This window comes from Pistacia vera, unplaced genomic scaffold, assembly GCF_008641045.1.
Source record: "Pistacia vera cultivar Batoury unplaced genomic scaffold, PisVer_v2 Contig341, whole genome shotgun sequence".
Taxonomy (NCBI): domain Eukaryota; kingdom Viridiplantae; phylum Streptophyta; class Magnoliopsida; order Sapindales; family Anacardiaceae; genus Pistacia; species Pistacia vera.
The window spans coordinates 503,254-575,342 of NW_022196159.1; the positions used below are offsets into that span (position 1 = coordinate 503,254).

Here is a 72,089-nt window from a genome sequence, read left to right on the forward strand (position 1 = left end):
AGTAATCAAGCGATTAAGGTTTACGCAACTGTCCCTTCTAAGTAAAATTTCGATATATTTTAACCATCGAAATCTAACATTTCACCACCAAAAGATTGATCAGTCTGTCTTCTTCAAAAACTCTAATAGCTTAAAATGGGTTTATTCTCTGTTCGTTATTGAAATATAAATTTAGATAATAAAATAATATTTTAAAAATATATGGATGGAAAAGCATCATGAAACCATTATTTGGGTTATAAAAAATCGTTAACTCTTATAAATTATGGCAAATACGTGATCTCATAGAGTGATTGTCACGTTTCCAATTTTCTAAATATAAAAAATAAAATAGTTTATAATTATAATATTATTAGTATATTGTAGGGATTGATTGAGTAGATCGGCTAATAATCTTCCACTTGGAAGCAACAAAGCTCCGTTCAAATCTTCAATGCACGTTGTTCTGCCGTGTAAATATCCGTTGACCGAGTCTGAGTGTACTTTAAATTGAACGAAATGAGTAGACTTTGACTTTTGCCTCGACCCAAATTAGACGCATCGAGTAAAAAACTATGTGTTAAACTTACGGAGAAAGATCACACAAGTATTACCTATATTTTTGTTCAGTTAATTTATGCACATCTCAACAAGATTTATTGAATACTTTATAAATTCAAATGAACATGTAAGTTACAATATTATTATAGTAAATAACCTCAATATTTAAACTTAGAAACTTAAGGAAAGAAACAGACTTTTTTAACTGTCAAATCAACCCCTTCAAGTTTATTATCTATAATTTCATCTATCATTCTTGTTGTTATTATAAAGTAATGTTTAATTAATGCTATTATTATAATAATTATGGTATTAAATTACTTTATAAAATTTTCTTTTTTAATAGTATTAAAAACGTTTAGAGGAGATTTTTATTTTAAGGTTAATTAGGTGAGTAGGTAACTATCGTGGCAACTAAATACCCTGTCTTGTTTTAATTATGGCTTAGTATATAAGATTTTGTCTCTTCAGTTTGGAAGTTTTTATCCTTTTTTTTTTTTTTTTTTGTAAACGACTTGTTCTCACTAGGGGTGAGAGAAATAATCTGGAAACCAAACCAAACCAGAAACCGATCCGAAACTGAACTAAAAATTAGGTTTTTTTATAAATGGGTTCGGTTTGTAAAATTTAAAAAATCAGAAAACCGGTTAAACCCTAACTATATAAGCAACATGCATTTTGTTTTTAAAATATTATTATTTTTCTCTTCAGTCTTCTCCGCCTCCAAGCTCTAATCTCCATTCTCCATAGTGCACACTCCACTGAGTAACTCCACATCTGCCTCCACTCCACTCCAATACTCCACTCCGTTTTCGATTCTTCAGCTTTTCTCTTCGCCTGTTCGCCAACAGCACCCAACAGCTCCATTCCACTCTAGTACTCCACTCCATCTTCGATTCTTCAGCTTTGCTCTTCGCCTATTCATCGGTAGCACCCAGCAGCTCCACCCACAGTGAGTTGACAGTCCCATACCCATCCACTCCAACATCCATTTCACCGAAAACCACTCACCCAACAGCACCATTCAGCACAACAACCACCCACTCAGCCGCTTACCAGCGACGATGACGATAGTCCACATTGTTGCATTGTAGTTCACAGCAACCCCCACTCCACTGCCGTTCAGATATGTGACTGTAATTATATATAAAATAATAAATATTTGAATTTAGGGACTTAAATGTAAAAATTGAAGAATTTTAGGGGTTAATTTGAAAACCAGTTAACCGAACCAAATATTCGGTTCGGTTTACAACCGGTTTCGGTTTGCATTTTGTCTAAACCGAATAACCGGTTTGGTTTCCAATTTTCATAATCCAGTTCGGTTAACTGGATTATCCCACCCCTAGTTCTCACCCAAGGTTTTGCAAAATCCAAGGTTGGTACCTAGTTTTATAAATTCTAGATTCCCACCCTTAAATAGATGTCTATTTGTTTCTTTTAATCGTTAAAGGTTAAAATGATCATTTAATATTTTCATTTCTGAAAAACATTCTCTCACCCACCTAGTGTTGTTGCCGATCTTGACGCCATCTCTAGCATCAAACACTTCCAAATCAATCACAATCAATTTCCAAACAACCATTAATCTCAATTTCCTTTCAAAAATCTCCGAAACAAACACCAATCAAATCCAAAATTAACCAAAATTGTGAAAACCCTAATAAGGGAAGAGGCGACTGACAAATGGTAGGCAATCGGGACTTGGGATGTTGGGGATTTTGGAGAGGGAACGCTAGTGGTGCAAAAGGTGGTGGTGGGGGAATTTATGGTGGAGTAGCCATAATTTTGTTGGGAAGGGGTGATAATTGCGAGAAACCTTAAGGGGCTAGTGGCATTGGTCGGCATGCAATTGTGGTGGGGGAGCTTAGGGGTTTTGGTGGGGGGACTCTGGTGAGGCTAATGGTGGGCTTGAGGGTGATTGTGGTCAACGAATTCTACCGAAAAAGCTTGAAACCTATGTGTAAGAAGGAGTGGCCACTAAAAGCTGGGGAGGAATGGATGTGTCGGGGTAAAGCTATAGTCGGATGGAAGTTCGCCCAATGGGCACAGGTGCTGGGCCGTGGGCGTTGGCGTTGGACGAGCCTGCATGCAAATGGCATGGCAGTTCTCTTGGGAAATTCGTCGAATGGGTGGTGTGCTAGCAACTAAAAAAAAATCAATCTCTCGTCCCTGATTCGTCCAAAACCTAGAAAATCAACAAACAACACTTCAAAAGACACTTAATCAAACTCCAAACATAAGCCTAACACTCAATCTCCAATAAAAAAGCAAATAACCACCAAAATTACACAAAAGGTCGACGGTAGTGAAGACAAGGAAGGGAGATGAGGAAGAAGAAGGTTTGAGGGCAATCTGGTAAAAGCATCCACTGCTCTTGTGTCTAAAGTCTAAACCCATCCGTCACTAACGATGTCCATTTAAGAGTGGGAATCTGGAATTTATAAAACCAGGGATACCAACCTTGGTTTTCACTAAGCCTTAGGTGGGAACATGTCATTTACCCTTTTTTTTTTTTTAAACCAAAAATAAACTTTATTTTTAATTTAAAAATATTGGGTGTATAATTATAGTTATCTTTAGCAAATTTATGGTTTTAACCACCATTGAGTGACCTGATAATAAAAGAGTAAATGAGGATATAACAGTCTTTAAAGTTCGAGTCCCCACGACTGCTAATAGGGGTGACCATTTGAACTCTTACCTGACTGGTAACTCTAGGGTCCTGAGAAGTTAGTTGAGCTCAATCTAATTTTAAAAAAAAAAAAAAAATTATAGTTTGGCAGAATGTAATGAGCAAGTGGAGTTGATTAAACTATATATTAAAATGGATGTAAATGATGTGTACAAGATATTGTTTTGGCTCCTGAGGAATTTTAAAATTGCTAGCTGTTGAGCCAAACCTTTTGTTTATGAGATTCTAAATCTTCACTTATATCAATGTGATAGCATCATTAATTAATTAATTAATTAATAACGACATCGAAATAAAACGGTACAATTTGGAGATTGAAAAGCCAAATCAAATGGAGTAAGATTAAATTTGAATTTTGGAAAGTTATGCTACATATCATCCATCACCCTAAACCATAAAACCACGTAACATACATCTCATTAAATTTAACTTAATCAAACCCCAACAGAATCTCTCCGTCTATTTGGTAAATACAAATTATCACAACTAGACACGGAAAAAAAAGAGTTAAAAACGGGAAAAGGATTCAAGAAAGCGATATTTAACTGGAAAATGTTGAACTCGATACATCTTGGAGAAGTGAAAGATGAATACTTGAAGCAAATAATAGAAGATATTGGGAAAAATTGCTCTGCCCTTGAGATAGTATCTCTGAGGATGAATGATTTTCACCTAATGCTAGTGGTATAGCTAAAAATCTTCTTCAAGTGAAGACACCGAGGTGTTTGAAGGTGTTTCCCTTTAAAGAGATGGGATAAGTTACATACTCGACAACCTGAATGAGGTAAAAGCAATTCAACTTTGTGATTGCTTTTTAGCTGAAGAAGTGGAACCGGATACAGTAGATTCATGGCATTCCTTTCCAATTACTGCAAATTTCGCTCAACAAAGTAAGGAAAGGTAATGTCAAATGGTACTTTATGCATACTCTAAACGTCAAAGCTGAAGTACTGACTCGATGAAAGGAATGGAGGAGTTAAGCAGATCTAGAAATAGATTTTATGCCCGACTATGACTAGGATAAATTCGGTGAAATGAACCTTCCAGCTGTAGGAGGATACCAAAGCCAGCTTTAGAAGGATGCCGGAGCTTATAATTCTTAATGTTTATGATATAACTACGATAAATTCGGTGAAATGACCTTGTTGTTCCATCATTACATTAAAAAAACATGAATACAAAAGAATAAGATAATCCTACATTATTATTGTTTTGATAACCATAAACCACAGGCATGGCAATGTATAATACAAGGCATAAATTTAAACAATAATTTATCATGCATCTGATAAGTTATACGGCATACCATATCCTCTACAAAAACATCTGAAAACAATTTTCTAAACTCAACATCATAATAACTTAATCTAAAACAATGGTGCAAAGTAGAGACCCAATAGTACAAAATTAACAATGAATGGTCATCCTACTAGTCATTATCAATAAATTTGTTTTTTTATTTTTTATTTGTTTTTTAATTTTATTTCAAAAGCCAAAGTAATAGAAAACAAGGGATACGGTACGCTCCATGAGTACACCTGGTCTGCAGAAGCAATAGTTTAGATTTTGCAGCACGCCCGAAGATTGCTTCATGACACAAAACAAGGGCTGCAGTTCGAAGTCACTCTACACAAGGCCTAGAGCATATGATTGCCTATATTGCAAAGATTCCGAGAATCACATCCTATTATATTTCTTCTGCAGTTGAATTTTTCCTATCTTTCATCTTTCTACCTCATAAATTTTAGCTGTTAAGCCTCTCAAAGAAATACAAATATCCCATCTCTTTTGGAGGGTTAACAGAAGCTCCAACCTTGTCATCGTTGAAAATTACCCATCTACCATCTTTAAGGATATGAGCGACGTAGTGACCACACTGGGTAGAGGTTCCAATATGGCTCACTATTCCAAACAGCCGGTATTCTGCAATAAGACAAGGTAACAGCGGTTTAAACTAAGCAATTTATTCATATATAATTGAAATGGCAGCTACATTGCTCCGAACAACCAGTATTTCAACAGTCATCAACTGAAGCAATACAATTAGTAATATAATCAGAACAAAATGGCTATTACTAAAACGGCCAAGTAGTTGGACATCCTGTTGTGATTTTCTTTCCTTTCGTGTAGGCGTACAAAATTTAGTGGCAAAATAATATTGAATTTTTGAAACAATTTAACCTTAGTTAGGACAACACATTGCTAAACTCAGTCGTACATATTCAATCCAAAATATTCACAATTATCATGCAAACCACAAGAGCTATAATGGTTACAAACAAAATAAGCAAGAAAAGGTTAAAGAAACTAACTCCCTCCTCCATCCGTTAGACCAGCATCCACAGGAGTTTGTACAGTGCTTGATGAGGTAGCATCCATATCCGATGAAGCAGAAGCATCCGGATTGTTAAATATCCAATCTGTTGCTTTCTCAATGTCATCACCCTGTACAAAATCATAGACATAAGAAACAGTAAGAACCTTTCTAGTACTACATGAAGAAATTTTGTCAAATGTACCTTTCCTGAAAATAAAATGAGAAGCTATAAAGATTTTACCGATGCTTTCAAAGCCTTCCGAGCAATCTCTTCTTGAAAACCAAATGAGATCAAAGTATCAACTTTTGATTGGTCAATTGTTGCACCTTGTTGGGAAATAGGAATATCTATATCTGAAACAAAAAATATTTCATCAATATCATTCACTGAAGTGCTACAACTATTTATGTACCAGTTGTTGCAGCTAGATTGCTAAGTGATTGTTTACCAGGTATGAAAGTTTTGATATTGAGTTACCTGGATCATCCATATGAGAGAGTAACCAATTCATTGCTGCTTCCACTCCAGTGTTTGAGGTATTTATGGCAGCTTTCTGGCAATGAAGATGATTAAATCCCATCGACACAAGTTGGGAAACAATATCCTGGTCGGCAACAGGCATATTTGACTCTGCCTCATCCTCAGAGCCTGTTTATATAGATAAAAAATCCATAGTATCAAACCTGGGAAACCTTTTTCTGTAGCATGGATAAAACTCATAATTTTTTAATTTAAGCCATATTGCAGAATTCATGGTGAGTGAAAAAAACATTTATTAATGAGTCAAGGTTCTAGTTACATGATCATGCACATGAGAGAATAAATGAAGAGCACAAACACACAATGACTTCAGAAATTCTAGAAAGTATCACATACCACCCTCTGGTAATAGCTCCTCCCCAGGTTGAAGGCCTTTGCTGCGCATATGGGTAATATCTATGATATCTGGAACATCAATATATACATCTGGAGGGACATACGGGATGAACATAGGAACAGTCAAGTACAATGCCAACTAGTAAGAAACAATGATGGGCAATAGAAGTAATAAAGCTATAGGAAAGATACCAAGCTTCTTGGGCACCCAGCCCTCCTCCATTACAAATTTACGCATGTGCAACACCAAATAGTCAGGAAATGATGTCAAACCAGCATTCCTGCATTGCCAAATACATGTCAACGTGACTCTGAACATTTTAATGGCATTGGTCATCTTTAAATAATCAATTAATGATTCACGGTTCACATGAACAAGCCTTATTCATCCTAACTTGATGACAAACCCAGAACAACAACAACAAATTCATTTAAGGAGCAATTAATGGTCTATTCTGACTTCAATTCAAATTAAAAGAAGTACCTATAACCTTTCATGTAAAACTGCGAGGGCACATGATAAATTTTGTCCAATCTTATATTTACTGTCACCAAAACCCGTTAAAAATAATATGGAAGCTTGTGAAAGATCACAAATCTTACTTGAACGCTGTTGTCTTAGCTTTCAAGGCAGTGCTATAAAAATCGTGTATCTCCTCAGGGGCTGAAAAGGTTGCTAGACATGCTTCTAGAGGAACCCTTGGACGTACAATCTCATCACTGGATCTGCTAGAAGCAGATATGCTCAGCAATAATTCTAACATCAATAAAAGCATGACCTTTAAACCATTTAAACTTACACGTCCTTTCCTTCTGAAATCTTTTCCGCTTTCAATTTGTGGAAAGTTTCTACTTCTCCTGCATTGTCAAACAATAAAATCATTAAAGTACTAACTCTACAAAGTATGTCTCAAAGAAAAAGACCAAAAGTACCTTTATTAGTAGCTTCATGCAGTGGAATATTCAAAGAAAGAATGTAGTCAAGCCTTCTATTGTAAGCAACCTTGCCAGATGAACATGCGATACGATCTTCAATGCCAAACTTGAAACTCTTTGTGGGATCCAAATCAGGTTTTCCAGAATGAACACGTTCAACTTGATCAACAAAATGTAAAAAAAATTCCAAAGCATCCTGCATGCAAAAAGATTCAAGTATATACATAAGCAAGTTACACACAACTATGATGGGCATAGGTTATGACATCCCACCCAACTGATGCTCATTTACTGCTGAGCAACAACAGCATTGGACAGATTACCCTCTAAAACTTTTGTCCATTCAAAATATGGGCATCCAAATCTCAACAAATTATGTAATTCATATACCATATGGTGTTTGATTAAATCCTTTATGTACATAAGATGTAAGTAGGAATACTACGAGCATGTGGCAAAAATTGGACCAGATATCAAGAAAAATCTAGTAATAAAGCTATTAACATACCTGCTGTCTCACAGAAGAAAATTCAGGATGGCTAGCAGCAATAACTGCTTTAAACATACGAGGAGGTATCCCTTCCTGTTTCTAAAATTTTTGAAGGTGGGAAAAAAGAAAGTAACCAACGATTATCAATATATATACACAGAATACTAACAAGATGTGTGCATGAAAAATCAATCTACAATTAAATGGGTAAGCATCCACCAATTCTTTGAATCATACTATATAACTATGCCACATATAGCTTTTGTAGCAGTAGATTTCTGATCCACTTTCTAAGTTTTTAATAATAGAAGATATTGGGAAAACTTGCTCTGCCCTTGAGATAGTATCTCTGAGGATGACTGATTTTCATCTAATGCTAGTGTTATAGCTAAAAATCTTCTTCAAGTGAAGACACCGAGGTGTTTGAAGGTGTTTCCCTTTACAGAGATGGGATAAGTTACATACTCGACAACCTGAACGAGGTAAAACCGTAAAAGCAATTCAACTTTGTGATTGCTTTTTAGCTGAAGAAGTGGAACCAGATACAGCAGATTCATGGCATTCCTTTCCAATTACTGCAAATTTCGCTCAACAAAGTAAGGAAAGGTAATGTCAAATGGTACTTTATGCATACTCTAAACGTCAAAGCTGAAGTACTGACTCGATGAAAGGAATGGAGGAGTTAAGCAGATCTAGAAATAGATTTTATGCCCGACTATGACTAGGATAAATTCGGTGAAATGAACCTTCCAGCTGTAGGAGGATACCAAAGCCAGCTTTAGAAGGATGCCGGAGCTTATAATTCTTAATGTTTATGATATAACTACGATAAATTCGGTGAAATGACCTTGTTGTTCCATCATTACATTAAAAAAACATGAATACAAAAGAATAAGATAATCCTACATTATTATTGTTTTGATAACCATAAACCACAGGCATGGCAATGTATAATACAAGGCATAAATTTAAACAATAATTTATCATGCATCTGATAAGTTATACGGCATACCATATCCTCTACAAAAACATCTGAAAACAATTTTCTAAACTCAACATCATAATAACTTAATCTAAAACAATGGTGCAAAGTAGAGACCCAATAGTACAAAATTAACAATGAATGGTCATCCTACTAGTCATTATCAATAAATTTGTTTTTTTATTTTTTATTTGTTTTTTAATTTTATTTCAAAAGCCAAAGTAATAGAAAACAAGGGATACGGTACGCTCCATGAGTACACCTGGTCTGCAGAAGCAATAGTTTAGATTTTGCAGCACGCCCGAAGATTGCTTCATGACACAAAACAAGGGCTGCAGTTCGAAGTCACTCTACACAAGGCCTAGAGCATATGATTGCCTATATTGCAAAGATTCCGAGAATCACATCCTATTATATTTCTTCTGCAGTTGAATTTTTCCTATCTTTCATCTTTCTACCTCATAAATTTTAGCTGTTAAGCCTCTCAAAGAAATACAAATATCCCATCTCTTTTGGAGGGTTAACAGAAGCTCCAACCTTGTCATCGTTGAAAATTACCCATCTACCATCTTTAAGGATATGAGCGACGTAGTGACCACACTGGGTAGAGGTTCCAATATGGCTCACTATTCCAAACAGCCGGTATTCTGCAATAAGACAAGGTAACAGCGGTTTAAACTAAGCAATTTATTCATATATAATTGAAATGGCAGCTACATTGCTCCGAACAACCAGTATTTCAACAGTCATCAACTGAAGCAATACAATTAGTAATATAATCAGAACAAAATGGCTATTACTAAAACGGCCAAGTAGTTGGACATCCTGTTGTGATTTTCTTTCCTTTCGTGTAGGCGTACAAAATTTAGTGGCAAAATAATATTGAATTTTTGAAACAATTTAACCTTAGTTAGGACAACACATTGCTAAACTCAGTCGTACATATTCAATCCAAAATATTCACAATTATCATGCAAACCACAAGAGCTATAATGGTTACAAACAAAATAAGCAAGAAAAGGTTAAAGAAACTAACTCCCTCCTCCATCCGTTAGACCAGCATCCACAGGAGTTTGTACAGTGCTTGATGAGGTAGCATCCATATCCGATGAAGCAGAAGCATCCGGATTGTTAAATATCCAATCTGTTGCTTTCTCAATGTCACCACCCTGTACAAAATCATAGACATAAGAAACAGTAAGAACCTTTTTAGTACTACATGAATAAATTTTGTCAAATGTACCTTTCCTGAAAATAAAATGAGAAGCTATAAAGATTTTACCGATGCTTTCAAAGCCTTCCGAGCAATCTCTTCTTGAAAACCAAATGAGATCAAAGTATCAACTTTTGATTGGTCAATTGTTGCACCTTGTTGGGAAATAGGAATATCTATATCTGAAACAAAAAATATTGCATCAATATCATTCACTGAAGTGCTACAACTATTTATGTACCAGTTGTTGCAGCTAGATTGCTAAGTGATTGTTTACCAGGTATGAAAGTTTTGATATTGAGTTACCTGGATCATCCATATGAGAGAGTAACCAATTCATTGCTGCTTCCACTCCAGTGTTTGAGGTATTTATGGCAGCTTTCTGGCAATGAAGATGATTAAATCCCATCGACACAAGTTGGGAAACAATATCCTGGTCGGCAACAGGCATATTTGACTCTGCCTCATCCTCAGAGCCTGTTTATATAGATAAAAAATCCATAGTATCAAACCTGGGAAACCTTTTTCTGTAGCATGGATAAAACTCATAATTTTTTAATTTAAGCCATATTGCAGAATTCATGGTGAGTGAAAAAAACATTTATTAATGAGTCAAGGTTCTAGTTACATGATCATGCACATGAGAGAATAAATGAAGAGCACAAACACACAATGACTTCAGAAATTCTAGAAAGTATCACATACCACCCTCTGGTAACAGCTCCTCCCCAGGTTGAAGGCCTTTGCTGCGCATATGGGTAATATCTATGATATCTGGAACATCAATATATACATCTGGATGGACATACGGGATGAACATAGGAACAGTCAAGTACAATGCCAACTAGTAAGAAACAATGATGGGCAATAGAAGTAATAAAGCTATAGGAAAGATACCAAGCTTCTTGGGCACCCAGCCCTCCTCCATTACAAATTTACGCATGTGCAACACCAAATAGTCAGGAAATGATGTCAAACCAGCATTCCTGCATTGCCAAATACATGTCAACGTGACTTTGAACATTTTAATGGCATTGGTCATCTTTAAATAATCAATTAATGATTCACGGTTCACATGAACAAGCCTTATTCATCCTAACTTGATGACAAACCCAGAACAACAACAACAAATTCATTTAAGGAGGAATTAATGGTCTATTCTGACTTCAATTCAAATTAAAATAAGGACCTATAACCTTTCATGTATAACTGCGAGGGCACATGATAAATTTTGTCCTATCTTATGTTTACTGTCACCATAACCCGTTAAAAATAATATGGAAGCTTGTGAAAGATCACAAATCTTACTTGAACGCTGTTGTCTTAGCTTTCAAGGCAGTGCTATAAAAATCGTGTATCTCCTCAGGGGCTGAAAAGGTTGCTAGACATGCTTCTAGAGGAACCCTTGGACGTACAATCTCATCACTGGATCTGCTAGAAGCAGATATGCTCAGCAATAATTCTAACATCAATAAAAGCATGACCTTTAAACCATTTAAACTTACACGTCCTTTCCTTCTGAAATCTTTTCCGCTTTCAATTTGTGGAAAGTTTCTACTTCTCCTGCATTGTCAAACAATAAAATCATTAAAGTACTAACTCTACAAAGTATGTCTCAAAGAAAAAGACCAAAAGTACCTTTATTAGTAGCTTCATGCAGTGGAATATTCAAAGAAAGAATGTAGTCAAGCCTTCTATTGTAAGCAACCTTGCCAGATGAACATGCGATACGATCTTCAATGCCAAACTTGAAACTCTTTGTGGGATCCAAATCAGGTTTTCCAGAATGAACACGTTCAACTTGATCAACAAAATGTAAAAAAAATTCCAAAGCATCCTGCATGCAAAAAGATTCAAGTATATACATAAGCAAGTTACACACAACTATAATGGGCATAGGTTATGACATCCCACCCAACTGATGCTCATTTACTGCTGAGCAACGACAGCATTGGACAGATTACCCTCTAAAACTATTGTCCATTCAAAATATGGGCATCCAAATCTCAACAAATTATGTAATTCATATATCATATGGTGTTTGATTAAATCCTTTATGTACATAAGATGTAAGTAGGAATACTACGAGCATGTGGCAAAAATTGGACCAGATATCAAGAAAAATCTAGTAATAAAGCTATTAACATACCTGCTGTCTCATAGAAGAAAATTCAGGATGGCTAGCAGCAATAACTGCTTTAAACATACGAGGAGGTATCCCTTCCTGTTTCTAAAATTTTTGAAGGTGGGAAAAAAGAAAGTAGCCAACGATTATCAATATATATACACAGAATACTAACAAGATGTGTGCATGAAAAATCAATCTACAATTAAATGGGTAAGCATCCACCAATTCTTTGAATCATACTATATAACTATGCCACATATAGCTTTTGTAGCAGTAGATTTCTGATCCACTTTCTAAGTTTTTCCATTAATATACATTTCTATGTTTCCTATCAAAAAAAAAAAAAAAAAAAGAATGAAACTATGCCATAGATCATAGATGATGAAGTTGGAAGCAATTAAATACATATAAGTTGCATGCACAGAAGTTGAGTTTGATTTCTAAAAAACCAACGACTGAATTAAAACAGGGTATCAGAAATAATCATATCAATTAATTATTGGCAATTCCATGATGCAACTTAAGAATCTTAAAGAGCATAAGCAAACTTGGAATATGAACAGAATGGTCAATAGAAACTTTACAGTGTCTGTTGTAGTTGCAGCATTGGCAGTATCATCTTTCTGAAAAAGAAGTTAGACAAAAGTAAATTAGCTGGGCAAAAGAGAGAAAAAATGATGCATAGAAATCCACAGTATGATTGTATATTTACCTTCAGAGCTGGAATAGAGTATTTTCCCGATAGCAAACCATGTCCCAGCTTTGTTCTGCCACAAAAGGAGGACAAATTAGAACAACCATGACTGATCCAAATCCGCCATTTAACTACTTCAACCCAAATTTCAGTCAGTGTAATCCATAATAGATGTCTTTCACTAAAGGAAGGAAAACACAGAAAAAACAGCATGCAAAAAAAAAAAAAAACCATTAAATTTACTTAGAATCACCCAAAAAGTATACCAAACAGGAGACATGCCAGTTCCAGTTCTAGAATTTGTAAAGAAATAAAGATAAATTCCTAGAGTACTATGGATTGCAGATAGATGTCACATGGAACAAAGTTGCAATTAGCAATAAATATATCAACCTAATTATCAAATAACAAATTAGAAAAAAATTAACAAAGATAGGGAGTTGATCACTTACAACTGCATATTTAGGTCCACAGTGGGATCTGCAGGAGCAGCTACAAAAGCTGGTTTTAAATTTTGGTTCATGTAGTAACTGATGGCATTATGACAGCAAAATAAAAATCAAGTGATTTAGCATAAACAGTTTCCAATGGAAGTGAGTGGATAGTATTTATCCACAAGACAATGGTACATGTATATATTAGTAAATGCAAACTGACCGTGAACAGAAGGACCGTGTTGAGAACACAACTTGCATGGTAGCTGCCAAGTAGCAGCTGCAAGAAAACAGAACCAGGAAAGAAGTTACTCCACTGATTACATTGCCCATAGCGGCAAACCAGAGGGAGCACATTACCTGTTTCCAAGATTGACAAGTCCTGTATATCCCGGCCCAAAAAGGGGCTCCACTTCCTCTCCACTTTCTTGAATACGATTCCAATCAAAGTTGGTATTTTGGTCGAGTTCCCTTTCAGCAGTTGTCATTTCAGTCTGAAGATAAGTGAGATTGACTTCTAATAAGATCTAATTCATTTATCTAATAGAGTAAAGCTATACTTTGTGTCAAAATGCCAAATGCATTGTAATTGTAGAAATAAAAGCTAATAATCAAGAAATAAATTACGGTAAGAGCGAATAGCTGAAGTATTGCTTTACACTGGAAAATACGAATGGTGAAGAGTAAGTCTATAGTGAGGACTTCCTAGCAGCTAGAATAGAGAAGAAAATGGTCGACAATGAAATTAAATCATAGCCAAAATTGCCCCCAACTCAAAACTGACCAATCTTTACAGTCAGACAAAACCAACCTGCCTACATGATTATCTACTAAACTCATCATAAATATTTCACAACAAAACATATTAAAAAAAAAAAAAAAAAAAAAAATTCTATAGTCTTTCATTAGACTAACAACTGATGTGATAAAATTATACTGGAATGCCTTGATGAGCAAGTATCTCAAGTAATGTAAACGTTGCACATATGACAACAAAAACACCATGTTTAAACAACTACTAGGCCCCAAATGCTGTTCCATATAAACAATTTACCTTCTTTAGTGATGAAAAATCAATGCCAAAAAATGCCAGATGCTGTGCTAAAAGTGGATCCAAAACACTATCATCCTCTGGATATGAGAAAACATCTGAGCTGCCACGATAACTTACCATGATAAGTTTTTAATACATCTCAGAACAAATATTAATGCAAAAATTAGAATGAAATTCAGTCGCATCAGGAACATTGAACTATTAAAAATCATTCGGTCTTCAGGTTATTTCAGACTCCAAAGTGCTTTACATTGCAAGCAGCAGTACTTTCTAATTCAAAAAAACCACCTAGATGTAAAAAGCATCTGCAATAGCTCATTTGTTACCTTTGTTAAACAATTCCCCTCTCAGACAGCTAAAATGCCAATCCTCATAAAATTTCAAGTAATTTACAATTTGAGCTTTCTCATCAGAACAAGCATATATTGAACAGTATTGTTCCCTTCTCTTATATACTAAACAGATCAGGTAGGCAACTCATAGTCTAACATAACTATTACCTAATGTTTTTCATGTTTACTCAAAGTTTGAAGAAAATTACTCTCATTGAAACCATAAATAAACTTCTCAATAAGATTTTCAGTATGTCATCAAAGACAATTAGAGTGTGAGCAAGCACAAAATTACATGTAAAAAACAATTGGAGAAAAGTTTTCCACTCTGCACGGAAGCATTACCTGCTCCTTCCAGATCAGCAGTAACTGTCCCAAGCTTTACAGCAAGAGGGTAGCCTGTCTCCTTGTAGTGTTCAATGGCATGGTTATTGCCACCAGTTCCATCCCAATTTTTCCTCCCACAAAGGATCATTCCATCAGTAAGGTTCAACCAGAGATTATCCCTTTTATTGCACTTAGTACATTTCCACCCAGATGGCGGAACAATAACACCATTGTCGATCTGTTGCAAATTCATCGCATATGCACTGGTTTGCTTCTTATCAGCTGTCCATGCTGCAACTTGCTCTTTCCGCTCAGCACCCTCAGCCATTAAGATGGCATCCACTGCCAACCTTACCTGCAATGTTTCACATGGAACAATCATAATAAGATCTTTGCTTGAGATGATAGAAAATTTTTTACATAACAAATAATAAGAAAGCAAAACAACAATTACCTTCTCAGGTAACTCCACAGAAGGAAAAGGAAGTGTCACATAATCAGGCAATATAACTATATTATGAGTTTCATCATATTCAGCTTCATTGTTGTCAAATCCCCCTTCAATACCTGAAAGTAGACCACAAAGAACCATATATTTCTCCTCAAACAGCAATAACCATTGGATGTATAATCAACAACATCAAGTATGACCTTCTTTTACAATAATAGATGCAGGATTAGACACATAGAGACAGTATAAATGAAAAAATTTCAACCATGAAAATTTTTTAACTCACATACCCTAGAATGCTATCAAAATATAGATCAGAGCATCTTGTTTAAATACCTATAGCCAAATAAGTCGGTTTTTTTGAAGGTCTATCTTCAAAGCCTAAAAGTAGACCACAAAGAAACCATATACTTCTCCTCAAACAGCCAAGCACTAATGGAAGTATAATCAATCAGATCAAGAATGGCCTTCTTTTACAATAATAGATGCAGCATTATAGACACAGAGGCAGTAGAAATGAACAAATCTCAACCTTGAAAAAGATTATAACTCACATACCCTAGAATGCTATCAAAATATAGAACAGAGCATCTTGTTAAATACCTATAGCCAAAAGAGTCGGTTTTTTTGAAGGCCTATCTTCAGGAACCAACTTTCTTGTTTGCTTTATATGCAAATAAACAGGGTTTCCAGTCTTCTCGAAGTTCCAACCCACACAGTCTTTCCCATAAGCAAGAAATGTATTCAGGTCGATGAACAAACCACCTTCAGATCTCTGAAATTTATCCCCAGAATCAACAGAACGGACCACAATGAAAGAACGTATAGCAAATTAAACTGAGTAAAAGTGAAGACAAACAAGCCTTGACAAACTATAAACTTCCTATAGCCTAAACAGGTAATCTCGTCACAATAACACAATTAGAATATAAAACCATGTACCAGAGAAAGAGATTGAACATAGAGACCATTAACTCCCTCCCCAACAGGCAAGTCAAATGAAGCAAAAGTGACTGAATTCATTCACATGCATTGCTTTTTCTAGCACAGGTCTATTATTCAATTTCTTTTTTGTATTTCAAAACATATCAGATTTAAGAAAATTCTCAAGCAACACTCAGATTGAAAAAAAAGAAAAATGCTTTACGTCACAGCTGAGCAAAATTTAAAATTAATAAAAATCCAACATTTTCCTTTCATTACGCACTTTCTCCCAGCAGTGCAAACAAAACCACCACATTAACACAAATTGAACAAGCACATAGCTAGCAGTACTGCCCAGAGACAGCAGAGCTAGTAAATTTCATTTACATCATTCCAACCACGCCTAAGGAATTCGTAGAATTTTCTCTCTTTTATATTTCCAGAACTTTCTCGGCAGCCAAACAAACATATCTAATACTTTAACACATCACATTTCCAGTTGCAAACCATCACAAACGAGTTCCAATATTTCCTTTTTTTTTCACGCGAAGCAGCAGACTATAACTACTTCTTTCACTTTTCCTAGTAAAATTTTCATTTTCCTAAGCTTTCTCAAGAAACAAACGGAAAATCGCAAGAAAAAGAGAGGAAAATACCGGAGTATCGAAGGAGATGCAACATTCTTGTTTGAAGATGCGATTGGTTGGTTCGGGGATCCGAACCCGAGAGAGATTGGATCGGAGCAAGTCCATAGGGTTTATCATTTCCGTGTTTCAGCAGGAAAATAGAAGAATAATTTGATTGAAATTTTAAATAAATAAAAGAAAAGAGAATATTTGGTTGGGTTGGGAGCAAGTAAAGGCAAAGCTAATATGCGCCGAAAGATGAAGATGAAGATGAAGACGAAGACGAAGGGAGTGAAGCGAAATAAAAAGTGACCTGGTGTTCGTAAAGCGCAGTACCTCCTTTGTTTTATGCTTTTGAAACGAGTCTTCTTCTCTTTGGACTAGAAAGGTTGAGTCTTGTATAAATTACGTAAATTAAATCTTTTTTTTTTTTTTTGGAAATTTAATAAATTATAATTAATTTCATTTAAAAAAATTAAAACATTAAAATAGTTATTGTGTTAATCATTATATTTAATTTCTCATTTGCATTTAAAAAGAAATGATTTTTCAATAATTATGTAATATAATTTATGCCAAATAGACCATAAGCAAAAAGACAAAAAAGTATATGATCGTTTCCCAGAGTTATGAAAGAAAAGATATGTATGTTACTTTATTTTAATTTAAACTTTCAATAAAATTGTTATTTTCATGGTAAGCTATATTGATGGGCCAGGCCCATTGCAATTGTTTACAGATCAATCTCAAAGTGAAGTCCAATTGGGCCAATCCCTGGTCCGAGCTGGGCCAATCTGGACTAATTTAATTAAATCAATGATTCACGGTTAATTTAAGATTGTTGTATCTTTCAACTTAGTTACTTCTTAATCAACTCTAAACATTACGTTTAAAATAGGTTAATGTTATGCTTACAATTGAGTTATACAAACAGACAAAACACAAAGGACAGAATAATTATTTTACATAAATTTTATACAATTTCGATCTGTTTGTATGACTTAGTTGCAAACAAAATTTTATTGTTTAAATGTAAAATTTTTTGTTTGGTAAATTAGATTTTTAAATAATTGTTGGATGTAAAAGGACAATTAAGAACATATCTATTTCATAAAGCTCTCTTTAATTATGCATTTAAAGAAATTCCGGTGAATATCTTGCGGCTTCCTATGCCTAAACGGCGACTCAAAATCTAGTGATTCCACCGGATTCTTATAGATAAGCACTAGCCGATCATTTTGATACCGTGTCTTGGCTGCTGAACAGAACCGGGAAAATCATCCCAAATATTCTTTAATTTGTGGATCTCCAACTCCAATTTACCCTTTAGAACTTTACTCAAACAGCATTTGACACTACTGCCCAAGTACAAACACAAGTCGTTCTGCAAAATGTACAACTCTCAGAAGCTAATAATTTAGAATAAGAAGGCAAACAATTAATGCAAATGCAATCGTTAGATTTATTTCAGTTTTTCAACTTCAATGAAAATTGTTTAGAACGGTAAGGCCCTTAGCCAACAAAATGAAAACTCAAAAGCAATGTAGTATATAGTATATGTGTTGATGATTGATTTTTGACACCAACTATTCGCACGTGCAAACTACTAAGCTGACTTAGAAATCACACGTGAATGGAAAATAACGTAAATGAAATAGAAGATGATTTTTAAAGTAGTTCGGATGCTTTAAGCAAATCCTACGTCCACTACTTTTTATAAATGAGAGATTACAATCAGGTCGCGTGTAGCGATCAGTGAATAGAAATACAAAGAGAGAGAGTGAGTGTTTTTGTTATCAGAATCCCGAAAATAAGAGGGGAGTCCTCTATTTATAGTAAAAGGTTTTTGGGTAATGATTACAAGTCTGTAAGTAGACATGTGCCGTATAATTCCTACCCTACTTTCTATTGGTTAATTGTACATAAAATATAATTAAATCGCGCAGGGTTTGGACAGGTGGGTGACTCCCAGACACTCATAAACCAAATCTTTACCTGTCAAGTCGATGACAACCTTACTCCTTTTGTCCTTGGATAACATGGCAACGCCTAGACGACACAAAGTTTTCCTAAACTCTGATTAATTCTTGCTGACGTAAACTTGTGTCTAGCCCTGATTTCTTAGGTATAGCAATATGAAACAAGTGAAAATGTGCTATACACTTCATGGCTTAGTAGTACTTCTGTCTCCCTCTCATTTGTGATAAGATCGGTAATTCTACAGATAGTGGCACCAATTGCAATCTAGTGGTTGAGGACATGAACATGAAATCTTTGTGGCTTTAGTGCTGGTAGGTTTATCATTTTAAGCTGAAGTTGTCTCAGCCCTATGTTGGAAAAGATAGGAATCAATGGTCGTCTCTCTAGTATCAGGATCAAACATTGCGTCCTTGTTTAAAAATTATTATATTTACTGTTTCATCTAAGATCTACTGTATCTCAGGGACTGTCTGCTTGCCTGGTCTTTGTCGAACATCTGTTTCATCTTCAGTCTTCTCTATCTCTGGGGGTTGCTTCTTGCCTGGTCTGTGTTGAATTTCAGTTTCTTCTAGTGGCTGTTCTCCAGACTTCTGTTGAGTTTCCGGATCATTTCAATAATTTTCGTCTCTAAAGTTTCCCGCAGTGGCTCTTTTTCAGGCCTTTGTTGAGTTTCTGGATCAACTTCAGTAGCCTTAGTCTCAGAAGTTTCCTGCAGTGGCTCTTTTTCATGCCTCAGTTGAGTTTTTGGTTCAACTTCAGCATCTTTTGTCTCTGAAGTTTCGCGGTGGCTCTTTACAATGCCTCTGTCCAGTTTCTGGATCAACTTCAGTATCCTTTGTCCCTGAAGTTTCCTTCGGTGGCTCTATGTCATACCTCTGCTGAGTTTCTGAATCAACTTCAGCATCCTTCGTCTCTGAAGTTTCCTGCAGTAATGGCTCTTTGCCAGATTCGGAGCTTGAAGATCCTCCAGCTTGAGATGACCCCTCCGGCTGGAAATGATCCTCCAGTTTGAGATGACCCTCCAATTTGAGATGACCCTTTAGGTCAAGATGATCCTTCAGCTTCAGATGACCTTTTAGCATGAGGCTTCTGTTGCTCAATCATATCCGTTTTTGCCTTTTAAAAGTTTCATTGTAGAAAAAAAGAATTAGAGAACAACTTCATATCTCTCAAGAAACAAACAGCAATAATAAATGAAATACACTCGGAATGCATACTTGATTGTACCACAAATCAAGGACTCTGAAGGTTCTGTGGTCTCATTTTCCAAGCAATCATCAAGCTACGGTTGGCAACAAGAGCTGCCTCATCTCGCACAAGTTCTACCACATGTGATTGAACAATTTGACTTTATATACAAAATTGTGAAAAATCATGGGTTTCATAAATTGATAGGTTTTGAAATTATTGCTCTAATAAGGAACAAAAAAGACATTTTATTTTTAAGATATTTTACAATTCAAAATTCTGTTTTGATAAATATGTAAAGTTCTATTAAAATAATTTATATTAAACAAATTATTAATTATTTTATAATTCAGAATAAAATTCAAATGGCCTTTCTGCTCTCTCTATGAAACTTTAATACCGAGTAGCCTTTTTGCTCTCTCTATTGAAACTTTAAGGGAATACGGGGAATGCGATTAATGGAGTTGTTGCGGCCGCACTGGTCGAAAACGAGGGGAATCGATCTCTATCCTTCAGGATTAGTAATCCACAGCATCCATTCAGTTTAAAGTTCATTTCATCATCTAACTCTGAATCATCTATTTTATTTTCTGGTACGCGACCGCCTTATTCTTTGTCTTCGACATAGACATCGGTTCCTTTCCAGGCCTACGTTCAAATTCTATCTGTATCTGTATCTGTATCTGAATTGAACTGCCAGCTTGGCTCTTGCCATGTTACGTTCAAATATTCTTTCTGCATCTGTATCAGAAATGTGCAGCTTGGCTCCTTCTTGGGACTGCGTGAGGCCGCTCGAACCCGAGGACTCTGTTGCGCTTTCTATCTGTTGCATAGTTTCCTTTTCTATGCACATTTGAAGTAACTTTGCAAAGCGGCTTCTAATCAACCTGAAGAACAACTAACGAAAAGGTTCTCAACAATTTTTTCAGATAATACCAAGAATGGAACTGGGTTGACACAACCTTATTGACAAATTTGGTATCCACAATCCAATTATAGCAAATGGGCTGCATTTCGCGAAGTGTACGTCTACAAGCTGTGATAATAGCTGCTGCGGCAATCACCGAAGGTCTGAACTTTGTAACAAAAGTTTTGTTGCGTAAAAAAAAAAAATTATAAAGAAAACAACGGAAGATAACAAGAAATAACTTGTATTTTTAAGATTTGTACCGCCTGTACTGGATTATAATCTCGTTTACAACTCGGGTTTGATGTTTTCTGCTCCAGGAATCCTCGGAATTACCATTAAACGAACGAATAGCTGTTACTTCCAAGTTCATTTAAGTGCATTGAGAATCACAAGTTCCACTGTCAGTATGTGCCTCTCATGCTTAATCATTTTCGTTTTTACCTTTCATTTGATCGAATAAATTAGAGAGAAAATTAAAAAAACTAATCTTTCAGGAAACAAAGAGTAATTATATAAAATTATACACCAAATTTGATTAATTTACCAGAAAGGGAAGGACATCGAAGGTGTCAGGTCCGTCTATAAGCAATCATTAAACAACAGTTGGCTAAAAGAACTACTATCTCGCACACGGTCTAGCACGTTCTGATTGAACAATTTGACATTAATATTGAAAATATGTGAAGGATCTGAGTATAAATCATGGGGTTTTGATGTTGTATTACCGGAAGTCGGTTTTTGAAATGAAGCGATCAAAGCAAACTAAAGCTAGATATGGTACAAACGCATTAAAATTGTCGCAACGAGAGTTCTGTAATCAATATAAGATACTCTTTAAGTCTCAGGAATTTATCAAAAACTAGCAAACTTGAAACACTATAAATTTAGGAAAGAAAAGATTACAAACATTGAATTTGATCATTTGTTTCGTTTTCTTGTCCTTTATCATTTTCTCGTCAGGCTAGAAACAGATAAAAAGGAGTATGATGTTCAATTTTCATCAAACAAGGGTTTAGAAGTTCAAGATCTAAAACATATTCTTAAATAAAGCAACTGACTCGCTACAGAACAAAGCAAATGAATTAGTAGTTCAGTTCTTTCATTTTCTTGGACTTTTTATCATTTTCTCAGTAGGCTAACAAGGGATTGCATGTTCAGTTCACAGAAAAGCCTTGATGGAATAAATAACCTAACTCACAAGGAAGAAATCCCAAATAACTGAAATTAACACAAAGGAATTACTAGTACAATTCTTTTTTTTTTTTTTTTTTTTTTCCATTCTCTCTGAAGGCAAACAAGGGTTTAGAAGTTCAAGAATCCAGAAATTGGGCTTAATAAAGAAACTGAATCACAACAGAAAAAATAAATCAATCAGTTTTTCAGTTTTCAAATTTTCTTGGCCTTTCTATCATTTTCTCTGTAGGTTAACAAGGGTTTGTAAAATTTCAAAGAAAAACATAAAAAACAATCAAACAGAATCTAGAAACTTTGATGGAATAAAGAGCCTAACTTACAAGGAAGAAATCCCAAAGAACTGAAAGCTTTTAATTAATTTTTTTCTTAGCAGCCCAACAAGATCTCATGCATTTCTTTCCTTTTCTTTCTATTTTACTTTGTTTTCTCATCAAGCAAACAAAACCACAAAGTTCAAACTTCAGATATTTTACCCCCATTTTCTGGAAAACCAAACAGAAAACTTAGAAGTACTTACTTCATGGATCGCTCTAACAGCTATCGTTCTGAGAATCACTTCTTTACTCTGAGCATAGCCTTACGAGGCATGGATTCTTCTTCCACTTTTAAGCACCTCTCAAGATCTTGTTCTTCGAAACCAACCACTGGATTATTTCGGTCGTAATCTAATTTCGTAGCGATTTTGTTTGAGAGAAAATAAAAAGAATAGAAAATACGAGAAAGTTGAATGAAATTTTTTCAGTAAAAGCTTGCTTTATATAGGCGTCTAAGACTCATCAGTTTCTCTCTCTGGAGAGTTTTGTTCGTTAAGACTTGAGAATTGTACAGTAAAATTTTGCACTAAGCAAGGTAAAGAATTGTATAAATTACATAAATTAAAACATTTTTTTTTTGGAAATTTAATATATTATAATTAATTTTGTTATCATTAATTCATTAACAAAATAAAAAATAAAAACATTAAAATAGTTTTTGTGTTATTTTATAGCAATAAAGGTAATAAGTATATGGAAACTAAATAAGAAAAATCATTATATTTAATTTCTCATTTGCATTTAAAAAAAAAATGATTTTTCAATAATGATATAATACAATTTATGCCAAATAGACCATAAGTATGAAGACCTAGGCCTACAGACGAGTCGAGCCACTAGCAACCTACTCAGGCTTTCGACTCGAGTCGAACTCGAGCTTGACTTAATTTTTGTCGAATCGAGCTCAATGCGGAGATGATAATGAAATATGAATGCATCTCACAAAAATTACACTTCTAAAAGCTAAACCAAGGATCCAATAGTTTGTCGATCTCCAACTTCAATATACCCTTTAGAACTTTACTCAAACATATTTGACACTATTGCCCATGTACAAACACGGGTCACCCTGCAAAATTTACAACTCTGCAAACAATTAATGTAAATTTATGGTTTGATTTATTTCAGTTTCCACTTCAATGAAAATTGTTTAGAACTGTAAGGCCCTTAGGGTACAAAATGAAAACTTAAAAGCAATGTAGTATAGTATATGAAACAATATCAATGGCCTTGTTTCTCACTATTTACCTCAGAAACAAAATTATAAGTCAGAAGAAGATTGTAACACATAGGTAGCGTTTGTTTTAGGGTCATAAAAGATAACATCGGTAATCTATCTTTTAATCTGGCAGTTATCACTTTTTGATATCAAGTAATCAAAGATTTTATTAATCAACCAATACCAATAGTGATAACTGTAGGTAATATAAGGGGTAGTTCAATTACCGTTTGAAAGAGAGTTATTTTTTTATTACTAAGGTAATCAACTGTTTATATCAATTTTACCTTTAATTAATAAACATTTTAGACACAAATGACCTCATTTGTCCACTAAATAACAATAAGCCCAAATATGCGAAATGACTTCTTTAACCTCATATATTAATTTTTTGGATAGAAATATCCTTACTATTTACATGGATAGTACCCAAAATACTCCTAATCACCCAAAATAACTGTCAGCCGGTTCTGTGTCTCATTTTTCAAGCAATCGTCAAGCTGCAGTTGGCAACAAGAACTACCTCATCTCGCACATATTCTGAACAATTTGACATTAATATACAAAATATGTGAAAACTTTGAGTCATAAAAATATGTGAAAAATATTTTTATAAAGCTATACTGGGTGTACTCCTCATTGAATTGTTCTTCATGTTATGAATACTTTTCTCATTAATCTCTCTTGTAATTCACTTTCACTTTCATTAAACCAAATCTAATCAAATAATTAACAAAAACTCAGATAGAAAGGCTTTATTTGTTCTATGCTAAACTGTCATATATATCTTCATAACAAGCAACTCAATTCATGCAATTGATTTATTTCAGTTTCGAACTTCAAACCATATCTAATCAACTGAAAATAAAAAGCCACGATAGCCACTATATATTTTCTTTCGATGAGCAGCCTTTCGATACCGGTACTGAGGGTTATGATTTCGAAAATGAGGGTAATCGAACTCTATCTCTTCAGGATTAGTAATCCACAGTATCCACTTCACTTTAAAGTTTATTTCATCATCTGACTCTGAATCATCTATTTTGTTTTCTGGTACCGCTACCGCCTTATTCTTCGTCTTCGACAGAGACATCGGTTCCTTTCCAGGCCTACGTTCAAATTTCCTATCTGTATCTGCATCTGAACTGCCCAGCTTTGGCTCCTTGCCATGTCTACGTTCAACTATTCTTTCTGCATCTGTATCAGAAATTCGCAGGTTTGGCTCCTTCTCGGGACTGCGTGAGGCCGCTCGAACCCGTCATCCTCGTCTCTGAAGTTTCCTGCAGTAATGGCTCTTGTGCCAGATTCGGAGCTTGAAGATCCTCCACTTGAGATGACCCCTCCGGCTGGAAATGATCCTCCAGTTTGAGATGACCCTCCAATTTGAGATACCCTTTAGGTCAAGATGATCCTTCAGCTTCAGATGACCTTTTAGCATGAGGCTTCTGTTGCTCAATCATATCCGTTTTTGCCTTTTAAAAGTTTCATTGTAGAAAAAAAGAATTAGAGAACAACTCTATCTCCTCAAGAAACAACAGCAATAATAAATGAAATACACTCGAATGCATACTGATTTTACCAAACAATTCAAGGACTCTGAAGGTTCTGGTCTCATTTCCAAGCATCATCAAGCTACGGTTGGCAACAAGAGCTGCCTCATCTCGCACAAGTTCTACCACTTGTGATTGAACAATTTGACTTTAATATACAAAATATGTGAAAAATCATGGGGTTTCATAAATTGATAGGTTTTGAAATTATTGCTCTATGTATAAGGACCAAAAAGACATTTATTTTAAGATTTTTTACAATCAAAATTTCTGTTTGATAAATATGTAAAGTTCTATTAAAATAATTTATATTAAACAATTATTAATTATTTTATAATTCAGAATAAAATTCAAATGGCCTTTCTTCTCTCTCTATTGAAATTTAATACGAGTAGCCTTCTGCTTCTCTCTATTGAAACTTTAAGGGAATTACGGGAATGCGATTAATGGAGTTGTTGCGGCCGCCACTGGTCGAAACGAGGGGAATCGATCTCTATCTCTTCAGGATTAGTAATCCACAGCATCCACTCAGTTTAAAGTTCATTTCATCATCTAACTCTGATCATCTATTTTATTTTCTGGTACCGCTACCGCCTTATTCTTTGTCTTCGACATAGACATCGGTTCCTTTCCAGGCCTACGTTCAAATTTCTATCTGTATCTGTATCTTTCTGAATCTGAACTGCCCAGCTTGGCTCCTTGCCATGTCTACGTTCAAATATTCTTTCTGCATCTGTATCAGAAATGTGCAGCTTGGCTCCTTCTTGGGACTGCGTGAGGCCGCTCGAACCCGAGGACTCTGTTGCGCCTTTCTATCTGTTAGCATTATGATTCCTTTTCTATGCACATTTGAAGTACTTTGCAAAGCAGGCTTCTAAATCACCTGAAGAACAACTAACGAAAAGGTTCATTCAACAATTTTTCAGATAATACCAAGAATGAACTGGTTTTGACAATATACCTATTGACAATTTGGTATCCAATCCAATTATAGCAAATGGGCTGCATTCGCGAAGTGTACGTCTACAAGCTGTGATAATAGCTGCTGCGCAATCACCGAAGGTCTGAACTTTGTACAAAAGTTATGTCTGCGATAAAAAAAAAAAATTATAAAGAAAACAACGGAAGATACACAAGAAATAACTTGTTTTTAAGATTTGTACCGCCTTGTACTTGGATTAATCTCGTTTACAACTCGGCGTTTGATGTTTTCTGCTCCAGAATCCTCGGAATTACCATATTACGAACGATATAGCTGTTACTTCCAATTCCATTTAAGTGCATTGAGAATCACAGTTCCACTGTCGTATGTGCCTCTCATGCTTAATCATTTTCGTTTACCTTTCATTTGATCGAATAAATTAGAGAAAATTAAAAAAACTTTAATCTTTCAGGAAACAAAGAGTAATTATAATAAATTAACACCAATTTTGATTATTTACCAGAAAGTGAAGGACATCGAAGGTGTCAGGCTCCGTCTTATAAGCACATTAAACACATTGGCTACAAGAACTACTTCATCGCGCACACGGTCTAGCACGTTCTGTTGAACAATTTGACATTAATATTGAAAATATGTGAAGGATCGAGTATAAAATCATGGGGTTTTGATGTTGTATTACCGGAAGTCGGTTTTTTGAAATGAAGCGATCAAAGCAAACTAAAGCTAGATATGGACAAAACGCATTAAAATTGTCGCAACGGAGTTCTGTAATCATATAGATACTCTTTAAGTCTCAGGAATTTATAAAAACTAGCAAACTTGAAACAAACATATAATTTAGGAAGAAAAGATTACAAACATTGAATTTGATCATTTGTTTCGTTTTCTTGTCCTTTTTATCATTTTCTCGTCGGCTAGAAACTATAAAGTAGTTGATTGTTCAATTCTTTCATCAAACAAGGGTTTAGAAGTTCAAGAATCTAAAACTATTCTTAAAAGCAACTGCTCGCTACAGAACAAAGCAAATGAATTAGTAGTTCAGTTCTTTCATTTCTTGGACTTTTTATCATTTTCTCAGTAGGCTAACAAGGGATTGCATGTTCAGTTCACAGAAAAGCCTTGATGGAATAAATAACCTAACTCACAAGGAAGAAATCCCAATAACTGAAATTAACACAAAGGAATTACTAGTACAATTCTTTTTTTTTTTTTTTTTTTTCATTCTCTCTGAAGGCAAACAAGGGTTTAGAAGTTCAAGAATCCAGAAATTGGGCTTAATAAAGAAACTGAATCACAACAGAAAAAATAAATCAATCTTTTCAGTTTTCAAATTTTCTGGCCTTTCTATCATTTTCTCTGTAGGTTAACAAGGGTTTGTAAAATTTCAAAAAAACTAAAAAACACTCAAACAGAATCTAGAAACTTTGCTGGATCAAGTCTACGTAAATTAAATCTTTTTTTTTTTTTTTGGAAATTTAATAAATTATAATTAATTTCATTTAAAAAAAATTAAAACATTAAAATAGTTATTGTGTTAATCATTATATTTAATTTCTCACTTGCATTTAAAAAAAAATGATTTTTCAATAATTATTTAATATAATTTATGCCAAATAGACCATAAGCAAAAAGACCAAAAAGTATATGATCGTTTCCCAGAGTTATGAATGATAAGATATGTATGTTACTTTATTTTAATTTAAACTTTCAATAAAATTGTTATTTTCATAGTAAGCTATATTGATGGGCCAGGCCCATTGCAATTGTTTACAGATCCAAAAATCTATAAGTGAAGTCCAATTGGGCCAATCCCCTGTCCGAGCTGGGCCAACTGGGTTAATTTAGTTAAATCAATGATCAAGGCTTAATTTGAGATTGTTGTATCTTTAAACTTAGTTACTTCTTAATCAACTCTAAACACTACATTTAAAATAGATTAATATTATACTTACAATTAAGTTATACAAACAAACAAAAAATAGAAGATAAAATAATTATTTTACATAAATTTTATACAATTTCAGTCTGTTTGTATGACTCAATTGTAAGCAAAATTTTATTATTTAAATGTATAATTTTTTGTTTGGTAAATTAGATTTTAAAATAATTGCTGGATGTAAAAGGACTGATTAATAACATATCTATTTCATAAAGCTTTCTTTAATTATGCATTTAAAGAAATTCCGGTGAATATCTTGCGGCTTCCTATGCCTAAACGGTGACTCAAAATCTAGTGATTCCACCGGATTCTTATAGATAAGCACTAGTCGATCATTTTGATACCGTGTCTTGGCTGCTGAACAGAACCGGGAAAATCATCCCAAATATTCTTTAATTTGTCGATCTCCAACTCCAATTTACCCTTTAGAACTTTATTGGAACAACATTTGACACTACTGCCCAAGTACAAACACAAGTCACTCTGCAAAATTTACAACTCTCAGAAACTAATAATTTAGAATAAGAAGGCAAACAATTAATGCAAATTTAATCGTTAGATTTATTTCAGTTTTTCAACTTCAATGAAAATTGTTTGGAACGGTGAGGCTCTTAGCCAACAAAATGAAAACTCAAAAGCAATGTAGTATAGTATATGTGTTGATGCTTGATTTTTGACACCAACTATTCGCACGTGCAAAGTACTAAGCTGACTTAAAAATCACACATAAATAGAAAATGAAGTAAATAAAATGGGAGATGATTTTTAAAGTGGTTATGGGAGATAATTTTTAAAGTGGTTCGGATGCTCTAAGCAAATCCTACGTCCATTACTTTTTATAAATGAGAGATTATAATCTGGTCGCATGTAGCGATCAGAGAATAGAAATACATAGAGGGAGAGTGGGTGTTTTTGTTATCATAATCCTGAAAATGAGAGGGGAGTCCTCTATTTATAGTAAAAGGTTTTTAGGTAATGATTATAAGTCTGTAAGCAGGCATGTGCCGTACAATTCCTACCCTACTTTCTATTTGACTAATTGTACATAAGATATCCTTAAATCGCATAGGGTTTGGGTAGGTGGGTGACTCCTAGCCACTCATAAACCAAATCTTTACCTGCCAAGTTGATGACAACCTTACTCCTTTTGCCCTTGGACGACATGGCAACGCCTGAGAGACACAAAACCCTCCTGAACTCTGATTAGTTTTTGCTGACGTAAACTTGTGTCAGCCCTGATTTCTTAGGTATGGCAGTATGAAACAAGTGAAAATGTGCTATACACTTCGTGGCTTAGTAGTACTTCTGTCTCCCTCTCTCATTTATGATAAGATCGGTAATTCTCCAGATGGTGGCACCAATTACAATCTAGTGGTTGAGGACATGAACATGAAATCTTTGTGGCTTTAGTGCTGGTAGGTTTATCATTTTAAGCTGAAGTTGTCTCAGCCCTAAGTTGGAAAAGATAGGAATCAATGGTCGTCTCTCTAGTATTAGGATCAAACATTGCGTCCTTGTATAAAAATTATTATATTTACTGTTTCATCTGCGATCTACTGTATCTCGGGGACTGTCTGCTTGCCTGGTCTTTGTCAAACATCTGTTTCATCTTCAGTCTTCTCTATCTCTGGGGGTTGCTTCTTGCCTGGTCTGTGTTGAATTTCAGTTTCTTCCAGTGGCTGTTCTCCAGACTTCTGTTGAGTTTCCGGATCATTTCAATAATTTTCGTCTCTAAAGTTTCCCGCAGTCGCTCTTTTTCGGGCCTTTGTTGAGTTTCTGGATAGTAGCCTTAGTCGCAGAAGTTTCCTGCCGTGGCTCTTTTTAATGCCTCAGTTGAGTTTTTGGTTCAACTTCAGCATCTTTTGTCTCTGAAGTTTCCTGCGGTGGCTCTTTACAATGCCTCTGTCCAGTTTCTGGATCAACTTCAGTATCCTTTGTCCCTGAAGTTTCCTTCGGTGGCTCTATGTCATACCTCTGCTGAGTTTCTGAATCAACTTCAGTATCCTTCGTCTCAGAAGTTTCCTGCAGTAATGGCTCTTTGCCAGATTCGGAGCTTGAAGATCCTCCAGCTTGAGATGACCCTCCGGCTCGAAATGATCCTCCAGTTTGAGATGACGCTCCAATTTGAGATGACCCTTTAGGTCGAGATGATCCTTCAGCTTCATATGACCTTTTAGCATGAGGCTTCTGTTGCTCAATCATATCCGTTTTTGCCTTTTAAAAGTTTCATTGTAGAAAAAAAGAATTAGAGAACAACTTCATATCTCTCAAGAAACAAACAGCAATAATAAATGAAATACACTCAGAATGCATACTGATTTTACCACAAGTTCAAGGACTCTTGAAGGTTTTGTGTCTCATTTTCCAAGCATTCATCAAGCTACGGTTGGCAACAAGAGCTGCCTCATCTCGCACAAGTTCTACCACATTGTGATTGAACAATTTGACTTTAATATACAAAATATGTGAAAAATCATGGGGTTTCATAAATTGAATAGGTTTTGAAATTATTGCTCTATGGATAAGGACCAAAAAAAGACATTTTATTTTTAAGATATTTTTACAATTCAAAATTTCTGTTTTGATAAATATGTAAAGTTCTATTAAAATAATTTTGTTATGCCTGGGAAAATAAGGGCTGACGTGGGAAAGTCACGTGAAGAGTGACCTGCTCCCGTCAGAGCAACAAGCACATGTCAGACCTGCCAAATGATATGGAGCTCACACGTGTCCCTTTGCCCCGCAATAAATCTTGCGAAATCAGCTTGGGAAGAGAGCAATGAGACATAAAGCTGGATTATATCCTGACAATCACACCAACCCACATATTTAATGATGATTACACGCTTCAGTTTGATATAAAATGAAGAAGACCCTTCATTAAGGGGATTCGACCATTTTTACATTGAGAAACTCTCTCTCTCCTGCAAACAACACATTTACTTTTTCTAAATCTTTTGTAAGTCAGTCCGCTATTGCGACCTGACCCACACTAATATCAATACAAATCCGTGGACGTAGGACTTGCTACCTTAGCATCCGAACCACTTTAAAAGCTTTCTTTGCAATTATTTCGATTTCAATATTCATTATCACGTGTGTTTCTTAACCAATCAACGTTACGCACGTGATAATTAGTTGGTGCCAAAAACCAGCATCAACAGTTTGGCGCTAGAAGGAGGGCCTGATTTAGTGTCTACCCTTCATCAGGAGAATCTTCGACCTACTGGTCCCACAGCAACAAATGGCCCGCCAATCTGAACCTGAGCAGGTCAACCAGCGTGCTGAAGGAGTCCCCCTAGCCCAGAGGGACATCCCTTCCAACATACCTCCAGTTTCGCAAAATGCTGCTGGCTATATCCCGGCAGCTCCGCAACTTGACCCTGCCATCAGAAGCTACCTGGAGAGGTTCGACAATACTCTCCAGACGGTCAACCAGAGGCTAGACCGTTTGGACCAAGGCATGTCATCTACGACAGTCGGGGCGGTACAACCGCCAAAGACGCCTGCAGGTCGGGCGAAAGCGCGGCAAAGGGCGATAGCCCATGCCGCGAGCACTGCAGCGCGTAGGCGCAAGGGTAAGCAAGTGGCAAAAAGTAAGCCTACGGGCTCCCAAGGACCAGCGAATACAAAAGGCGCCCCAAGCAGGGTGTCGGCGAAGCTGAGACTCGGTGAAAAAGTGAATCCCGAGCTGTCCCATGCCACGTCGCAGGCAAACCCAAGCGAAAATGCTGGGCGCGATGATTCCTATCACCACCAGCAGAACGATCCCGATCGTTATCATGCAGGTGGCCCCCACACCTCGCAGGGCAGTTCGTACCACCGCGAGGGTCGTGAAAATGCCCCGCACAATCCATCGCCTTCACACGCCTCTAGTCAGCGTGTGTCAAGTGCAGCCGGAAATGCCGACCGAGGCGAGGAGGAATCCGACCTCCGGACTTTCCTGAACCGCAACCGAGAAGGCCGGGCTCGCACGGGTGAAAGCAACCCCCAATTGGCTCCGTTACCACAAATCGAGGAGCTGCAGCGAGCTTTGACAGGTTAAGGGAGCAGCAAAACAAACAGGCGCAGGTCGCCTCTGCATCCCCTTTTTTCTCCGAGTGCTAGCTGCCCCACTTCCACGGGTTCAGGATGCCAGATATGCGGCCGTTTGATGGAAACTATGATCCGCAGGATCATTTATATGAGTTCAACGACTTGATGGAGCTCCACCAGGTTTTCGGACCTTGCAAAATGCCGTTGTTTGCCGTGATGCTGACTTCACGCCAAGCGGTGGTTAAGGTCGCTCCCAGGGGATCGATCAGTTTGTCGGTCAGATGAGCACGACGTTCCTGCGGCATTTCCAAGCCATCGGAAGTTCTCAATGCCTTTGAGCTACCTCAGAACATAAGGCAGAAAAGAGACGAATCCCTGCAGTCTTACATTGATCGCTTCTACAGGGAACTCAACAAGGTGGCTCATGCTCCAGAAGAGCCATCCGAACTCTTATAATAGCTGGAGTTCGCCCGCAAACCGACCTGTGGAAGAAACTGCAGGCTGAGACGATATTTCCCTCACCGGATTCTATAACCTGACAGAAAACTCCGAATAGAGAATTCATGGCGGCACTCCGCTGTCGCGATCACGGCACTTCCAGCAGTATGTTGGTGGGGAGATAATAGGCGAGCTGATCGCAAATGAGACATTGACGATCAGCAAAAGGGAAGAAACCCCGCTACGAGCAGAAAAAGTCCTATGCCCCTGTTCCCCGTCGCGACCGGACAGGATCAATAAAATCCGCTGAACGTGTCCCTATCTGCAATCCTCGACAAATCGAGGAGGCCAGCCTGCGGTGAGCCCGAACCCATGAAAACCCCTGCTACGGCAGAAAAACAAAAAAATCCTGCCGTTACCATCGGGATAATGGGCATCTCACTGAGAATAACAAGCTCTAAAGCAGGCTATCGAAGAGCTCATCAAGAAGTGGCACTTCAAGGAGTACATTGATGACTCCCCGAAAGAAAACCAATGGGAGCGAAAGAAAAAGCGTCGTGATCGCAGCAGGTACAACAGTGTAAATATAATTTTCGGAGGCCGACCTCGCGGGAAACACTCGAGGAGCACAGGAAAGGTATGCTCGCGAAGCACACCATGACCCGATCAGGGAATGAACACTTCGCAACGACCTGAAAAAGCCAGAAAGGAAGAACCAATCACCTTCTGCGAGAAAGAGCAGCTCGTTGCACCATCCTCATGAGGATGCTCTGGTGATCACCCCCCTGATAGGGTGTCATAATGTCTACAGAATGCTTGTAGACAACGGAAGCGCTGTGAACATCCTGTTCAAGTCCGCTTTCGATAGAATGAACCTGGTCGAGGCCGACCTGAAGCCAGCCTCGATGCCTCTGTACGGTTTTACAGGGGACCACCTGATCCCCAAAGGAACAATCCAGCTACCAGTCACGCTCGGCGACTACGATGAGGTGACTAGGGTACCGAGATCTTGGTCGTGGACTGCCCATCGGCCTTCAAGGAATCTTGGGGCGACCTCTGCTGAGAACCTTCAGGGCAGTCACTTCATTATCACCTCAAGATGAAGTTCCCCACTCCAACGGGGATAGGGGAGGTAAGCGGATCGCAAAGCGCATCTCGCAAATGCTATGTAAGCGGTCCAAATGGCCGACAAGGGAAAGGGCATTTCGCGATGTGCGCCCCGCCAGGCTATGGCGATTAGCCGGATCGAGCCACAGCCTGGTCCGACGGAGGATAACATAGATCCGCGAATTCAGGAAATCCCCCCTAGCGGCTCGGTGAGGATTGTCCGAAGTTTCGGTTGCTCCAAAAGAGCCGAGTCGAGTGTTAAAGATCGGAAGCTTCTCAACCCTCAGCTCGCTTCCGAGCTGGTAAGCTTCTTGAAGGAGAACATTGACGTGTTCGCCTGGTCGCATGGATATGGTCGGGATCAGCCCGGACACTATTTGCCATTCACTGAACGTCAGCAGTGAAGCCAAGCCAGTTCGCCAAAAAAGAAGGGCGAGGATCCGGAGCGGTACGCCTCACTAAAAATAAGAATAGAGAACATTCTCCGAAATGGATCCATTCGCGAGGCTCTCTACCCGACCTGGGTTGCCAACCCGGTCCTGGTAAAGAAGCCAAATGGCAAGTGGCGGACCTGTGTAGACTTCAGCGACCTCAACAAAGCTTGCCCGAAAGAAGCTTCCCCCTGCCAAGAATCGATCAGCTCGTTGATGCCACCTCGAGGCATGAGCTGTTAAGCTTCAAGGATGCATATGGGATACAATCAAATCCTGATGCATAGGCCAGATGAGGAGCATACGACCTTCATTACGGACCGGGGGCTGTATTGTTACAAAGCATGCCCTTTGGCCTCAAATGCGGGTGCGACCTATCAGAGGTTGGTCAACCGAATGTTCTCCGACCAGATCGGGAGGACAATGGAGGTCTATGTGGACGACATGCTGGTCAAATCCCAGGTCGCCTCAGAACATATTGCGATCTCGCAGAGATGTTCGACATACTCCGACTCTACAGAATGAAGCTGAACCCTCTCAAATGTTCATTCGGGTATCGTCAGGAAAGTTCTTGGGATATTGGTCAATTAGAGGGCATAGAAATAAACCCCAAAAGATTCAAGCTCTGCTCGATATAGAGAGCCCGACTAGCAAAAAGCAGGTCATGAGCCTGAACGGGCGAATAGTGGCACTTAGTCGCTTCATATCAAGGCTAACAGACCCTGTTTACCATTCTTCAGCGTCCTAAAAGCCAATAAGAAGTTCGAGTGGACTCCCGAATGCGAGCAGGCATTCCAGAGTATAAAGAAACATCTTGGGAAGCCACCTCTCCTTTCTAAGCCTTTCCACAGGAAATCCTGCTCATCTACCTGTTCGTGTCTCAGTTCGCGGTCAGTGCAACTTTAATACGGAAGAGGAAAGGCTCAGTGGCCAGTATATTATAAGTAAGCGTCGTGGATGCGAGATGCGGTATCGAAATGGAGCGACTAGCTTTTGCTCTGCTGGTCACGTCTAGAAAGCTGCGACCTTATCTCCATGCCCATACAATCAATGTAATGACAAATTACCCCCTCAGGCAAGTCCTCCAGAAACCAGAGCCTCGTGGGTAAGCTGCTCAAATGGGATGGAATGAGCCAGTTCGACCTAAAGTATAAGCCAGGTCGACCATCAAGGGGTAGGCTGTTGCAGACTTCATCTCGGAATTTTCCTATCTCCCGAGTGAGCAACAGCCCAGCGAAGTCGGGCAAGAAAGTATTCAGAACCTGTCGACCTGGAACCTCTACGTCGACGGGTCATCAAATAGGAAAAGAGCCGGTGCAGGTCTTCTCCTTGTAAACCCCGAGGGGGCTAGAATTCATGGTATCCTCCGGTTCGGGTTCAAAGCGACCAACAATGAGCCGAGTATGAAGCCCTGCTCGCCGGGTTGCGACTTGCCAAGAAATGGGTGCAACCGCGATCAGCATTTACAGCGACTCTAGCTGGTCGTTAACCAAATCCTAGGGAATACCAAGCCAAGGAAGAGAACATGGTCTGCTAGAAAGAGGCTAAGACCTCTCTGGGGTTGTTTAAGCACTTTGAAATCGCTCAGATCCCAGAGAGAGCAATTCTATAGCGGACGCCTTGGCAAAGTTAGCCTCGTCATTAGATTCTGAGGCTCCTGATAACATTCCTGTTCGTTTCGTCGATGCTCCAACTATCAGCTCGACCGAACAGGCCGTAAATGTGGCAACCGGATTCATGAATGACTCCCATTGTCCAGTACCTCAAGGATGGGACCTTGCCTAGCAACGGTCAAGGCAAGGGTCCTGCGAGTAAGGTCTGCTCGTTTCACACTCATCGGGGATCAGCTGTACAGTAGAGGATTCAGTGCCCTTCTCCTCCGATGTGTAACCAGTGAAGAAGCAGACTACATCATGAGGGAAATTCATGAAGGGATCTGCGGTAACCACACAGCAGCTCGATCTCTTGCGAACAAGGTTGTTCGTCAGGGATATTACTGGCCCGGATCCAGAAAATGCGCACAATTTTGTCAAAAAATGTGACAAGTGCCAGCGGTTCGCGAACATTCCGCGAGCCCCCTCTCACGAACTAATTACTATGTCAAGCCCCTGGCCGTTTTTCATGTGGGGGATCGACCTTAGGCCTCATGCCAGTTGGAAAGGGAGGGGTCAAGTATGTCGTGGTCGCGGTAGACTATTTCACAAAATGGGTTGAAGCCGAACCGCTAGCCGCGATCATGACCAGAAAGCTAAAAGACTTCGTTTTCAAGAACATAGTGTGCCGCTACGGAATTCCTCACACCCTCATCTCGGATAATGGAAAGCAATTCGATAATGAGGAGTTCAAGAGTTCGCGACGAGCTGGGCACCAAAAAAATTTGCCTCAGTCGCCAGACCGCAAGCGAATGGCCAAGTTGAAGCAGTCAATAAGACCATCAAGCACACTCTAAAGGCCAGCTCGGGGCAGCCAAGGAAATTGGGCTGACGATCTCCCGAAGTCTTATGGGGTACCGGACAACTCCAAGAACCTCCACCTCGGAACCCCTTTTTCGCTAACCTATGGCTGCGAAGCGATGATCCCTGTAGAGGTCAGAACCGGTTCTCTTCGGAGGGACTTGTACAATGAGGTGAGAACGAAGCACTTATGGAGCAAGTTTGGATCTGGTCGAAGAGCACCGCAACAAGGCTTCGCTAAGGATAGCAGCCTACCAGCAGCATGCAAAGAGGTTCTTCGACTCGAAGGTCAAGCGAAGAGACTTCCAGGTCGGAGACCTTGTGCTAAGGAAGTTCTTCTCGAGACCAGAGAGCCAAGTGCGGGGGTACTAGGACCTAACTGGGAAGGTCCGTACTGGGTCGACAGAATCAGAACGGGGACTTACCACCTCAAAAGATTGAACGACTCCAAAGTACCCCGAGCTTGGAATGTCGAGCATCTCCGGCCATACTATTAGTAATCCTGAACTCAGCTCTCAGTTTATGTTAATTTCTTTAATGTTAAGTATTACTTTGTTCGCTCGAAATAGTTTGCATGTGTTCTGTTTGCATGTAAGAATGTATGTAATTGCCTATGTAAATCACGATTGTAAATTGTACATATATATGAAAAGGCGAACAGCAATTAAAAGCAAAATGTATTCTCATTAGTATAAGCAAAAGACCCGACTACAACGGGGGGACTCGTTACATTACGGCTGGTGGGAGGATCCTTCGAACCAGAACCACCTGTCTGGTCAGGTCGTTGAGCGGCCGCAGCCGCTCCGGTCGTCCTCCTGGCCATGATCCGCAAGGTCGCCTGCCAACCCTCCGGGAGGTCGGACATGTCCAAATCTGGGTTCTTTGCTCGCAGGGAGTAGATAGACCCGATTGCCCAGTCTGCAGCCCTTCCTCCAGCTCCTCCGACTGATTCCACATTTCCTCAGTTCAGAAGCGTCTCTCCCGACTCTCCTGGAGTTCGGCCTCAAGAGCTTGCCTTTCCTGTTCGGAGGCCTCCCTATCTTGTTCAGCTCGCTGAACCCGTGCGAAGGTCGCCTGGATCTCCGGTCCTTTTCTCCGACCTCCTTAGAGAGCCTGGCGGTTGTCTTTGAAGTTCCTTGCTTCCTCCGACGTCGATCGAGCTCCGTCTTTTGGAAGTCCACTGTCGTAAAGCAGCGTCCTTTTGGTTCAGATACTGTTCACCGCTTCAAGACTTGTGTTTTTCCGCTTCGACGGACTCCAAGCTTTGCTTCAGCTTCGCGACCTCTTCCTTCAGGTCGCTTGTCCCCTTGCGGCCCCAGCAGTGTCTTCTCCATGGACATCCTCATCGCAAGCAATGCCTGCGAGCAAGATATGAGTTAGAAATAAATCAGAATGAAGTTTCAAATACAGCTCGTTTACCTTGCTTAGATGCTGGAACGACGTGGTCATCAGGTCGTCGCCCGTGTCAGCAAACTCGTCGTATGACTCTGATAGCTCATACTCGAGCAGACCATAGACTATCGGCTGCAGGTATTCGGGCAGACTCCCCAATGAGTCTAGCACTGGTGCGTCCTTCACCTTGCCGGTAGCGACCGCCTCGCTCACGGGCTCCTTGCCCGACCTCCTTGATTCTTGTCACGACCTCAAAGGCTCTTCCTCAGATTCGGTCTCCGACTCTTCGGCCTGAATCTGCTTCCTCTTCTTCGACCTCTGGGCCAGAGCCTTCTGCTTTGGGCGAGCAGTTGGTGCCTGAGCGACCTGTTCTGTCCTGGTCGCTTCTTGCACAGGACAGGGCCGGGGAGGCGCGACTGTTTGCACTGGCTGTGCCGGAATAGGACGAGCAGCTTCTACCGCTCTCTCTCTCCTCGATCGAGAGAAGATGAATGGTGCTCGGCGGGGCTGCTCGGACTCCTTTGGGGGCATAGTTTCTGCATTTAAGTTCGTTAGTAAACAAAATTGTTCCGCGACCAGAAGGGAACCAGTATAACTTACCTTCTGGGGGTTCTAAAGACGCTTTGTCGCTGAAAAAACCGTATTTCTGCAAGTTCGCGGTCGTCACAAGCTTCCTCGCATCCCGGCTCTCCTCGTCCAGTACTCCAAAAGATACGAGCCTATCTAGGTCGGCGAGCAGCGCTTGTTCGGTCGTTCTGTTAACTGCAAAAGGAAAAAACATGTCGTTATTGTAAAGCATGCGAGTAGATAATGAACCCAGCGAAGAGAAACCTACTTGGATCCTGAAAGCGGCAATAGCTGTCGTAAAAGAAGAAGAAGAACTTTGTCTCGTAGGCCCCCGCGTTGCTGGGATAGCTATGTATCCCCGCGGCAATGGTAGGTCGCTGAGACAAATAGTACGAGTCCTTGTCCCTACTCTTCTTAAGGTAGTAGGCGACGTCGAGCTCCACTGCCGTTGGCTCACCCAAGCCGCTCTCGTAGCATGCGATGTACATCGCGACAGCGATGACATACGCGTTTGGTGTTAGTTGCATCGGTGCGATCCCGAAATGATCCAGGACCGACCTGATGAAAGGGGGAATCCTCCCTCCACCCTTGAAGATCTCTTCAGAGATCGCGGCAAGGCCATCGGCAGGGCGCCGTGACGACTTGGTATGGTCGAGGAACACCTCCGTGCGGACGTCAAACTGCCTTTTTATCCTATCAAATTCCTCTGAGGTGAGAACCGAGTAGACATCGAGGGCTGCGTCCTCGGGAACTTCCCTCGAGGACGAGCTGGCTCCTTCCTCGGGTCTGGATGTTGACGGTTCCATTCCAGTCTGCAACATCGACAGACAGGTCATTTTAGCCATCGCATGTCCCGCGCGGCGGCGTGGGACAAATCCCTTAAACCCTAACAGTAACTCGAGCTGCCATCCACGGCTCGAATCTAATGACGGCGTCACGTCTCTGGTGAAACACCGGGAGACCCAACGCCATGGCCCAACCAAACAAATGCAAAATAAAAAAGGGAAAGGAGAATCTTACTTTCTGGGATGCAAAACTGAGGCCGAAACTCGTTCCAGTTGCCTGATAAGCGTCGATCGGGAAAGAAAGATCTCTGGTTTGCAAAGGTTTGTCGCTTGAAACAAAAGAAATTTCGGTGGCATCATCTGAAAAATGTGAGAACTTATATGGATCACGAATCAACGGTTACCACCCCTCGGAACCGAAACGACAGCTCTCTCTCTCCCCGCATTTAATGCGCCCCACGTCGCATTAAATGCCTTGATAAGAGTCGTCGTTTCAAGTGCGCCGTGCAGTCAGGGCTATCAAAACGGCGTCGGGTCAGCACACAGCGCATTTAATGTGCCTGACAAATGCTTTAGCGCGTGCAGAGCGCGTGACAGCGTGGAACCAGGTTCATTGAATCTCTAACCCTAAGGTACAGAAAAGAGCGTCCGACGAATCGAGGTCGCTAGGATGAAGATTTTCAGGTCGCTTAGGCAAGGAATTGCGTGAGTTCATGTTCGCCAAAGGTCTTGTGCCGAGCTCATCCCATTCAGGTCGGAGCGACCAGAACCTCCAATGCGACTTAGTTTCCAAGGTTCGATCCTCAAACCTTAAAAACTAGGGGGCTTCTGTTATGCCTGGGAAAATAAGGGCTAACGTGGGAAAGTCACATGAAGAGTGACCTGCTCCCGTCAGAGCAACAAGCACACGTCAGACCTGCCAAATGATATGGATCTCACACGTGTCCCTTTGCCCTGCAATAAATCGTGCGAAATCAGCTTGGGAAGAGAGCAATGGGACATAAAGCCGGATTATATCTTGACAATCACACCAACCCACAGATTTAATGATGATTACACGCTTCAGTTTGATATAAAATGAAGAAGACCCCTTCATTAAGGGGATTCGACCATTTTTACATTGAGAAACTCTCTCTCTCCTGTAAACAACACATTTACTTTTTCTAAATCTTTTGTAAGTCAGTCCGCTATTGCGACCTGACCCACACTAATATCAATACAAATCAGTGGACGTAGGACTTGCTACCTTAGTATCCGAACCACTTTAAAAGCTTTCTTTGCACTTATTTCGCTTTCAATATTCATTATCACATGTGTTTCTTAACCAATCAACGTTACGCACGTGATAATAAGTTGGTGGAAAAAACCAGCATCAACAAATTTATATTAAACAAATTATTAATTATTTTATAATTCAGAATAAAATTCAAAATATTGAAGGTGGTGGTCAGCTGTTGGCCAGCAACTCAAATCATGCAATTGATTTATAATGAAAAATTAAAAGCAACGAAATATTTTCTTTTGATACCGAGTAGCCTTTCTGCCTCTCTCTATTGAAACTTTAAGGCAATTACGGGGAATGAGATTAATGGAGTTGTTGCGGCCGCCACTGGTCGAAAACGAGGGGAATCGATCTCTATCTCTTCAGGATTAGTAATCCACAGCATCCACTTCAGTTTAAAGTTCATTTCATCATCTAACTCTGAATCATTTATTTTATTTTCTGGTACCGCTACCGCCTTATTCTTTGTCTTCGACATAGACATCGGTTCCTTTCCAGGCCTACGTTCAAATTTTCTATCTGTATCTGCATCTGAACTGCCCAGCTTTGGCTCCTTGCCATGTCTACGTTCAACTTTTCTATCTGTATCTGCATCTGAACTGCCCAGCTTTTGCTCCTTGCCATGTCTACGTTCAAATATTCTTTCTGCATCTGTATCAGAAATGTGCAGCTTTGGCTCCTTCTTGGGACTGCGTGAGGCCGCTCGAACCCGAGGACTCTGTGACGCCTTTCTATCTGTTACCATTATGATTTCCTTTTCCATGCACATTTGAAGTACCTTTGCAAAGCAGACTTCTAAATCAACCTGAAGAACAACTAACGGAAAAGGTTCATTCAATAATTTTTTCAGATAATACCAAGAATGGAACTGGTTTTGACATATTACCTTATTGACAAATTTGGTATCCACAATCCAATTATAGCAAATGGGCTGCATTTCGCGAAGTGTACGTCTACAAGCTGTGATAATAGCTGCTGCGGCAATCACCGAAGGTCTGAACTTTGTAATAAAAGTTATGTCTGCGATTAAAAAAAAAAAAAGTTATAAAGAAAACAACAGAAGATACACAAGGAATAACTTGTATTTTTAAGATTTTGTACCGCCTTGTACTTGGATTATAATCTCGTTTACAACTCGGCGTTTGATGTTTTCTGCTCCAGGAATCCTCGGAATTACCATATTAACGAACGATATAGCTGTTACTTCCAAGTTCCATTTAAGTGCATTGAGAATCACAAGTTCCACTGTCAGTATGTGCCTCTCATGCTTAATCATTTTCGTTTTTACCTTTCATTTGATCGAATAAATTAGAGAAAATTAAAAAAAACTTTAATCTTTCAGGAAACAAAGAGTAATTATAATAAAATTATACACCAAATTTTGATTAATTTACCAGAAAGTGAAGGACATCGAAGGTGTCAGGTCTCGTCTTATAAGCAATCATTAAACAACAGTTGGCTACAAGAACTACTTCATCTCGCACACCGTCTAGCACGTTCTGATTGAACAATTTGACATTAATATTGAAAATATGTGAAGGATCCGAGTCATAAAATCATGGGGTTTTGATGTTGTATTACCGGAAGTCGGTTTTTTGAAATGAAGCGATCAAAGCAAACTAAAGCTAGATATGGTGCAAACGCATTAAAATTGTAGCAACGAGAGTTCTGTAATCAATATAAGATACTCTTTAATTCTCAGGAATTTATCAAAAACTAACAAACTTGAAACAAACGCATAAATTTTAGGAAAGACAAGATAACAAACATTGAATTTGATCATTTGTTTCGTTTTCTTGTCCTTTTTATCATTTTCTCATCAGGAGTTGATTGTTCAATTCTTTCATCAAACAAGGGTTTAGAAGTTCAAGAATCTAAAACATTTTCTTAATAAAGCAACTGACTCGCTACAGAACAAAGTAAATGAATTAGTAGTTCAGTTCTTTCATTTTCTTGTACTTTTTATCATTTTCTCAGTAGGCTAACAAGGGATTGCATGTTCAGTTCACAGAAAAGCCTTGATGGAATAAATAACCTAACTCACAAGGAAGAAATCCAAAAGAACTGAAAGCTTTTATTTAATTTTTTTCTTAGCAGCCCAACAAGATCTCATGCATTTCTTTCCTTTTCTTTCTATTTTACCTTGTTTTCTCATCAACCAAACAAAACCACAAAGTTCAAACTTCAGATATTATACCCCCATTTTCTGGAAAACCAAACAGAAAACTTAGAAGTACTTACTTCAAGGATCACTCTAACAGCTATCGTTCTGAGAATCACTTCTTTACTCTGAGCATAGCCTTACGAGGCATGAATTCTTCTTCCACTTTTAAGCACCTCTCAAGATCTTGTTCTTCGAAACCAACTACTGGATTATTTCGGTCGTAATCTAATTTCATAGCCATTTTGTTTGAGAGAAAATAAAAAGAATAGAAAATACGAGAAAGTTGAATGAAAATTTTTCAGTATAGGCGTCCAAGACTCATCAGTTTCTCTCTCTGGACAGTTTTGTTCGTTAAGGCTTGAGAATTGTACAGTAAAATTTTTGGACTAAGCGAGGTAGAGAATTGTATAAATTACATAAATTAAAACATTTTTTTTTTGGAAATTTAACAAATTATAATTAATTTTGTTATCATTAATTCATTAAAAAAATAAAAAATAAAAACATTAAAATAGTTTTTGTGTTATTTTATAGCAATAAAGGTAATAAGTATATGGAAACTAAATAAGAAAAATCATTATATTTAATTTCTCATTTGCATTTTAAAAAGAAATGATTTTCCAATAATGATATAATACAATTTATGCCAAATAGACCATAAGTATGAAGACCCAAGCCTACAAACCAGTTGAGCCGCTAGCAACCTACTTAGGCTCTCAACTCGAGTCGAGCTCGAGCTTGACTTAATTTTTCTCAAGTAGCTTGCTTCTCGAGTCGAGCTTATTAATACTTGACTCGAGCAACTCGCAAGCTTACTTAAGCTCGATATATTATATAATATTTTAATTTTGTATTAGTATTATATAGACAAATTAAAATAATTAATAATTTTATATTAATATATTAATTTTAACTCGATACAACTAAGTCAAGCTCAAGTTCAATTTTGACACGATTGTAATCGAGTCGAGCTGGAGCTTTGGATATTCAAGTCGAATTGAGCTCAAACTTCTCAATATTCGACTTGACGCATGTCAATTACAATCCAAAGTTACGAATGATAAGATACGTATGTTTGTTTATTTTAATTTAAATTTTCAATAACATTTTTATTGCAATTGTTTACAGATCCAAAAATCAATAAGTGAAGTCCAATTGGGCCAATCCCTGGTCTGAGCTAGGCTAATTTGGGATTGTTGTATCTTTAAGCTTAATAACTTCTTAATCAACTTTTAAAAGTAATCAATGCGGAAATGATAATGAATGCATCCCACAAAAATTATACTTCCAAAAACTAAACCAAGGATCCCATAGTTTGTCGATCTCCAACTTCAATATACCCTTTAGAACTTTACTCAAACATATTTGACACTATTGCCCATATACAAACACGGGTCACTCTGCAAAATTTACAACTCTCATAAGCTTAAAAATTCATAATATGAGCATCTCCAAATGATTATTTATATAATCCAAATTCTTTATTATAAAAAATTTGTTCATTAAAACAATAGTCCAATATACTATTTATTCTTTAAATATAAATTAAAAAGTGAGTTTGTCTCTTTACATCTAAAGAGTCAATCTCATTCTCTATCCTAATTTTATTTAATAAATTACAAGTTTCTATGTATTTCATTATTAATTCTCTCTCCTATTTATTATGTCTAATTTAAGGAGTCTATTGAATTTGAATATAAATTTTATTCTTTATATTTAGAAATTAATGAAGATGTTCTTTATTTATGTGAAATATGCTCTTTAAAATAAAAAGCACAATTGGAGATGCTCTAAGAAGGCAAACAATTAATGTAAATTTATCGTTTGATTCATTTCAGTTTCAACTTTAATGAAAATTGTTTAGAACTTTACAGCCCTTAGGGTACAAAATGAAAACTTAAAAGCAATGTAGTATAGTATATGAAACAATATCAATGGCCTTGTTTCTCACTATTTACCTCATAAACAAAATTATAAGTCAAAGAAAATTGTAACACATAGTTAGCGTTTGTTTCAGGGTCATAAAAGATAACATCAGTAATCTATCTTTTAATCCAGTAGTTACCACGTTTGGGTGTCAAGTAATCAAAGATTTTATTAATCGACCAATACCAATAGTGATAACGGTAGGTAATATAAGGGGTAATTCTATTACCGTCTGAAAGAGAGTTATTTTTTTATTACTAGGGTAATCAACTGTTTATACCAATTTTACCCTTAATTAATAAACATTTTAGACACAAATGACCTCATTTGTCTACTAAATAACAATGAATCCAAATGTGTAAAATGACTTCTTTAACCTTATATATTATTTTTTTTGGATAGAAATACCCTCACTATTTACATGGATAATACCCAAAATACCTTAGTCACTCAAAACAACTTTCGGCCGTCGACTACCACTGTTGGCCATTGGCTACTACTACGCTGCCACTAGCAGTCATCAAAAGGGTGCAGGAACGGCCAGATCTGATCAATCGTGTGTCGATCTAGTCATTTCCGGTTAGATCAAAGGCCGAAAATGGGCAAATGGTCGTGGACCTGGTCAGAAATGACCTAATCCAATCTCAAACATATTAACAAAACAGATAGTTGTTACAGCGCCCGTTTTCCAGTCAAGTCCATTGAGAATCCCAAGTTCCACTAGGAGTATAAGCCTCTGATGCTCAATCATATCCGTTTTTGCCTTTTAAAAGTTTAATCGTAGAGAGAAAAAAAAAAAAAAAAATGAGTTAGAGAACAACATCAATCTCTCAAGAAACAAACAACAATAATAAATGAAATACACTCAAAATGCCTTCTGATTTTACCACAAATTCAAGGACCCGGTTCTGTGTCTCATTTTCCAAGCAATAGTCAAGCTACAGTTGGCAACAAGAACTACCTCATCTCGCACATATTCTGAATAATTTGACATCAATATACAAAATATGTGAAAAATTTGAGTCATAAAAATATGTGAAAAATAATATTTTTGAAAAACTATCTCAAATAGTTTTATAAAGCTATACTGGGTGTACTCCTTATTGAATTGTTCTTCATGTTATGAATACTTTTCTCATTAATCTCTCTTGTAATTCACTTTCACTTTCATTAAACCAAATCTAATCAAATAATTAACAAAAACTAAGATAGAAAGGCTTTATTTGTTCTATGCTAAACTGTCTTATCTTCATAACAAGCAACTCAATTCATGCAATTGATTTATTTCAGTTTCAAACTTCAAACCATGTCTAATCAAATGAAAATAAAAAGCCACGATAGCCACGATATATTTTCTTTCGATGAGCAGCCTTTCGATACCGGTACTGAGGGTTATGATTTCGAAAATGAGGGTAATCGAAATCTATCTCTTCAGGATTAGTAATCCACAGTATCCACTTCACTTTAAAGTTTATTTCATCATCTGACTCTGAATCATCTATTTTGTTTTCTGGTACCGCTACCGCCTTATTCTTCGTCTTCGACAGAGACATCGGTTCCTTTCCAGGCCTACGTTCAAATTTCCTATCTGTATCTGCATCTGAACTGCCCAGCTTTGGCTCCTTGCCATGTCTACGTTCAACTATTCTTTCTGCATCTGTATCGGAAATTCGCAGGTTTGGCTCCTTCTCGGGACTGCGTGAGGCCGCTCGAACCCGAGGACTCTGTGCCGCCTCTCTATCTTTTTTCCTTATGATTTTCTTATCCATGCACATTTGACAAAACTTTACAAAGCAGGCTTCTAAATCAACCTGAAGAACAACTAACAGAAAAGGTTCATTCAACAATTATTTCCGATAATATCAAGAATAGAACTGGTTTTGACATATTACCTCATCAACAAATTTGGTATCTACAATCCATTTATAGCAAATGGGCTGCATTTCTCGAAGTGTAAGACTACAAGCTGTCATAATAGCTGCTGCAGCGATCACTGAAGGTCTGTACTCTGTAACAGTTTTATCTGCGATAACCCAAAAAAAAAAAAAAAATTATAAAGATAACAACATAAGATATAAAATAAATAACTTGTACTTTTAAGAATTTGTACCGCCTAGTGCATGGATTATAATCTCGTTTACAACTCTGCGTTTGATGTTTTCTGCTCCAGAAATCCTCGGAATTACCAAATTAACGAACGATATAGCTGTTAGTTCCAAGTCCCATTTAAGTGCATTGAGAATCACAAGTTCTACTATACGTACATGCCTCCCATGGTTAATCATTTTCGTTTTCACCTTTCATTTGATCGAATAAATTAGAGAAAATTAAAAAACATTAATCTTTTAGGAAACAAATACTAATTATACTAAAATTATACACCAAATTTTGATTAATTTACCAGAAAGCTATGGACATCGAAGCTGTCAAGTCTCATCTTATAAGCAATCATTAAACAACAGTTGACAACAAGAACTACCTCATCTCGCGCACAGTCTATCACATTCTGATTGAACAATTTGACATTAATATTCAAAATATGTGAAAGATCATGAAAACAAAACAAAGGAGTCATAAAATCATGGGGTTTTGATGTTGTATTACCGGAAGTGGGTTCTTTGAAATGAAGCGATCAAAGTAAGTTAAAGCAAGATATTGTTCAAACACATCAAAATTGTCGAGACGAGAGTTCTGCAATCAACATAACATACTCTTTAAGTTTCATGAAATAATCAAAAAGTAGCAAACTTGAAATAAACTGATAATTCTGTGAAAGAAAATATCACAAACATATAATTTCTGGGAAAGAAAAGATAACAAACATGAATTTGATCATTTGTTTGGTTTTCTTGTCCTTTTTATCATTTTCTTGTTAGGTCATAAACTTAACATGAAAACAAAACAAAGGGGTTAATTGTTCAATTCTTTCATCTTTGCCCCTCATTTTCTCTGAAGGCAAACAAGGGTTTAGAAGTTCAAGAATCTAGAAAATTTTCTTAATAAAGCAACTGACTCGCAACAGAACAAAACAAATGAATTAGTAGTTCAGTTCTTTCATTTTCTTGGACTTTCTATCATTTTCTCAGTAGGCTAACAAGGTTTTGTAAAATTTCAAAGAAAAACATGAAAAACAATGTCAGAATCTAGAAACTTTGATGGAATAATTAAATAGCCTAACTTACAAGGAAAAAATCCCAAAGAACTGAAAGCTTTTAATTAATCTTTTATTTAGCAACCAAACAAGATCTCATGCATTTCTTTCCTTTTATTTCTATTTTACCTTGTTTTCTCATCAACCAAACAAAACCACAAAGTTCAAACTTCAGATATTTTATTCCCATCTTCTGTAAAACCAAACAGAAAACTTAGAACCACTTACTAGGATCACTCTAACAGCTGTAACTCTGAGAATCGCTCCGTTACTCTGAGCATAGCCCTCGGCAGCCATGAATTCTTCCTCCGCTTCTAAGTACCTCTCAAGATCTTCTTCTTCGAAACCATCCACTGGATTATTTCGGTCGTCATCTATTTTCATATCCATTTTATTTCCAGAGAAAATCTAAAGAACAGAAAATACAAGAAATTTGAATGAAAATTTTTCAGTAAATGCTTGCTTTATATAGGCGTCCAAGACTCATTAATTTCTCTCTCTTGACAGTTTGTTCGTTAGGACTTGAGAATTATACAGTGAATTTTTTGGCGGGAAAAGCAGTTTAGCATAGAGTCGTGGTTTTTCCTGCGGTTATTTCTTTACTGCTGGTCCAGTGACTTGTAGGATTTTGCCTTGGCTTGGGAAAGTTATAAATCATGTTTGGATGTACTCACATATCCTTTTAATAGATATGAAGCTATACCGGGTCTACTCCATATATAATTTTTTTTCATTTTATGAACACTTTTCTTATTAATCTCTCTTTTAATTCAATTCCACTTTCATTAAACCAAATTCAATCCTCATATCTGGTTTGCTTGTTTCCAGAGAAAATCAACGAAAATAAAATAAAAGAAAAATCAAAGATCAATCAATTTCCCTCTCAGAAAAGTTTATGTATTCTCTCAAGTATGCAGTGTAATTGAAATATCTGGAATTTCTAAAACAGTAATTTACTTTTAGATAATTCTTTAGGTAAATACGTTTTATACAAACTCCTATGTTTTAAGATGATTAGGTAATTTTAAATTAAAAAAATTAAATAATTACAGACGATTAAATGTGAAACGAATGAGATTGCCACATCCGTTTGTATATAAAGTTTGTGTATGTAGCATTACTCTTATCTTTATATATAAAACAATAATTTATGAATAATATTCTTTGTACAAACTATTTCATACAAATTGATGTGTCATAAAATGAATGATGTGTCACTTAAAAAACAATGCCATATCAATTTGTATACGTTAGTTTGTATATTTAGTTTGTACAAATACAACTACTCATAATTTATTTATAGTTTGTGTTAGGGCCAAAAATCGTCATTGGCCCAAATAGGAAAACGGGACTGAATGAGGAAGAGACCAGGCCCAATCCCGATGCGGCCCCATCAGGATTAGACCCATTTTATATGAGATACAACTGGCCCAAACCATCCGGGCACAAGCCTCCCAATCCCAGTTCACTTCCTGGACCTATGAGCGAGTTTAGAGCCCATGGCACCCACAAATCACCTTCCTATTCGGGATCAATCTCCTATTTGAGGTTACTTTCCTGTTCAGATCACTTTCCTACTCAAACATTGGTAAGACAGCTCACCACCACCCTAATTCCTCTAGGGTTCGCATCAGAGTCACACTAGGACTCCTACTCCGACCAGGACTGGGAGACCAGACAATCACTATATAAGCAGAGGCCAGCCCTCTCACAAGGGACACTACATTACACCTTCACACCCGAAGCTCCTAATTGAGAGCTTCACATCACTGTCGTAGTCACAGTCTTCGACTAGACTTCCGGTAACCTCTCTACTCCCTAGCCCTCACTATACTAGCCTCTTTCAGCCTTGCTGACTTGAGCGTCGGATTGCTGACTTGAGCGTCGGAGTACCTACGGCAAACACCACCCTGGTGTTTCCCGTCCGCTTCACGCCTTTGTTTCTCTACGTGTGCAGGTGCAGCAGATCGCTAGTGGCCTCAAACTCACGGGATCAGACCCCCCTTCCATACAGGTAGATTTTTACGTCTATAGTTTGGAGCCCACTGTGGGGCCTCTAGCAATCATTCAGCTTGACGAACCTTGCTATGTAGAGGAATATTCCATGACTAACCCTTTGGACAACGCTAACTCCGGCCTCGAGGCTAGATTGGAGGCTCTGACCGCTCTCATGCAACAAAATTCAGATAAGATGGCCACACTAGAAGCCGAGAACAATGCACTCCGGAGCAAAAACACATCCATCAGGGCTGAAAACCAGTCTCTTAAAGAGAAGGTAAGTCAGTTCTATGATCCGGAGCTTCTGCCTTGCCAGGTACCTCCTAATCGATTCCGCGCCTCAGTTCCATCCATGCAACCTCTCCAAACCCCAGAGCACAGACCCTTGGCCTTTGGTAAAAGGCCACGTCCAATAAGTTCATCGGTGGTCGACGACTTGATCCTGACTCATGGAGGAAAGGATCTGCCAACAGAACTCCATTCATCTGATCCACCCCAGTCTCGAGATCAAGACGCCCAAGAGACAAAGAGCCCACACCTGCAAGACCAACCCATTCTTACCATCCAGCCTCACCTTCAGTCAACCATCCTCGCACAAACACCATTCGGCTCGGCTCACCCTTATGGGTTGAACGGCCAACCCAACCAAACTATAGCACTCGAGCCCACCCATTCTGATGGACCGAACGAATATCAAACAACCCCCCTGACTATTCATGTAGGGCGAAACACCAGATCATTTACTATGGGAGTCACTGGGGTGTGCATGAAGGAATGATCTACCAGACTACACCGCGCGGGATGACCCAATAGAATATGCCAAGGACGAATGCAATGGCTGACCCAGTCAAACGGGATGACCTAGTGGTATCCCCTTCTCCTATGGAACAGGTATTGGCCAAGAGGTTGGCTAATGTAGAGGCAGTGATGAGGGGCCTCACAGTTATGCAGATTCACCCTTTGTGGACGAGATCGCCCTAGTCGACATGCCCCAGAAGTTTACTATTCCCAGCATGAAATCCTATGACAACACAACCGACCCAGATGATCACATAGCCTCGTACAAGCAACAGATGTTCATTGTCTCAATACCCCAAGCACTGAGGGAAGCTTGCATGTGCAAGAGTTTTGGTTCAAGCTTATCCGGTCCAGCACTCAGTGGTACACAAATCTCTCGAACGGTTCCATCGACTCATTTGCTCAACTCACCGAAACCTTTGTGAAGCAGTTTGCCAACAGCAAGAAACTCGAGAAGCTATCGACCGATCTATACAGAGTATACCAGAGGAGGGGAGAGCCACTGAGAGAGTATGTCAACAGATTCAACAAAGAAAATATTTCCATCCCTTTCTGTAACCTTGAGTCAGCTGTAAACGCCTTCAAAAAAGGTCTCCTCCCAGATGGTGAACTATACAAAGAACTGACGAAGCTAGGTTGCACCACGATGGAAGATGCCTTGGCTAGAACAACAAATAAGGTGGGAGGAAGATGAGATGAATCAGCAATTCACGCCAGGTATGACTGAATGCAGAACGACAGGAGGCTAGAGCTCAGATAGATTGTAGGCCTTACAAGGTCACCAAAGAAGCAGGGAAGGGTGCCTACCTGCTCCAAACTCCCAAAGGCAAAGACATCAGCAATAGTTGGAACGCAATCCATCCCACATGCTACTACTTTTAGGTGAAATCAATCTAAATATTTGTTGTCTTTTCATTTTTTATTTAAAAAGGATGAGTGGGCCCATCCACTGCCTTCACAGACAGTCGGTCTCACGGCCTGAATTCAATGAAGCATTATTCAGCAACTGACATCTTCGAATCAGCCCTGCCCGATTCATGAGCTTTCACACTTCGAATCAGCCCTGTTCGATCCACGGATTTGCATCTTCGGATCAATCTTACTCGATCCACATAATTACACCTTTGGATCGGCCCTGCTCGATCCACAGATTTGCATCTTCAGATCGATCCTACTCGATCCATGTAATTACACCTTCAGATCGACCCTGCTCGATTCATGGATTTACATCTTCAGATTGACCTTGCTCGATCAAATGTTTATTACACCTTCGGATCGACCTTGCTTGATCCACGGATTTGCATCTTCGGATTGAACCTGCTCGATCCATGTAATTACACCTTTGGATTGGCCCTGCTTGATCCACGGATTTGCATCTTCAGATCGACCCTGCTCGATCAAATGTTTGTTACACTTTCGGATCAACCCTACTCGATTCACGGATTTACACCTTCGGATCGACCCTGCTCGATCCAACGGATTTACACCTTCAGATCGACCCTGCTCGATCCACGGATTTGCATCTTTAGATCGACCTTGCTCGATTTACGAATTTTTTACACCTTCGGGCCGACTCTGCTTTACCCACGGATTTACACCTTCCGATCGACCCTGCTCGATCCACGAATTTAGATCTTCAGATCAGCCCTGCCCGATCCACGAATTTACACCTTCGAATCGACTCTACTCGATCCATTGTTTCATCTCCGGATCAGCTTTGCCCGGTTCGTGGATCTACACCTTCGATCGGCCTTGCCCGGTTCATGAAGCTACACATTCAGTCAGCCAGACCGAGTGAAGGGTTCTTACACCTCAAAATCGACAAGTCATCGACCCGACCCAACCCAACAGAGAGTTCACACGACTTAGCCACTAGGTTGCACCAAAATCAGAACATAAGCATACGACTCAACTCCACCATCCTCACTTCCCAGGAACCAAGTATTGGATCTCCACTCAACCCGACCAACCGACCAACTCAACTCCACCATTCTCACTCCCCAGGAACCAAGTATTGGATCTCTACTCTACCCGACTGACCGACCAACTCAACTCTACCATCCTCACTCCCCAGGAACTAAGTATTGGATGTCCACTCTACCCGACCGACTGACTCAACTCCACCATCCTCACTCCCCAGGAACCAAGTATTGGATGTCCACTCCACCCAACCGACTCAACTCCACCATCCTTACTCCCCAAGAACCAAGTATTGGATCTCCACTCCACTCGACCAACGGACTGACCGACTCAACTCCACCATCTTTACTCCCTAGGAACTAAGTATTGGATCTCCACTCTACCCGACCGACCGACTGACCGACTCAACTCCACTATCCTCACCCCCAGGAACCAGGTATTGGATCTCCACTCTACCCAACCGACCAACTGACTCAACTCCACCATCCTCACTCCCCCGGAACCAAGTATTGGATCTCCACTCTACCCAGCTGACCGACCGATTGAACTCCACCATCCTCACTCCCTAGAAACCAAGTATTGGATCACCACTCTCCCTATGCCACTGACCGACCGACCTGGTCGTTTCAAACTTTGACTATCACCACTCACCCCACCCCACGCCACCGATCAACACATACACTTAACCTATCTAAAGATTCAATTGCCCTTCCTACCCGACCGAGCCAGCACATTGCAATAGGCCGACTTCCGCAACGAAGCTGACTCTCCCATGCTTCACGTTCAGGAGATTCTCCCAATCAGGGCGATTGGCTAGGAGCAGTCTAGCACTTGTTCACCCTCAAGGCGATCAAGCCAAGGGGCCTCGCCTATTCGGTCTTCCATAGCGGACGAGTGGGAAACCATGGGTCAAATGTTTGCACATTTTGTTTGGCCTTTTGGAATCTAGTAAAGAGCGTCGTGGAATCACAAGCACAAGTCTTACGGTCCAACAAGCTGGCTGAGCCGATTCCATCCCACTCGATCACACAAGTACGCCAACCGAACGAACCTTTAATTTAACATCCTCTCCAACTCATTCGACCCGGCATGCCAAGCGAATACCTCTGTCATGGGATTTTAGTTCACTTCTCCAGTTGGCAGGACACACTGAATGAGCAAGTGAGCCCCATAAGTCTCGTTATCTCAGTCCCTTCGACCTTCACACCGATCGGGCATACCCTCTTGGGGCGATTGCACATTTCGATCAGCTTTGATACCGAGCGACCCTTGACTACGAATCACCTACATCAAACTGGTCAGCTACGCCAACAATCAGTTGTCTAGGAAGGGAGACCAAGCACGCCTCGATCGCTTCCTACTCTCTGACTTAAGAAAAACTTAACTCAGAGAGTGAGGGGAAAACTGTTAGGGCCAAAAATCATCCTTGGCCTAAATAGGAGAACGAGACTGAATGAGGAAGAGACCAAGCCCAATCTCGATGCGGCCCTATTAGGATTAGGCCCATTTTATACGAGATACAGTCGACCCAAACCATCCGAGCACAAGCCTCCCAATCCCAGTTCACTTCCTGGACTTATGAGCGAGTTCAGAGCCCACGACACCCACAGATCACCTTCCTATTCGGGATCAATCTCCTATTCAAGGTTACTTTCCTGTTAGGATCAATTTCCTACTCGAACATTGGTAAGACAGCTCACCACCGCCTTAATTCCTTTAGGGTTCGCATCAGAGTCACACTAGGACTCCTACTCCCACCAGGACTGGGAGATCAGACAATCACTATATAAGCAGAGGTCAGCCCGCTCACAAGGGACACTATATTACACCTTCACACCCGAAGCTCCTACTTGAGAGCTTCACATCACTACCGTAGTCACAGTCTCTGACTAGACTTCTGATAACCTCTCTACTCCCTAGCCCTCACTATGCTAGCCTCTTTCAGCCTTGCTGACTTGAGCATCGGAGTGCCTACAGCAAACACCACCCTGGTGTTTCCCGTCCATTTCACGCGTTTGTTTCTCTACATGTGTAGGTGTAGCGGATCGCTAGTGGCCTCTGCTTCACGGGATCAGACCCCCCTTCGATACAGGTAGATTTTTACGTCTACAGTTTGCATTCCATTAAGATTGAGTTTCAATGTAGAAAATGAAAACTTAAAAGCAATGTAGTGTAGTATCTTAAACAAGTAAAAACTTCATGGCTTAGTAGTACTTCTGTTTCCCTCTCTCATGCTAACATTGGTAATTCTACATAACTCTGACCCCAGGTCGGAAAAGAGAGGAATCGATCTCTAACTCTGAGTCATCTGTTTTTTTTTCTAGTACCACTGTTTCCATTATGATGTTCTTATCTACGCACATTTGAAGTAACCTTACATAGCAGACTTGTAAATCAACCTAAAGAACAACTCACAGAAAAGTTTCGTTCAACAATTCTTTCAGATAATACCAAGAGTGGATCTAGTTTTGACACATTACCTCATTGAAAAATTTGGTATCTACAATCCATTTATAGCAAATGGGCTGCATTTCACGAAGTGTAAGTCTACAAGTTGTCATAATAGCTGCTACAGCAATCACTAAAGGTCTGAACTTTGTAAAATTTATGTATTATAAAGAAAAAAAAAAAAGATATACAAGAAATAACTTGTACTTTTAAGATTTTGTACTGCTTAGTGATTGGATTATAATCTCCTTTACAACTGGGCGTTTGATGTTTTCTGCTCAATGAATCCTTGGAATTATCATTTTAACAAAGGATATAGCTGTTAATTCAAAGTCCCAGTCCCCTTTAAGCACATAGAGAATCACAAGTAACACTCTCAGTGTTGACAAAAGCTCAAACTAAACCTAGAAATTTCTAGAGAGAAAAATATGAGAAGTCGAGTATGAATTTCATTGATTGAATTAGTTTTACAAATCCTTAGAAACTTATACACAAAACAGTGTGTAAAGAGATTGAAGATGCAGGAACTTAAAATGTAATCCCAAAACGCCATTGTTTTGGGACACAAAGACTACAAGACTTGAAACGCCATCGTTTTCACCCATTTACAAAACAGTACAACAACTTATGAACTTAATACTTTGGTCCTATGATAAAAACATCTTTGGTCAACATTCCCCCTTAAACTCAACTCTCTTTACTTCTTTCGCTAGCTTTTTAACAATTTCTTTGATCAACTGCTCCCTGAAAACTCAACTCCCTTTATCCCTTTTGCACTCTTTGAATTCATCATTTGCATTAGCTCAAAAATTCCATCACATTCAAAATTCAGCAGGTTTGCAACTCTGCATCGGCTCATTGCAACTCTAAAACTTTGCATTACCTCAAAATAGCATCACATTCAATCATTTAGCAAATCTGCAACTTTGCATTAGCTCAACCTTGCACAATTCAAAATTCAGCAGGTTTGCAACTCTGCATCTACTCACTGCAACTCTACAACTTTGCATTACCTCAAAATAGTATCACATTCAATCATTCAGCAAATCTGCAACTTTGCATTAGCTTAACCTTGCACAATTAACAACTCAACTTCACTTATACACAACTAAAAGCAACTTTGCAACTCTGTAGTAGCTCAACTTTGCACAATTAACAACTCAACTTCTGTACAACTTAAAATTCAGCAACCCAGCAACTTGCAGTAGCTCAACTTTGCAACTTTGTGCAATTAACAACTCAACTTTTGTACAACTAAAATTCAGCAACTCGGCAACTCTGCAGTAACTCAACTTTGCACAATTAACAACTTAATTTCTGCACAACTAAAATTCAGCAACTCAGCAACTCTTTGCACAATTAACAACTCAATTTCTGCATAACTAAAATTCAGCAACCCAGCAACTTGCAGTAGCTCAACTTCAACTTTGTACAATTAACAACTCAACTTTTGTACAATTAAAATTCAGCAACTCAGCAACTCTATAGTAACTCAACTTTGCACAATTAACAACTCAATTTCTGGACAACTGTAAACCAATTCAACTCTGCAGTAGCTCAACTCTGCACAATACTAAATCCATAACCAATCTTCTGTACTTTATTAACAAATTTGTACACCATCTATGAAATCAGTTTTGCACAACAGTATCACTTTTGTTAGCATTATCAAACCTGTAACTTCAGTGCATAAAATCAATTTTGCTTCTGGACTATATCAGTTGAGAAAGACTGATCCTTAGCCCAATTGACAACTACAGGAACTTCAACCACATTTAACTTTTGTTTTAACTCATTAAACTGGGAGATTGACAGGGCTTTAGTAAAAATGTCAGCAATTTGCTGCTTTGAGGGAACATACTGAACAATTAACTTCTTAGCTAGAACTTGATCCCTAATGTAATGGGCATTAATTTCAATATGTTTGGTGCGAGCATGAAACACAGGATTGGCAGCCAATGCTTATGCACTCACATTGTCACACCAAATAACAGGAGAAATAGCCAAAACAACATTCTAAAAAAATACTCTGTAACCAGGCTATTTCTATGGTAGTATGAGCTAATGCTCTGTACTCAACCTTAGTAAAAGAAAGTGCCACTGCTTTCTGCTTGTGGGAACTCCATTGTATGAGATTAGGACCCAAGTAAACACAATAGCCACTTGTGGATCTCCTATCATCAAGATTGCTGCCCCAATCAGCATCAGCATAACATTCTACACTAAGAGAAGCTATTGGTTTGAACATTAGAGCATGGAACTGAGTACCCTTAATGTATCTCAAGACTCTCTTACAAGCTTGCCATTGTAATTTTGTGGGAGCTTGAAGAAACTGACTCAACTTATTGACAGTGAAGCTGATGTTAGGTCTAGTTAAGGTCAAGTATTGCAAAGCACCAACAGTGCTTCTATAAAGGGTAGGGTCTTTAAAGGCTTCACTGTCATGAGTAAACAGCTTTGTTCCCATAGCCATGGGAGTGGGACAAGAATGAGCATTCAGCATTTGAGTTTTAGCAAGAAGATCCACAATATACTTTGTTTGCTTAAGATGAATGCCTTGATCTGTCCTGGTGGCTTCCAAACCAAGAAAATACTTAACAGATCCAAAGGTTTTCAAGGCAAACTGAGCATTCAAATCTTGGACAAGCTGATGAATATAAGAGGTGTTGGACCCAGTGATGAGAATATCATCAACATATATCAATACATATGTCACTTGAGAACCTTGTTGAAGAGTAAAGAGACTAAAGTCTGAAACTGAATTTAGGAAACCTCTGTCTAACAAAGCCTGCTTCAGTTTATCAAACCATGCCCTAGGGGCCTGTTTAAGTCCATAAAGAGCTTTATTAAGCTTGCACACATGGTATGGAAACTGTGTATTCTCAAACCCCTCTGGCTACCTCATATAAACAATCTCATGCAAGATGCCATTAATAAAAACATTGTTAACATTGTTAACATCAATCTGTTGGATATCCCAGTTATGAGTCACAGCAAGTGTTAGAACAATCCTAATGGTTGAAGGCTTTATGACTGGGCTGAATGTCTCAAAATAATCAAGGCCAGGAGTCTATTGAAACCCTTTAGCCATCAACCTGGCCTTGTATTTTTGAAGTGAACCATCATAATTAAATTTAGTTCTAAACACCTATTTGTTCCCTACAATATTCATATCAAGAGTAGAAGGAACAAGAGTCCAAGTATTGTTTTGCATGAGAGCATCAAACTCACATTTCATGTCTTCCTTCCACTCTGAACTAAGGAGAGCTTCTTTGATAGAAGAGGGTTCAGGTTGAACCAAAACTTGGTTGGTCATAAGTACAATAGTTTTCCTTGGAATAGTACCAGTTTTGATTCTTGTCATCATGGGGTGATTGTTACAAGTGACTTGAGATTCAAGAGAGGAATGTGAAATCTGTGCTGGATGAGGATCAATTGTAAGAGAACATGATGGTGAGTGGGGTGAGATATGTGTGGAAGGTAATGGATAAGTTGTAAGGTCTATTTGAGGTGAGGAATTAGGCAACTGAGCTGAAGTTGGTATTATGGTTTGAGGAGAATATATAGATTGAGGTGATGGAATGGAGTGTGATACGGTAGGAGATTGAGGTATTTGTGATGAAGGTTGTGAATTTGGAATTTGAAAGGAAGGAAGAACATGTAAAGTAGGATGAATTTCCTTACCTTTTGCTGTGATGAGAAGACTGGATTGAGGACATGAAACTGCTGGAGGATCTGTAGTAGGTGAGTCATTATCAAACTAAAGTAATGTAAAAGGAAATGCAAGAGGTGAAGTAGTAGATGAGGGTAAAACAGAAGAAGTTGATAGGTGAGACTTTTGTTGGGATAAAGCTGAAGTAAAACCAGTAGCAAAAGGATATTCAGTTTCATTGAACTTAACATTTGGAGTAATGTAAACTTTACCATCTAAACTAAGACACTTGTAGCCCTTATGTATTAAGCTATACCCTACAAATGTACACTTAGAAGAGTGAAACTGAAACTTATGTTTGTTAAAGTCTCGCAAGAAGGGAAAACAGGTACAACCAAAGATTTTCAGAGATGAGTATTCAGGTGTACGACCAAACAATGCTTGATATGGAGAAATAAAGTCTAAAACTGCTGTAGGCATTCTATTTATAAGAAACACAGCTGTATCAAAAGCAAACCACCAAAGATGTAGAGGCATAGATGCTTGTGCAAGCAAGGTAAGTCCTGTCTCAACTATATGCCTGTTTTTCCTTTCACTTCTACCATTTTGCTGATGGACATAGGCACAAGAATGCCTATATTGAATTCTAGCATTATTGAGATAAGGAATAAGACCTTTATATTCACCACCTTGATCTGAATGTAAGCATTTTAACTTGTGACCAAACTGCCTTTCAACTAAGTGATGAAACTTGATGAAGACAGACCTAACCTCAACCTTGGTTCTTAAAGGAAATAACCATGTGAACCTACTGAAATCATCAATGAATTGAATATAATACTTAAATCATTCAATGGATGCATATGGAGTAGGGCCTCAAACATCACTATGCACAATGGCAAGGGGTTCAGTTGCTCTAGAAGTGGAAATGGGAAAAGTATTTCTATGAATTTTCCCAAGTTGACAAGCATCACAGAATGACAGTTGCAACTTGGTTGACAGATTTGTGTTTACATGTTGTAAAATTTTATGTAGAGATTCAGAATGGGGATGGCCTAATCTCTTATGCCAAAGTATGCCTAAATTGGTATTAGTGTTATTAGCATGCAAAACTAAGGATGAATGAGGCAACAAATGAGAAGGCTGTTCTGAACTTGAGGCACCATCTAAATGTAAAGCATGAGTAGAAGAGTAAACACCATTATCAACCACAGTATTAGAAAGCAATGCATTAGATTTATCAACGAAAGCATGCTCAGAAGAGTAAACCCCATTATCAACCACAATATTAGAAAGCAATGCATCAGATTTATCAATGAAAGCATGAGCAGAAGAGTAAACATCATTACCAAACACAACATCAGAAAGCAATGCATCAGATTTATCAACATAAGTATTAGCAGTTTTATTGATCATGCTAGTATTACAAGGAGTGATTTTACAGTGCAAAGGTTGTGGCACACAAGGAACATTAGAACATGTTAGTGTATATTAGTGTATGCCCTAGAAACCATTCGTGTTGTCGGTTTCAGAGCATTTTGTCTTGTGTCTATATATATCATAAATAATAGAAGAAAGAGTTCTTCAATTCATATATATAAATTGCTTCCTTTATTCAGTCATGCATTTAAAATAAAGTATGTATATGAATTGTCCAGATGATTCATTTAATCAGTAAATGAATTATCGAAAAGGGTTCCTTACGGAAGCAATATAATTTGGGCAACTATATTGCATAGTATGCATATCGGATGCTTCCGAAAGATATCATGAGTTGATATAAGTACGGATGACGATGATAGTCATGTCACTAGGGTATTGGTATGGATTAGCGGTTGGTGAACTGTTTTTCGAACATGACCGAATAACGACAAATCACTTGGAAAAGCATGTAGTCAATGATTAATCGTTTGGTTATATCAGTGCACGATGTAGTCCTTTGACCTGAGACATTGTAGTCAGATCTGATACGGATGCGTATGGTTCATACGGTGTATAAGTATGAGACTAATCATGTTTCGTATAATAAAGCCTATTTGGTCATGCGTTGTTTGTATGTGGAAAAGAACAATGGTCAAGAGGGGATCCATTGACTCAGAACTATAGGATCGAAAGTACCGCTGACTCCATCCGGATTCGAGTTCCTAGACGAACGTCGATAAATGTCTGAAAACATAATCTCTGGCTAGAGTCTATTATTAGTCATACAAAAGCAAGTTTGTGATGACGAGTTTCGGACATATTGATCGACGATTCGGTAGAAGATCGAGTTTAGGATTTTGACGTTCCATGAATCCGTGCTTGATCAGGATATTTCAATGGAGGGACTTTACCTGCATGGTACGTATGATTTGAAATGGGTTCGATGAAGTATTTATTTGTCGTGGTTTAGGGACTATGGCACATTACTAGATGTTTACCATAGTCGTTGGGCCTTCGGACAGGTTTTCGGATTCATCCAGAACCGGCTCGCGGCTAATCCACGGTGGACCTACATGGTCACGCCAATAGCCTTGAGAAGTTAAAGAATGATGAGAGAGAAATGATTGTCTAAAGAGGGCTAGCACCTTCCAAGGGTAATGACGGGATTTCTATGGTAATAGTTACATAGAAATTGTTTGTGACATTTTAAGGGTTAAAATGGTCAAGCAATAATTAATTATATTTAATTATTATATCTTAAAGCGTTGGAAAATAACCTTTTAATAGTTAAAGGGTAAAAGGGTAAATTTATGGGTTGTTAATGTAAACTAGTTTAGTTTACATGGACCCTTGAATAATATTGATTATTCAAAGAGTGACATAATAAATTTAATAAATACTTGGGCTCCCCTTTTAAACTAAGATTTTATTGGGCTTGGAAGTGAAAACCAAATAATTGCAAAATTGCCCAAGTATATATAAATGCAAAAGGTTGCATTTTAGTTCATAACACACATTGTTCACTCAAAGCAAAACTAAAACTCTTTCTCAAAGCCACGACCACTTTCTAAACCTCTCAAGGTGGTGTTAAAGTGTGGAGGTCTCATTACTTTGAGGCTAATCTTCATCAATCCAAAGCAAAGGAGTAGGAATAATCTCTTTTCCAAGCTTTGTTTGAAAACCGGTTTTTGTAATCCATCCTTTTATGCTTTCACTCTTCATCTCCACCACTCTTCATGCATGCTGATCTTTTCAGAACAATGCGGAATTGACGACCACTTAGACACACAGTTGGCAGACATGACTTTATTTTGATTGGACTCTAAAGTAGACTGATTGGCAGAAACATATGATGAAGGTGTAGACTTGGACAGAAGATGTTCGGCTGATTGAGAGGAATTAGAGGGAAAACTCAGCTGATAAAAACCACCCTTAAGACCTCCCTGCAGCAGCATTGTCCCTGTATCCTTGTTCTTAATAACACAACAATTAAAAGTAAATTCAACTACTACATTGTTATCCTTTGTAAATTTGGATATACTAAGGAGATTTTTAGTGATTCTAGGTACACATAAGACATTTTTTAAATGAAGAAACTTAGATTGCAAAGTACTAGGTAAAGTAGTAAAACCAATATGAGAAATATGGAGAAACTCACCACTTCCAACTTGCAATTGATCAACTCCAGCATAATTTCTGCTTCCATCTAATTGAGTCAAGTCAGAAGTAACATGATCAGTGGCACCAGAATCCATATACCAGGCTGGATCTAGTGACAGTGCTGAGCAAGAAGCCATTGAGGCACTAGGATGTCCATGAGAGGTAGAGGTAAATTGAACTTGGTTTGTTGGATGGAAAGTGTAGGATTGTTGACTAGGTATTGTGTAAGGTTGCTGACTAGATACTGTGTTTGATGGAAAATTACAAGGAAAATGAGCTATTTGTGTAGGAGAATAGGCTAAATGTCCTGCAAGTGAAGATCCAGTGTTCACCATTTTTGATTCATTATTGAAAGTATGAGAACCTTGTCTATGTGGCCCGGTGACAGTATTAAAGAATGGACTTTGAGGACCTTGATTACCAAAATGTGCAGTGCCATAATTCCCAACTTGTGCAGTATTACCAAAGGCATTATTGTACTGTCCAGAATTCCCATTATGACCAGAATTGGTAAAGGAAGGTGCTCCGGGATTACTAAACTGAGGAGGCATTCCATTATAGGTAGAATTATACCTATGGTAACACTGTACTGCCGTGTGACTAATTTTGCTACAAACCTGACAAATTGGCTTACCTCTACCATTTCTTCTCCCCCTACCTCTACCAATTCCATTAAATCCAGGAGGTCTAAATCCATATTGACCAAAGTGAGAGACAGGTGAAAATTGAGTAGTGAAATTAGATGTGGCAGAATCATGCCAAGTTGGATTAAGAGGGTAACTAGCAGTAGGTAAGGTATTTGATGTATAAGTAGTAGGCAAGGTATTTGAGGTATAAGATATGGAATTAGGAAGAACAGGAGCTGAATTTGGATTGTTTGGCACTGAACTAATTGAGTTTGACGTAGGATGTGAGATATGAGAATATTGTTGACCAGCATTACTAGTAGCAGCCACTTTAATAGATCCCCCTTGAAACTCTACCGAATTAAACTTTTCAAGTCGTAGCTCATATTTTTGTAAAAGAAATTGAGCTTCTTGCAGGGTTACTGAGTCAAACTTAGACTTAATCCGAGAAGTTAAATTCACTACTGCGACATCAAATTCAGGACCAAGACCATCTAATACATATTGAAGTAAATCTTCATCAGAGATTACTTGGCCACTAGCTGAAAGGCTTTCGGCTGTACTCTTCATTTTCTTGATATACTCACTAACACTAAGATTTCCTTTTTGTGTATTATGGAGTAGGTTTTTCAAGTGAAGAGCCCTAGCTTTAGAGTCATTTAAGAACTCATGTTCAAGAGTAAGCCAAATTTCAGTAGCAAATTGACACTTTGACATATTTTCAAACATACATTCTGAAATTGATGCTAAAAGCCAGGTTACAAAAAATTTATCTGTTCTTTTCCAAGCTATGTAAGCAAGATTAACTTTTTGTTTAGCAGAATTTCTAGTAGATGTAATTTCCCCAAATTCAGTACTTTTATCAGAAACAATGTCAATTAGAGGTGGTGGACAAGAAACTAACCCTATCAGATGGTCCTCCAACTCATGCGCTCCAACTGCGAACAGGATCTGTGATCGCCAAAATCTGTAGTTGTCGCGATAGTTATCTCTTGTTAACTTCGGACTAACTACTTGCAAGCTTGAAGGAAAAGCCGAAGTGAATGAACTGAACTGATTGTGAGCTCCTTTCTCCATGCCACTGACAGAGTGCTTAATACCAGGAAATGTAGCCATTGATGTGAGTCTCACGCTCTGATACCATGACAAAAGCTCAAATAAACCTAGAAATTTCTAGAGAGAAAAATATGAGAAGTCGAGTATGAATTTCATTGATTGAATTAGTTTTACAACCACTTAGAAACTTATACACAAAACAGTGTGTAAAGAGATTGAAGATGCAGGAACTTAAAATGTAGTCCCAAAATGCCATCGTTTTGGGCGTTTTGGGACACAAAGACTATAAGAGTTGAAACGCCACCGTTTTCACCTATTTACAAAATAGTACAACAACTTGTGAACTTAATCTCTGGTCCTATGGTGAAAACATCTTTTGTCAACAAGTGTATGCTTCCCATGCTTAATCATTCCCGTTTTTGCCTTTCATTTGATCGAAAAAATTAGAGAAAATTAGAAAACTTTAATCTTTCAGGAAACAAGGAGTAATTATACTAAAATTATACACCAAATTTTGATTAATTTACCAGAAAGCGATGACCATCAAAGGTGTCAGGTCTCATCTTATAAGCAATCATTAAACAACAATTGGCAATAACATTGTCTAGCACATTCTGATTGAACAATTTGACATTAATATTCAAAATATGTGAAAAAAAGTGAGTCATCAAATCATGGGGTTTTGATGTTGTATTACCGAAAGTGGGTTCTTTGAAATGAAGCGATCAAAGTAAGTTAACGCAAGATATGGTACAAAAGCATCAAAATTGTCGCAATGAGAGTTGTGCAATCAACATAAAATACTTCTTTAAGTCTTAGGAATTTATCAAAAACCAGCAAACCTGAAATAAACAGATACTTGTGTCAAAAAAAAGATCACAAACATATAAATTCTGAGAAAGAAAGGATAACAAACATTGAATTTGATCATTTGTTTCATATTCTTGTCCTTTTTATCATTTTCTCGTCAGGCCGGAAACTTAACTTGAAAACAAAACAAAGGGGTTAATTGTTCAATTCTTTCATCTTCCTTCCCCCCTTATTTCTATCATGTTTCTCTGAAGGCAAACAAGGGTTTAGAAGTTCATTAATCTAGAAAAGTTTCTTAACAAAGCAACTGAGAAAACTTCAGATATTTTACCCCCGTTTTCTGGAAAACCAAAAAGAAAAACTTAGAAACACTTACGTCTAGGATCATATAACAGCTATGTTTCTGAGAACCGCTTCTTTACTCTGAGCATAGCCCTCGACAGGCCTGAATTCTTTTTCCACTTTTATGTACTTCTCAAGCGCTTGTTCATTGAAACCAGCCAATGGATTATTTGGGTCTGAATATATTTTCCTAGCCATTTTGTTTCCCGAGAAAATCTAAAGAACAAAAAATACAAGAAAGTTGAATGAAATTTTTTTCAGTAAATGATTGCTTTAAATCGTAATCAGAGCGATGTTTGGATGTACTCACATATATTTGGACTAATCATAATCTAGATTGGATATAGTCACATATATTTTGTTATAATCATAATCAATGATTTCTCAAAAAAGTATCTCTAATGTTTTTTAATTTCAATAAGGATCCACTGAAGGATATAATGGATGTAAATTAAACACAAAATAATTTTATGAATACTTTTCTCATTAATATCTCTTTTAATTCACTTTCACTTTCATTAAACCAAATCTAATCAAATAATTAATAAAAACTCACACAGAAAGGCTTTATTTGTTTTATGCTAGACTAACTCACACAGAAAGGCTTTATTTGTTTTATGCTAGACTATCATATGTTGCAATTTTGGGCCATTTTAAGGCCGAACGACTTGTACGCACCCAAAGTTTGCCATAAAGACAAATAGGTACCTAAAAGGTTTAGAAATGAAAAACAGATACTTTTCATCATATTCTATTAGTGATTTTCGTCTGTCAAAGGACAGTGTAGTAATTTCATGTATAGCTGCAAAATTTTTAAATTTTAATATTTGGAAGGTTCGCTTAAGAACTTGACATGTGTCCCTCACATTAACTTTGGCAAAAAACTAGAGTAAACTAAAAGCCAAAACATTTGTTGCCTCTTTCATGGTTTGTCTCTGAAGGAGTTTGAGCATATCAACGGGAAAACATCGACAACGACCAGTGAAACAGAAATTGACGACAGTGGAGGATGAGTTAAAACCAGTGACAGTGGAGGATGAGTTAAAACCAGTGACAGTGGCAGAGTGAGTTTCACTGAACAGCAACGAACCCTAAACAGAGACGGTTTTGTTTTGACCGACCCTCGCGTTTATCTGGTTGATCAATGGAAGTTTTCTTTCTTGTCACTGGGTCATCCAGAGTACTTTCAGGACTCTGATGTCGTGTTCAACCATTTCCAAGTATGTTTACTTCTAATGTGTTTCGTTTTCTTTTTTAATATTTAGTTCTTATATTTTCTGCTTGTTGAAACTATGTTTTACTTTATTTCTTCAGAGAAGAGATGTTTATGGTGCTTGGGAACAATACTTCGGTTTGGAGCATTCTGATGATGTCCCCAAGAGGGCTTATTCTGTAAATCAGATAACATAATGTTATCGAAAACTTCATATGTCCGAGCAATTATCAAGAACCCAGAAACCATTTCGGTTTATGATACAACCAATTGCTACTTGATCATGGTATATTACTTTCTCATAAATTGAAGTCACATGACATACTAGAATAGATAACAATATAAAATTCATAATTCACATCCTTAATTGCATTGGGAACTGTAGACGTAAAAATCTACCTATACGGAATGAGTGACTGATCTCGTGAGATTGAGGCCACTAGCGATCTGCTGCACCTGCATACGTAAGGAAACAAGGGTGAAGCGACAGAAAACGTCAGGGTGGTTTTTGCCGTAGGTACTCCGACGCTTAAGTCAGCAAGGTTGAATGAGGCTAATTTAGTGAGGGCTAGGGATAAGAAAGGTTACCAGGAGTCTAGTCGGGGATTGTGACTACAGCTGTAAAGCAAAGTTCTCTAGAGTAGGAACTTCAAGGTCGAGGGCATAATGTCTCCTCCACTATAAGAGGGCTGGCCTCTGTTTAAATAGTGACTGCATGGTCTCCGAGTCCTGGTAGGACTAGGAGTCCTTGTGATGGTAGTCTTCTCCAAAGGTGTAGCCTTTGGCTCCCTTATCTCAGCAAGAAAGGGAGTTCGAATGTGCCTCAGATATGGACCTTAGAGGAGTTGGGAAAGTAATTGACTTCTTTAGCAGAGTTCAAGTAGGAATGTACTTCGTAGGTGGCTGTGGGCTCCGAGTCGATCGTAAGCCCAAAAGGTGTTCCAAGGTCAAAAGGTCTAGGTCTAAACGATGAGGAGATGATAAAGCATACTAAATGGGCTTCATCTGCAAAACTCTGATTTGGGCCCCACTGGAGTTAGGCCCGAGCTTTCAGCTTGGATGAAGGTGTCTTCGTCTTTGGGCCTATTTGGGTCGAGGACATTTTTTGGCCCTAACAGTTTACCCCCCACTCTCTGAGTTAAGGAGTACTTAGCTTAGAGAGTAGGCACGGGTTGGAGGTGTATCTGGTAGGCCGTGAAATTTATGAATGTATGGCTTCTCTGCTCTCGGGAATGAATGGTATAGCCCATGTTGTCAGGGCACTAGGTATGCCAGCGTACCGACTTGAGGAGAAGCATAATCATGGGCACGTTCAGTGCATCTGACCGAGTGAAGGAGTAGAGTCGATCATGTTAGGTTCGACCGATTTACCGAGTCGTAGGGATCACAAAAGGTTCTCCTCGACATACACTAGCTCGGTCCATCCACCTGAGCGGGGAGGTGTGCGAGACATCAAATGACAGTGTATTCATTCAGTATGTTGGGGCGAATGGCTGTTTTATTTACCTCCTGGAGTGGCTTGACTAGGTCTACCCAGTCGGGTGAATTGGCTCGTTGAGCTATATCTTAGGAGCGAGCTCGCTCGGTGCTTCCTGCTGAATGGGGTGTGTTATCTTCAACTGGGTGGTAGTACCTTAGGCTGGTTGGTTGAATCCGAGCAGAGGTATGTAATGTTCAATCGGTAAAATTGCTTAATCGGTCGGCGTGACCGAGTGGTGAAGTCGAGGTTTCGCTATATAGTATTTGAGGCTAGCCTGGAGAACCAAGGCTGGATAATCAATCACAACGATAGTGACCCTGCTCAGTCGGATGAACCGTGCAAATGGTTACCTTTCGGAGGCTCAGTGCAACTAGATAGAACATCTCTTGACACGTGTACGATCAGGACGCTCTTTGAATTTGGGCGAGAAAATCAAAGGATCGCAGTTCTCGATGACCATTCATACGGTGCCACGTATTACCTGACAACTTTTCTTTTTTCTTCGTGTTTTTCTATGAAACTCAGGTTTTCTTCACAGCTTCAAAGGATTCCGAGATTTTGGCCATTTCTACGGTAAAAACTCTTTCCTCTTTGCTCTTTTTCTATTCAGTTCCTTTTTTTTTTTTTTTTTTTGTTTCTGTGGTGTTTTTTGGGGAGATTGAGCGAGAGTTTGGGAAGTTTTGGTGGTTTTTGAAAAGTTTTTCTTGAGTTTTGGAGGTGCCGTGTTTTGGTTTCTAGAACAAGCTTGAATCTTGGGTTTCTGGAAAGATTGTGGGCGTTTTAGTGGGTTTGCCTGATTTTTTGATGGAAATAGAAGACGAAACCAAGTTATGGAGTATCTTGGTTCGGTTCGTCTCGGTCTGCCTGACCGAGTCGAGTGAAAGGGTTTGGGCTAGGTTTTGACAAACTGTAGTGGGTAAGATACGTAGGTCACCCGATCATCCTGACCGAGTGGTAAGAGAATCGTACGAAAGATTGAGCTGAGCAGTAGATTATGCGATTGTCTCTTTGTCTTGGAGTAGTCAGTCGGTGATTCAGAGCGAGTGAAGCTATAGAAGGAGTTTGGGCTTTAGACTGAGGTCGGTCGCCTGGGGCGAGTGGGGTAAACTAGTAACTGTTTTTGAAAAGACCGGGTCGATCGGTTGTAGAGGACGAGCAGTGATCTCACAAGAGTTCTGGAGAAGATCGTTGAACTGGGAGTGGTCGGTCGATGTTGCAGGGCGATCGAGATCAAGTAGGTTGATTTTGGAGGGAATTGTTCAGTCAGTGTTGAGGAACGAATGGTGGCCAAGTAGAAAAGTTTTAAGGGGATAGTTCGGTTGTTTGGAGCGAGTGAATAGGTTGAACAATGTTTGGTTTAGAATCCAACAGTTCTAGTAGGGCCAATGCAGAGGTCGGGAATGAGTATGAGAATGCCCCAACCATGATGATAATGCCCGAAGGCGGGGGCGTTCCGATCGGTATACTGACTGGGGTGAATGTAGCTACCCCTAGGACGAGCGGGGCTAACCTGGATGACGATGAGCCTGGCAGGCAAGAGCGAAGTGGGGAAGACTCCGAAGGAATTGGTAGTCCATCTTTATTTGGTAGTGGCTCTGAGGACGAGCCAAGTCGGCCAGGTGGTGGGATACTGAGTCGAGATTATCCGCCCCTTCTGAAATATAATGATATGTGGCGGATCCGGACAATGTATCACATTTCGAAACCCTTTGAGATTAGGGCGGCTCGGTCATACGAACGGGTCGACTGGGAAGCAAAGGGATGGGTGAGCGCCTATGAGAAATGGTTCCATGATAAGCTTAGGCTTCCCATCCCTCGCCTGGTGTAGGAGGTCCTAGACCATTTCAGGATTACTCCATCCCAACTCATGTCGAATGAGTGGAGGTTACTTATGGCTTTGGAAGACCTTTGTGTACGGCATCAAGTGATGTTTGGGCTGCACAAGCTGCTTTATTCTTACTTCCTAAAGAAGAATGATAAGGACAAAAGTCAATACCTGTTGAACCTTAAGCACGAGTGGGCCCACCTCGCGACCAACCTCTGATCGAGTGATAAGAACTGGAAGGATCAGTACTTTTTTATGCGGGGTGATGTAGTCTTCGGGGAGAGAGGCCAAGGCGACATCCCATTCACTTGGCAAGCTACTGGTGAGAAACTTTGTCTTTACTTCGAATTTTGATTACTAAAATCTTATTATGTTTCTTCTTTGCAGAGCTTGAATTCAACCGGGTCGGGTAGAGTGGGGATGGCTTGGACGTGCAGACCCAAAAGGTTCTAGCCATTTTGAAGGCACATAGGAATTGGCGGGTGGTGTTGGAGGAAGCTAACCTCAGGACGAGTCATCTCTAGGCCGGAGTTAAAGCCATCCAACGAGGTATCCCCTTCCCTTCGCTGAAGCAGACCTGCAGTGTGCTGCTAACTCGCTAATGCAATCATACCTTGTATGGTAAGTCGAGGCTGAATCCATTAACTGTTGGAGAGTTTGCGATTACAGAAAAGCTAATGAAGAAGCTGACCGTCCTGAGTGCGAGCGAGTCCATTGCAAGGCGTCGGGAGAAACAAAAGAGAGAGTCCTCGACCAGAGAAGAGAGGAGAGAAGAGCGAAGGATGTGGTGGTGACTCTACCAAGTCGTCAGCCTATGGCCGGAGCTATGTCATCCAAGACAATAGTCTTGGATGAGAAGACTGAGAGGATCACTTTCAGCATCCCAATATATCAATTTTAGGGTAGAGATGAAAATCTCTAAGAACCCTAAATCTCTCTTGGCCTAATTCTTCTTCTACCTTGGTGTGGATACTCTTTTGTTTAATTTCTCTTGAAATTAAAAGTCTCCAAGTTGCTAAGGACTTAAGGTAACATGTTATACCTTACTTATTTTCAATTTGATTGAAATTTTTTTCAAACTATGAATATACTTTTTATAGTATCACATGCATCATTCTCCATGTATTCCATCCTACAGAACAGGGGGTTCTTGAAGCTCTTGCCACGACCATAGAAGAGCCTGAAGAAGGAGCCACGACTCAACATAGAGGAAACCGTACGGCTTATGACATGTGGAAGAAGAAGAATTCCACTGCTCGCATCACTTTGTTGAGTAGCATAGACAATGATCTCATGAAAAAGTATTGGGATTACAAACTAGCAAAGGACATATGGTCCACCCTTGCTACAAAGTTTGGCGTACGTCCAGTACCAAACTCCGGTCACTTACTATCAAGTTTGACACATATAAGAAAAAGCCTGAACATATTATGAGAGTACACTTAAGGCACTTGTTAAACATGATTAGTAAGTTGAGAGATGCAGGTCATGTCCTAACTAATGAAGAATAGGTTCAAGTTGTCATAAGATCATTGCCTCAAAATTGAGAACACATGAAGATACACCTTACCCACAATGAGGGCATCAAAAATTTAGAAGATGCCACATGACATTTGGAACTGGATGAAGATCGCCTTAATGCGAGTAAGGCAAATACTAATGTGTATATAACTGGTTCCAGTTCATATGGTGGGAAGGGATTTAAACGTAAATTCTAAGGTGGATCCCAAAGAAAAGGCAATAATGATAAGACTCAAGGGAAGAAAAGAAAGTTTTATAAACACAGAAAAGGAAAACATCCTGCCAGGAAGAGAAATATGGCAAAGGTGAAATGTTATAATTGTGGCAACGAGGGACATTTTGCTCGTAATTGTAGCGAGCCGAAGAAGGTAAATTACTTGTTTGCACAAGTTCTATAAATGTTTCCAGTTCTGTTTTTCTAACTGAATCTCATCCTTTGTGGACTATAGATTCAGCAGCAACAGACCACATAATGAAAGACAGGAGTGCTTTCGTGGAGTTTCGATAAATACCACGGGAAACAAAATGGATATATATAGGTAACAATTCCAAAGTGGAAGTTAAAGGGATCGGCACATGCAAATTGTGTTGGGTTCATGCATTTTGGACATGGAAGTGGAGAGAAAATGATGATCAAGATGATGGATGCAAGGTAGAACACAAACATAACACATAAGCCCAAAATATTTCAAGGTAAGGATGGAATATTACCTACTCCTTTGCTATTCAACACTTGAATCTTCTTTCTTGGAATCTTAGTTCTTCAAGTGAAGTTGAAGAACCTCAAAATGAGATCCACATAAGTCAAGGAAGAGAGAACCGAGAGAGTG

The 72,089-nt window shown here is 38.7% G+C and overlaps 4 protein-coding genes across 5 annotated transcripts; all 4 read right to left on the reverse strand.

The window, feature by feature from the left end:
- Positions 1-4,953: 4,953 nt before the first annotated feature.
- LOC116138489 (ubiquitin carboxyl-terminal hydrolase 14-like) lies at positions 4,954-8,412 on the reverse strand. Its single transcript, XM_031424197.1, has 11 exons — positions 8,329-8,412; positions 7,874-7,954; positions 7,363-7,561; positions 7,230-7,287; positions 7,033-7,155; positions 6,622-6,710; positions 6,430-6,519; positions 6,031-6,201; positions 5,794-5,906; positions 5,548-5,680; positions 4,954-5,158 (listed from the first exon to the last, which is right to left on the reverse strand). The coding sequence occupies exons 1-11, from the start codon at positions 8,410-8,412 to the stop codon at positions 4,980-4,982; spliced, it is 1,320 nt and encodes a 439-aa protein (XP_031280057.1). The 3' UTR covers positions 4,954-4,979.
- Positions 8,413-9,279: 867 nt separating this feature from the next.
- On the reverse strand, positions 9,280-17,189 carry LOC116138501 (ubiquitin carboxyl-terminal hydrolase 14). 2 transcript variants are annotated; one of them, XM_031424207.1, is made up of 20 exons: positions 17,051-17,189; positions 16,074-16,245; positions 15,474-15,586; positions 15,038-15,374; positions 14,361-14,455; positions 13,667-13,800; positions 13,530-13,586; positions 13,325-13,402; positions 12,891-12,945; positions 12,763-12,801; positions 12,200-12,280; positions 11,689-11,887; positions 11,556-11,613; positions 11,359-11,484; positions 10,948-11,036; positions 10,756-10,845; positions 10,357-10,527; positions 10,120-10,232; positions 9,874-10,006; positions 9,280-9,484 (listed from the first exon to the last, which is right to left on the reverse strand). In XM_031424207.1, the coding sequence occupies exons 1-20, from the start codon at positions 17,156-17,158 to the stop codon at positions 9,306-9,308; spliced, it is 2,427 nt and encodes an 808-aa protein (XP_031280067.1). In that variant the 5' UTR covers positions 17,159-17,189; the 3' UTR covers positions 9,280-9,305. The 2 variants fall into 2 exon arrangements, with proteins under 2 accessions (XP_031280067.1, XP_031280068.1); XM_031424208.1 differs by having other exon boundaries at positions 9,306-9,484; positions 11,359-11,481.
- A 23,826-nt stretch (positions 17,190-41,015) lies between these two features.
- On the reverse strand, positions 41,016-43,152 carry LOC116138490. Its single transcript, XM_031424198.1, has 5 exons — positions 43,036-43,152; positions 42,142-42,246; positions 41,849-42,035; positions 41,634-41,767; positions 41,016-41,552 (listed from the first exon to the last, which is right to left on the reverse strand). The coding sequence occupies exons 1-5, from the start codon at positions 43,150-43,152 to the stop codon at positions 41,016-41,018; spliced, it is 1,080 nt and encodes a 359-aa protein (XP_031280058.1).
- A 2,995-nt stretch (positions 43,153-46,147) lies between these two features.
- LOC116138491 (cyclin-D1-2-like) lies at positions 46,148-48,378 on the reverse strand. The gene is made up of 6 exons (XM_031424200.1): positions 48,217-48,378; positions 47,442-47,528; positions 47,239-47,343; positions 46,948-47,134; positions 46,730-46,860; positions 46,148-46,648 (listed from the first exon to the last, which is right to left on the reverse strand). The coding sequence occupies exons 1-6, from the start codon at positions 48,376-48,378 to the stop codon at positions 46,148-46,150; spliced, it is 1,173 nt and encodes a 390-aa protein (XP_031280060.1).
- Positions 48,379-72,089: the final 23,711 nt, after the last annotated feature.

Bases quoted from the DNA above. Each gene is read 5' to 3' on its own strand.
- LOC116138489 (XM_031424197.1), bottom strand. From the start codon at position 8,412: ATGAATCTGCTGTATCTGGTTCCACTTCTTCAGCTAAAAAGCAATCAC. The intron at 7,288-7,362 runs GTACTTTTGGTC...TTGACAATGCAG, and splicing joins GCATGAAGCTACTAATAAAG to GAGAAGTAGAAACTTTCCAC. The intron at 7,156-7,229 runs GTAAGTTTAAAT...TGCTTCTAGCAG, and splicing joins ATTTCAGAAGGAAAGGACGT to ATCCAGTGATGAGATTGTAC.
- LOC116138501 (XM_031424207.1), bottom strand. From the start codon at position 17,158: ATGATAAACCCTATGGACTTGCTCCGATCCAATCTCTCTCGGGTTCGG. The intron at 13,801-14,360 runs GTAAATTGTTTA...ACTTATCTTCAG, and splicing joins ATTTTTCATCACTAAAGAAG to ACTGAAATGACAACTGCTGA. The intron at 12,946-13,324 runs GTAAGTGATCAA...CTTTTGTGGCAG, and splicing joins GTGGACCTAAATATGCAGTT to AACAAAGCTGGGACATGGTT.
- LOC116138490 (XM_031424198.1), bottom strand. From the start codon at position 43,152: ATGGCTATGAAATTAGATTACGACCGAAATAATCCAGTAGTTGGTTTC. The intron at 42,036-42,141 runs GTAAATTAATCA...ATCAAATGAAAG, and splicing joins TCGATGTCCTTCACTTTCTG to GTAAAAACGAAAATGATTAA. The intron at 41,768-41,848 runs GTACAAAATCTT...TTTTAATCGCAG, and splicing joins TATAATCCAAGTACAAGGCG to ACATAACTTTTATTACAAAG.
- LOC116138491 (XM_031424200.1), bottom strand. From the start codon at position 48,378: ATGGATATGAAAATAGATGACGACCGAAATAATCCAGTGGATGGTTTC. The intron at 47,529-48,216 runs GTAAGTGGTTCT...TGTTGATTGCAG, and splicing joins CAGCTGTTAGAGTGATCCTA to AACTCTCGTCTCGACAATTT. The intron at 46,649-46,729 runs GTAATATGTCAA...GTTGTTCTTCAG, and splicing joins ATACCAAATTTGTTGATGAG to GTTGATTTAGAAGCCTGCTT.